The following is a 72,089-nucleotide window of genomic DNA, read 5'->3' as shown; positions in this document are numbered from 1 at the left end:
AAATCCAAAATTCCGTGTGTCACAAAATTAGAATATTACTTAAGGCTAATACAAAAAAGGGATTTTTAGAAATGTTGGCCAACTGAAAAGTATGAAAATGAAAAATATGAGCATGTACAATACTCAATACTTGGTTGGAGCTCCTTTTGCCTCAATTACTGCGTTAATGCGGCGTGGCATGGAGTCGATGAGTTTCTGGCACTGCTCAGGTGTTATGAGAGCCCAGGTTGCTCTGATAGTGGCCTTCAACTCTTCTGCGTTTTTGGGTCTGGCATTCTGCATCTTCCTTTTCACAATACCCCACAGATTTTCTATGGGGCTAAGGTCAGGGGAGTTGGCGGGCCAATTTAGAACAGAAATACCATGGTCCGTAAACCAGGCACGGGTAGATTTTGCGCTGTGTGCAGGCGCCAAGTCCTGTTGGAACTTGAAATCTCCATCTCCATAGAGCAGGTCAGCAGCAGGAAGCATGAAGTGCTCTAAAACTTGCTGGTAGACGGCTGCGTTGACCCTGGATCTCAGGAAACAGAGTGGACCGACACCAGCAGATGACATGGCACCCCAAACCATCACTGATGGTGGAAACTTTACACTAGACTTCAGGCAACGTGGATCCTGTGCCTCTCCTGTCTTCCTCCAGACTCTGGGACCTCGATTTCCAAAGGAAATGCAAAATTTGCATGGTTGGGTGATGGTTTGGGGTGCCATGTCATCTGCTGGTGTCGGTCCACTCTGTTTCCTGAGATCCAGGGTCAACGCAGCCGTCTACCAGCAAGTTTTAGAGCACTTCATGCTTCCTGCTGCTGACCTGCTCTATGGAGATGGAGATTTCAAGTTCCAACAGGACTTGGCGCCTGCACACAGCGCAAAATCTACCCGTGCCTGGTTTACGGACCATGGTATTTCTGTTCTAAATTGGCCCACCAACTCCCCTGACCTTAGCCCCATAGAAAATCTGTGGGGTATTGTGAAAAGGAAGATGCAGAATGCCAGACCCAAAAACGCAGAAGAGTTGAAGGCCACTATCAGAGCAACCTGGGCTCTCATAACACCTGAGCAGTGCCAGAAACTCATCGACTCCATGGCACGCCGCATTAACGCAGTAATTGAGGCAAAAGGAGCTCCAACCAAGTATTGAGTATTGTACATGCTCATATTTTTCATTTTCATACTTTTCAGTTGGCCAACATTTCTAAAAATCCCTTTTTTGTATTAGCCTTAAGTAATATTCTAATTTTGTGACACACGAAATTTTGGATTTTCATTTGTTGCCACTTCAAATCATCAAAATTAAATGAAATAAACATTTGAATGCATCAGTCTGTGTGCAATGAATAAATATAATGTACAAGTTACACCTTTTGAATGCCATCCATCCATCCATCTTCTTCCGCTTATCCGAGGTCGGGTCGCGGGGGCAGCAGCCTAAGCAGGGAAGCCCAGACTTCCCTCTCCACAGCCACTTCGTCCAGCTCCTCCCGGGGGATCCCGAGGCGTTCCCAGGCCAGCCGGGAGACATAGTCTTCCCAACGTGTCCTGGGTCTTCCTCGTGGCCTCCTACCGGTCGGACATGCCCTAAACAACTCCTTAGGGAGGCGCTCGGGTGGCATCCTGACCAGATGCCCGAACCACCTCATCTGGCTCCTCTCGATGTGGAGGAGCAGTGGCTTTACTTTGAGCTCCCTCCGGATGGCAGAGCTTCTCACCCTATCTCTAAGGGAGAGCCCCGCCACCCGGCGGAGGAAACTCATTTCGGCCGCTTGTACCCGTGATCTTGTCCTTTCGGTCATAACCCAAAGCTCATGACCATAGGTGAGGATGGGAACGTAGATTGACCGGTAAATTGAGAGCTTTGCCTTCCGGCTCAGCTCCTTCTTCACCACAACGGATCGATACAGCGTCCGCATTACTGAAGACGCCGCACCGATCCGCCTGTCGATCTCACGATCCACTCTTCCCTCACTCGTGAACAAGACTCCGAGGTACTTGAACTCCTCCACTTGGGGCAAGATCTCCTCCCCAACCCGGAGATGGCACTCCACCCTTTTCCGGGCGAGAACCATGGACTCGGACTTGGAGGTGCTGATTCTCATCCCAGTCGCTTCACACTCGGCTGCGAACCGATCCAGTGAGAGCTGAATGCAATTACTGAAATAAATCAAGTTTTTCAAAATATTCTAATTTACTGGCTTTTACCTGTATGTGTGTGTGTGTGTGTGTGTATATGTATATATATATATATATAAATACAGTATATATTAATATTAATATCCATCCATCCATCCATTTTCTACCGCTTATTCCCTTTGGGGTCGCGGGGGGCGCTGGAGCCTATCTCAGCTACAATCGGGCGGAAGGCGGGGTACAATACACATACATACACATATATAAACATACATTTATACACACACACATCTACCACTTTTTCTTTCGTCTCTGCTGCCAGCTTTTTAGACTTCTTTGTTGTTCCCGGTGTCGCGGCGAGAGAGGCGGCATGTACACGCGTGGCCTGCTCGCTGTCCACGGTGCTGAAACAAGCCTGGTGCTTTTTTGAACGGCGATCACGTGCTCACGGGAAGGCAGAAAAGAGCCGCCAAACGACGCAGGGACGTATTTGCATTGCATACAGCGTCACATGGCCGCGCCGCGTGGACGAGCCTGTCAATGATTAGCGCAGGTAGAGAGAGAGAGAGAGAGAGAAAGAGAGAGAGAGGGGGGGGGGAGGGGGAGGGATGGAGGAGGAGGGAGGATGCTGCCAGCGGAAAATGGCTGCTGCAACCTGGAGCCTGTCCTGATCCACAGAGACGACACCGAGGCGGGCTGAGCCGAGCCAGGCCGAGCCGGGCCGGGCCGGGCCGGGTCGTGGCGAGGGGGGGTGGTGGCGGCGGCGGTGCTGGCGGGACTGAGACGACGACGACGAGGAGGAGGAGGAGAGAGCGGATGCGGGGAGGATGTGAGCGCCATCGGCGTGTGTTTGCGGACCAGAGCGCGAGGAGAGCCCGCTGCGAGCGGCGGCCATGGAGGGCGAGTAAGTCCCGACATCTTTGTCATCCACGATCTTGCAAATGTAGCGATATAACCGCCAAACATGGCGCGGGGGAGGAGGAGGAGGAGGAGGAGGAGGGAGGGAGGGGGGAGTGGGGGGGCATCGCGCCATTCAAGACGAGGCGTCGTGATTTTTATCAACGTGTCAGCCTTCCATTATGATTTTTCCACAGGGGAACTTTATGAATGAAACGTGTTTCCGGCCCTCCTTCGTCCGTCACCCGCGCACGCCTTCTTTTCCCGCCGCTGTCATTCTCGCGATTTGCGCGGAATTTGTCGCGCCTGGTTCCGTCCCATTCATAAAAAAAAAAAAAGGGCCGACATGTATGTCTGCTGGCGTTCGTGGGGAGGAGGGGGGGGGGGGCGGGGGACACGACGCTGGAAGCATCGCGAGGTTTTGCGTGTGCACGTTGGAGCAAAACGTGCGCGCGTTCATTGACGTGCGGGGACGGCTCGTTCTTTCCTTTTTGTTGTTGTTGTTGTTGTTGTTGTTGTCCATCCACCCCCTTTCTTTCCCTTCCCGCGCCAGCGTGCGTGTTCGCGCGGTGGTGATGACACGTGACGACTCCAGCGGCGGCTGGGTGCCCCTCGGGGGTGGCGGCCTCAGTCACGTGGTCATATGCAAGGGGCGGAGCAGCAACGGCCGGGGGCGGAGAGAGCACGTCATACGCGGGGAGAGGCTGCGAGACCGGGCGGTGAGTCTCACCTTCTCGGAGCGGGGGTCACCGCGGCCGCCGCCACTCACTCCGGTTGTGTCTCCAGCCCGTGTTGGAGTGCGCCGTCCAGAGGGGGCTGGTCTACAACAAGGTTAACCCCATCTTTCACCACTGGCGGGTGGACGAGCGCAAGTTTGGACTCACCTTCCAGAGTCCCGCCGACGCCATCTCCTTCGAGAAGGGTCTGCAGGCCATCTTGGACAAGCTGGACCGAGGTGAATAAGCAACGTAGACCTGCGCCGTGAACAAGTATAGAACCGCCGCTCTGCTGATGTCTTTCAGGCTCCGACTCGCCCTCGTCGTCCACGCCGGAGGAGGCAGACACTGAAGATGACGGCCAAGCTGTGAGTACACCGGTTTGTGATTCGGACTATACATTTGGGAGTCCTTTTAAAGTTAAAGTTAAAAGTTAAAGTACCAATGATTGTCACACACACACTAGATGTGGCGAGATTATTCTCTGCATTTGACCCATCACCCTTGATCACCCCCTGGGAGGTGAGGGGAGCAGTGGGCAGCAGCGGTGGCCGCGCCCGGGAATCATTTTGGTGATTTAACCCCCAATTCCAACCCTTGATGCTGAGTGCCAAGCAGGGAGGTAATGGGTCCCATTTTTATAGTCTTTGGTATGACTCACAACCTACCGATCTCAGGGCGGACACTCTAACCACTAGGATGACGGTACCTTTTGCGGGTCCAAAAATGTACAAACCCCGTTTCCATATGAGTTGGGAAGTTAGATGTAAATATAAACGGAATACAATGATTTGCAAATCATTTTCAACCCATATGCAATTGAATATGCTACAAAGACAACATATTTGATGTTCAAACTGATAAACTTTTTTTTTTTTTTTGGCAAATAATCATTAACTTTAGAATTTGATGCCAGCAACACGTGACAAAGAAGTTGGGAAAGGTGGCAATAAAGACTGATAAAGTTGAGGAATGCTCATCAAACATCCCACAGGTGTGCAGGCTAATTGGGAACAGGTGGGTGCCATGATTGGGTATAAAAACAGCTTCCCAAAAAATGCTCAGTCTTTCACAAGAAAGGATGGGGGCGAGGTACACCCCTTTTGTCCACAACTGCGTGAGCAAATAGTTTCTCAAAGTGCAATTGCAAGAAATTCAGGGATTTCAACATCTACGGTCCATAACATCATCAAAAGGTTCAGAGAATCTGGAGAAATCACTCCACGTAAGCGCCATAGCCGGAAACCAACATTGAATGACCGTGACCTTCGACCCCTCAGGCTGCACTGTATCAACAAGCGACATCAGTGTGTAAAGGATATCACCACATGGGCTCAGGAACACTTCAAAAACCCACTGTCAGTAACTACAGTTGGTCGCTCCATCTGTAAGTGCAAGTTAAAGCTCTACTATGCATTTATCAACAACACCCAGAAACTACGCCGGCTTCTCTGGACCCGAGATCATCTAAGATGGACTGATGCAAAGTGGAAAAGTGTTCTGTGGTCTGACGAGTCCATATTTCAAATTGTTTTTGGAAATATTCAACATCGTGTCATCCGGACCAAAGGGGAAGCGAACCATCCGGATTGTTATAGGCACAAAGTTGAAAAGCCAGCATCTGCAATGGTATGGGGGTGTATTAGTGCCCAAAACATGGGTAACTTACACATTTGTGAAGGCACCATTAATGCTGAAAGGTACATACAGGTTTTGGAACAACATATGCTGCCATCTAAGCGCCGTCTTTTTCATGGACGCCCCTGCTTATTTCAGCAAGACAATGCCAAGTCACATTCAGCACGTGTTACAACAGCGTGGCTTCGTAAAAAAAGAGTGCAAGTACTTTCCTGGCCCGCCTGCAGTCCAGACCTGTCTCCCATTGAAAATGTGTGGCGCATTATGAAGCCTAAAATACGACAGCGGAGACCCCGGACTGTTGAACGACTGAAGCTCTGCATAAAACAAGAATGGGAAAGAATTCCACTTTCAAAGCTTCAACAATAGTTTCCTCAGTTCCCAATCGTTTATTGAGTGTTGTTAAAAGGAAAGGCCATGTAACACAGTGGTGAACATGCCCTTTCCCAACTACTTTGGCACGTGTTAATTATTATTTGCAAAAAATAAAATAAAGTTTGAGTTTGAACATCAAATATCTTGTCTTTGGAGCATATTCAACTGAATATGGGTTGAAAAGGATTTGCAAATCATTGTATTCCGTTTATATTTACATCTAACACAATTTCCCAACTCATATGGAAACGGGGTTTGTAAATCCAAGAGTAGAAAAGGTAACAATCCAGGGACCGATTTGGATCTTGTACAATAAACAGAAGTGTACCAGTAGTCCATTCCCCCCCTCAAAGCAGGCCGTGGCCCCCAGTACTCCAAAGTGTATATTGGTACCTTTTACAGGTCCAAAAATGTTATACGAAAATAAATCCAAGTGTACAAAAGGTGGAAACCCAGGGACTGATTTGGACCTTGTACATAAACTAAAGTGTACCAGTAGTCCATCCACCCTTTAAAGCAGGCCGGGGTCCCCAATACTCCAAGGTGAATATTGGTACCTTTTACAGGTCCAAAAATGTTATACGAATATAAATCCAAGTGTACAAAAGGTAACAATCCAGGGACAGTTTAAGACTTTGTACAATGAAACAGAAGTGTACCAGGAGTTCCCCCCCCTCCCCTTAAAGCAGGCTGGGGTCCCCAATACTCCAAGGTGAATATTGGTAATGTATAACTACATTATGCTCCAAAATTCTAAAAGTTAATTGTACAAAAAGTAACAACCCAAGAACAGTTTGAACATTGTACAATGAAACGGGAATATACCAAGAGTGTATCCCTTAAGGCAGCCAGGGGATCCCCAGTACTCCAGAGTTAAGATTGATACCTTTTTTAAAAGACCCAAAAAGTGTAAAAGTCAAGTTTATAAAAGGTAACAATCCAGGTACAGTTTTGGACCTTGTGCAATGACACAGAAGTGTACCAGGAGTCCATCCACCCTTAAAGAAGGCCAGGGTCCCCAGTAGTCCAAAGACAATATTGGTACCTTTTTACAGGTCCAAAAGTGTACAACAAGACATGTTCCAAAATTCTAAAAGTTAAGTGTACAAAATGAAGTGCCCCATGAACAGTCTTGAAACTTGTACAATGAAATGGGGAAGTACCAAGAGTCTATCCCTTAAGGCAGTCCAATGTCCCCAGTACTACGAGGTGAATGATGGTACCTTTTACAGATCCAAAAAGATACAACTATGTTGCTAAGGTGTAAAAGTCAAGTGTACAAAAGGTAACAATCCAGGGACAGTTTTGGACCTTGTATAATAAACAGAGCTGTACCAGAAGTCCATCCCCCCTTAAAGCAGTCCAAGGTCCCCAGTACTACGAGGTGAATATTGGTACCTTTTACAGGTCCAAAAAGCTACAACTATGTTGCTAAGGTGTAAAAGTCAAGTGTACAAAAGGTAACAAAAAAATGTTTTGGACCTTGTACTATGAAGTGTACTAGAGTGAACCAGGAGTCTATCCTTTAAGTCCTTCCAGGGTCCCAGGGTACTCCAGTGTAACCAATGGTACCTTTTCAAGATCTAAAAAAGACACTAGTATGTTCCCAACTTGTAAAGCCAACCAGTTAAAGTACCCCTAAGGGTACAAAAATCAACAAGAGTCTACATATCCTGGTACGACACCAAAATACCCCGTACTACCTACTCAGTGGCCTAGTGGTTAGAGTGTCCGCCCTGAGATCGGTAGGTTGTGGGTTCAAACCCCGGCCGAGTCATACCAAAGACTATAAAAATGGGACCCATTACCTCCCTGCATGGCACTCAGTATCAAGGGTTGGAATTGGGGGTTAAATCACCAAAAATGATTCCCGGGCGCGGCCACCGCTGCTGCCCACTGCTCCCCTCACCTCCCAGGGGGTGATCAAGGGTGATGGGTTAAATGCAGAGAATAATTTCGCCACACCTAGTGTGTGTGTGACAATCATTGGTACTTTAACTTTTTAAGAGTAAAATTAGTCTATCGGGTAACTATTTGTACCATTTCAATGTCGAAAAAGGAACTCGTATGCAAAAATCAAATGTGTGTAGAAGAAGAACTTTAGAAAATAGCAACCAAAAAAAAGATTTTGGACCTTGTTAATGTACCTCAGAGGACTAAATAATTACTAGACCCCAATGGAAATGTTTGTACTTGTTCCAGGTCCAAAAAGTCAGGTATTGTTATTGTTACCAGGGACAAGCGGTAGAAAATGGATGGCTGGATGGATATTGTATGTTTTCAAACAATAAATTGTACCCCTAAAAAGTACAAGAACCACATCCTGGATACAAAAGGGACCTAAACAGTGAAAGAGTCTAGTCCCCCAACCACAGGCTTGGTACTTTTTCCAGAACCAAATGTCAGGGTTACACAAGTAGGACAAGCTATCGTAGTCTTCCTGAGTGTTGAGTCATATATGATGATGATGTGCGGCCTCTGCCAGTCCCATACAGGAAGTGAGTCCTCGTCCAATAGCAGGAAGGAGATGCTCCCCAAACCCATCACCATAGTGACCAGCGAGTCATCCGCCACCTGCTTCGTGCGGACCGAGGAGTTCAGTTTCGGATCCGGCGGAACCATGCAGACGCCTGCTCAGGTGCGACAGGGTTGGTTGGTACCCTCATGAAGGGGGCTAAAAAGGTGACCATATAAGCACACATTTTGTGCTGAACTGGTCTTGGTGTAGGATCAGGCTTAAGTTGATTGTTTGGGCCTTCCCGGAGTCCAGTGTCTGCTTGTACAGGAAGTCAAATTAAGAGGAAAGTGACCTCTGCTCGGATTAAATGTGAGATGTGAGATAAGTGGTCCTCAGCGGGACATTCTCTTCCTGACTCTGTAACTTTACACCATCTGTGCAGATCCACACCAGGCCGGGACAGCAAACGACCACTCCGTTAAACCCCCTGGCTCCGCTGCCGCCTGCTCCACCCTCCCCTCCGGCCTCGTCGCCTCTGTCCCCCCTCTCGCCTACCATCTCGCTGCTGGAGGAGGGGGACCTGCGCAGCGTGGATCCCTGCAAGGACCTGTGGGGGTCCAGAGGGTACGAGGACTACCGGCGAGCCGGAGCCACCAGGACTATGGTCGGGGGGCTGACCGGGGGCGTGGTGGTCGAGAGCGGGGGGAGTCATCAGGACAAGACGGAGTTGTGCGTGGTCCGCTTCGAGAAGGAAGCGGGGACGGCGGGCTGCGAGGTGACCGTGAGTTTGGACAGCAAGGCCGCCCAGCGTCTGTCCTCCTCCTCGCCCACCTGCATGTCCATCCCCAACGCTGTGTCCGGCGTGTCCTCAGGGGCCGGCTCCCCCCAGGAGACCGGCAAAGGCTCCCCTTCGCCCTGCTGCATACACACCTCCTTGGCAACGCCTCGGTCGCGGACTCGTAAGAGGGGAGGAGGGGACCCGGGGGCCATCTCTCCTGACGACGACAGCCCGTGTCCCCAGGCGTCGTCGTCGTGCTCGTCCCGCTGCGTGTACTGCCGCTCCGTGTTCAGCGCCTCGGAAAACGGGCGGGGCCGCTGCAGGGACGCCCCGGACCCGGCCCTGCACTGCCTGCGCCAGTGGACCTGCGTGTGGTGCGCAGAGAGCCTGCTCTACCACTGCATGTCGGACTCCGAGGGGGAGTTCTGGGAGCCGTGCTCGTGCGATGACTCCCTGGGGGGCCACCCGCACCCCCTCTGCTGCGCCCGCTGGTTGGCCCTCGTGGTCCTGTCGCTCTTCGTGCCCTGCATGTGCTGCTACCTGCCTCTGCGCGCCTGCCTGCGCTGCGGCGAGAGGTGCGGCTGCTGCGGGGGGAAGCACAAGGCGGTCCGGTGAGACCGGGCTCGGGTCGGGAGGGCTCTCTCGGCGAGGGTGCGGAGCCCGGAAGCCCCTCCACTGCATTCCGCTCTCTCTTCTCAACCCGGGGCCTTCTGGACTCGTCCACGCCCGCCGAGGAGGCCGCTCGGCCCGGGTTCTGTGGCGCCGCACGGAGCCTTGGACCCCGCTAATGTAGAATTAGCGAGCAGAGACTTGTCAACGCAAAGGACCAGGGTGGGTAACCATGATGTGCTCCTTTAGACAAACAAAGATGGTCGGTCTATTTTAGTACACGTCAGACACGCTACCACACACACGGGAGGGGAAACGCTTTTGTGTTCGCCTGCGTCATCCGTGGTCAGATGAGTCGCCCTTTACCTCCAAACTTTACCTCACGCCACACGTCCACGAGCTGGAGGAGGGACCAGAGGACAATTACTAGCTGCAATGACAACCGTGACGGTGCTTTGTAACTGTGGGGAGTTCAAGGAAGTTTCATCTCCCCCAAAGAAAAACGAACCCTGCTAATAATCTGAGGATAAAAAAGTGCAATGAAGGAGTATTTTTGTACGCCAACGTCGGGGGGGAAAAGTGAATCCTGACGCGTGCGAACTGGCAAGGGGCCGCAACATTAGGTACGCCTGCATGACGACGGCCGGTACAAAAAGTAAAGAGGACAGGTCAGAGTATTAGGAAGCGCTGGTGTGCCTAATGGATTGGCTTCTAAGGACGGAGTGAAATTACTCCACAAGCATCTTTTTACTCACGCCCAACTGTTCACAAACTATTTTCTTCTATTAATAAATTATTTGCAAGTCAAAAAACTAAATTTTTCAATTAAAAAACAATTCATAAGTAAAAAAAACAAATATTTTCTTCAAGTAAAAAATGATTCATAAGTAAAAAAGCAAAAATTTTCTTCAAATAAAAGACGATTCAACGAACGATTAAAACGATAAAAAAAAACCAAATTACTTCAAATAAAAAAAGATTCACAAGTAAAAAAAACAACACAATTTTCTTCCATTAAAAACGATTTGCAAGTAAAAAAACAAAACAATTTTCTTCAATTAAAAAACGATTCATAAGTTACAATTTTTTTTTCTTCAATTAAAAAATGATTTGCAAGTAAAAAAAAAACAATTCTTCAATTAAAAACGATAAAAAAAAAGTTATTCAATTACAAAATGATTTGCATGTAAAAAAAAAATTAAATTAAAAACAATTCATAAGTAAAAAAACCAAACAATTTTCTTCATATAAAAAGCGATTCAACGAACGATTTAAAAAAAAAACCCCAATTTACTTTAAATAAAAAAAGATTCACAAGTAAAAAAACACAAATTTCTTCCATTAAAAACGATTTGCAAGTAAAAAAAAAATGTCTTCAATTAAGAAATGATTTGCAAGTTAAACTTTTTTTTTTAATAAAAACGATTCTTTAGTAAAAAAAAAAAAATCTTCGATTACAAAAATGATTTGCAAGTAAAAAAAATTAATTATTAAATTAAAAAACGATTCATAATTAAAAAAACAAAAAATACATTTTCTTCAATGAAAAAATTATTTGCAAGTGATTTTTTTCCCTTCCATTAAAAAACGATTAATGAGTAAAAATAAAACAATTTTCTTCAATTAAAAAAATATTTGCAAGTGAAAAAAACAAATTTCTTCCATTAAAAAACGATTCATAAGTAAAAAAAAAAAAATTCAATAGAAAAATTATTCGAAAGTAAAAGAAAACACAATTTTCTTCCATTAAAAAATGATTTGCAAGTAAAAAAAACAATAATGTTCTTGAATTATAAAACCTATTTTCTTCAATTTAAAAGTATTAAGAAATATTTTATTTAATTAAAAAACAATTAGTGAGTATAAAACCAATTTTCTTCAATAAAAATGATTTGCAAGTAAAAAAAAGTTTTCTGCAAGTAAATAAATATTTGTAAGTATAAAGACGATTTCTGAAAGTAAAAAAACGCCTCGTGGGAAAAAAACCCATTTCTGCAAGTAAAAAAAAACATGTCAACAAGTAAAAAAATCGATTTGCAAGTATAAAAACTATTTTCTTTCATTTAAAAAATTATTAACAAGTATACAAATTATTTTCTTCAATACAAATAATAATATGCAAGTAAAAATCCAATTTTCTGCAAGTACCGGTACATTTGTTTTTGCAAGTATAAAATCTATTTTCTGCAAGTAAAAAACGCCTTGCAAAAAAAAAACTTTCTGCAAGTAAAATAATTTTCAGCAAGTAAAAAAACGATTCGCAAGTATGGAAACTGTTTTCTTCAATAAAAAAAAAAAAGATTTGCACAAAATTATTTTCTTCAGTTTGAAAAAACGACAAGTAAAATCCAATTTTCTACAAGTAAAACAATTATTTTCAATTTAAAAAAACGATTTGCAAATAAATATTTTCTTCAATTAAAAATAGTAAAAAACAATTAAAAATGTTCTGCAAGTAAAAAACTGTATTTGTAAGTATTAAAAACTATTTTCTTTAATTTAAAAAAATGATTTCTAAATATAAAAACATTTTTTTGCCAGTAAAAAAACGATTCGTAAGTATAAATTCTTTTTCTTCAATTTAAAAAACGATTCGCAAGTAAAAATAAAATTTTCAGCAAGTAAAATGAAAATTCTGCAAGTAAAAAAAACTATACGGGAATATAGAAATGATTTGTCAATTGAAAGAAACAATTTGTAAGTATAAAAACTGTTTTCTTAGAGCATTAATATTCCACCCTGTGCCATCCACAACCACAAGTTCAACCTATAAGTTAACCTGTAAGTTTCCCCTCTCTTCTGTCCTGCTTCTTCTTCTTTGTTATTTTGGGCGGACGGCACCATGCGCGAATAACAGTAGCTCTGACGGCCTTAAATTGACTCAGCAGCGCCACCTGTCGTTGTAGAGGGTGCTCTGAGTGCAAGTGTGTGTAGAATATTACTGCCAAAACTTAAAGAAAATAGTTTTTATACACGCCAATCGTTTATTACTTGCAGAAAATTTATTTTATACTTGAGAATCGTTTTTTTTTTAATGGAAGAAATGTTTTTATGTATGGTGGGGTGTGAGTAACAACGTGTTTGGCAGTGATTTCACTCCATTGGTGAGCAGCAAACGGCGGCGACGCGCTCGCAGACAAACGTGAACTAACTTGAAATCCTCCCTCCTCTCGCTCACTTTTCACCGCCGTCGGTCACATTTTGCTGAGTCAGGACATGTTTCTGCAGGCGTAATAACGACAAACACCCACATTTCAGTTCTAATGATTTCAACAGATCAAATTAGCGACGGAACAAACGATACTGAAGCACCGATGCCTTACGAAACTGACACCGTGTCACAGGACGTGTGTGTCACTTTAAGAGAACACACGTGAAGGATGTGACTTCTTCGGCCCGTACGACGTGGAGAAGGAGTGGCGTTGATTTCAGAGAAAAAACCCCAAAGTGTGGCACCATTTTAACCCTATGGCGCCAAATAAGGTCATTTTTTCCCCTTCGCTATTTAGCTTATTGACCAGAATTGTGCGTATCGTATCCCTTAAAAAACTATTATATTGGCCAAATATGACCGACAGATGACCATTATGAAACACGAACACAGTATCAGCGCAGGTAGTGAGTGTGCCATACACTCACTTAGCCTTCACTGGTGAAAATAACATGTGGTTAAAAATGCTTGCATTAATCAGTCTTACCAAGTTTTGAGCAAATACATGATTTAAGTCGACATTTAAAAGGTAAAAGTGCATTTGTGTCCATCTATTGGGCTCCTTTTGGAGTTGATGTAAATGATGCAAGGTAGTTTTCACCGGTGATTCATCCAAATTGGAAAGTTAGATTAATCTGATTAAAAATGTCATCGTATATAATCTTACTAACAGTTATTTTCCCTCGCCAAACTACCAGTTTACAATTTGCTCTTTTTTTTTTTTTAAAGCGTATTCTACATAGTTTTTGGCCTCAATTACAAATGTTTCTTTTTAAAGCAGTGTCATGTCTCATAATGGTCATAATTAACTGTTTTATGCTCTAAATATAAAAATGTTCCATTTACAACCAATAATTCCTACTTTGCGAAAGCTAATTTACCCACGGTCAGGCCCGGAACCAATTAACAGCCAGGGATTACAGTAGCCAATGACATTCTGATGCACAAGTCTGTCGACCAATCAGCAGACAAGAGCGCATTTAGCTCCGCCCTTCACGAGCGTAGCCTCAAAGAAGCTGCAAAAACAGACGACACACAAACTTGTCACACAAACGTCAAGTTTTGTTCTGGAAAGTTCTCTCAGCAAATTGCGACGTCGCCATGACGACAAATCAGACGTGGAGCAGACTGAATGGGTTAAAGATGGAAGCATGACGGAAGTTATTATCCTCTCAGTATTGTACAAAGGGAAATTACACACAAAAATGCTTTTAGTCACGCCCAACACAACAAACTATTTTGCATTTAAAAAATTATTAGCAGGCACGAAAACTGTTTTTGTCAATTAAAAGAATGATTCGCAAGTTAAAAAAAATAAAAAAAATTCTTCAATTAAAAAAATGATTAGCAAGAAAAATAACTAATTTCTTCAATTAAATGAACGATTCGCAAGTAAAAAAAAACGATTTCCTGCTAGTTAAAAATGTATAAAAAAGTATAAAAACAAATTTCTTCAATTAAAAAAACGATTTTCCACATTAAAAAAAACGATTCGCAAGTTTAAAAACAATATTCTTCTTTTAAAATAATTATTCGTCAGTAAAAACATTTCTTCGATTGAAAATATTTTTGGCAAATAAAAAAACACATTTTCTTCAACTAAAAAATTATTCTGAAGCAAAAAATGATTCATAAGTATAAAAACAATTTTCTTCAATTAAAAAAACGATTTGCAGGTTAAAAAATGTTTTTTCTTAAATTACAAAAATTATTTGCAAGAAAACCAACTAATTTCTTCAATTAAATGAACGATTCGCAAGTAAAAAAAACTATTTCTTGCTAGTTAAAAATGTATAAAAAAGTATAAAAACAATTTTCTTCAATTAAAAAAACGATTTTTCAAATTCAAAAAAACGATTTGCAAGTTTTAAAACAATTTTCTTCATTTAAAATAATTATTCGTAAATAAAAAAACATTTCTTCGATTGAAAAAAATGTTGGCAAATAAAAAAAAACACATTTTCTTCGACTAAACGATTCTCAGGCAAAAAACACATTTCTTTCATAAAAAATTTTCTGCTGGTAAAAAATGATTTATAAGTATAAAAATGATTTTCTTCAAATAAAAAGAAACGATTCGTAAGTAAAAAAACAAATGTCTTCGATTAAAAACATTATTCGCAAATTTAAAAAAAAATTATTAAAACGTTATTGACAAGCAAAAAATATTTTCTTCAATAAAAAACGATTCGCAAGTTTAAAAAAAACTATATTCTGCTAGTAAAAGTATAAAAATAATTTTCTTCAACAAAAACACTGATTCGCAAACATAATTTTTTTCAATTAAAAAACGACTCAAGTAGAAAAACTATTTTCTTCAATTAAATGAATTATTTGTGAGTATAAAAACTATTTTCTGTATCTAAAAAACAATTCCTAAGTATAAAAACACATTTCTTATAATAAAAAAATGTCTTCATTCAAAAAACGATTCGTAAAAAACAAAAAGTTCTTCAATTAAAAAAAGTATAAAATAATTTTCTTCAAAAACACGACTCGTAAGTAAAAAAACAAACAACTAATTTCTTCCAATAAAAAACGATTCGCAAGTTAAAAAAAACTATTTTCTGCTAGTAAAAAAATATTCATAAGCATAAAAATTATTTTCAATAAAAACACTGTTTCGCAGACAATTTTTTTCAAAGAAAAGACTCACAAGTAAAAAAGCAATTTTCTTCAATTAAATGAACTATTTGTAAGTATAAAAACTATTTTCTGTGTCTAAAAAACAAGTATAAAAACACATTTCTTCAATGAAATGAGCGATTCGTAAGTATTAAAAAAAAAGTTTCATGTAAAAAAACAAACAATTTTCTTCAGTTTAAACTTCCCCTCTCTTCTGTCCCCACCCTAATTCTTCTTGTTATTTTGGGCAGACGGCACCATGCGCCAACAACAGTCGTTCCCTAAATGGACTTAGCAGCGCCACCTGTGGTTGTAGAGTGCAGGTGTGTGGATCACATGGAATATCAGTTTCAACTTGAAGAAAATAGTTTTCACACTTGCCGATCCTTTTTTTTTAATTGAAGAAAACATTTTTTATACTTTGGAATCCTGTTATTTTTAATGAAAGAAACATGTTTGTTTTTTTTAACTTGCCAATCATGAAACATGTTTTTTTTTTTTTTTTTTTTTAACTTGCCAATCATTGGGCGTGAGTAACAATGTTTATGTGAGTTTGGGCAGTAGTTTGGCTCTATAGTATTGCGTTCAATTAGGCCACGCCCCTTGTCACCTCTACCTTCCTAACGAGGTTGTTCCAGGAAAGTAAAACTGCCATTCCACACACACACACACACACACACACACACACACACACACACACACACACACACGCTGACTTGAAGATGCAGATGGACCAAAGCAGTAAAGCCATCGTGCACACCTTCCTTCCTTCCTTCCTTCCTTCCTTCCTTGATGCTGTCCCCCCTCCCCTCCCCTCATCCCCATTCTTCTTACATCTTAATAAATGTGCCTTTTGATTTGAGTAATCAATCCCTTTTTAATTTCCAAGTAACTCTGTACTCACCACTCTTTGATTTCTGCCAATGTGCATCTTTTACAATGTAGTATTTATGAGTTGGAAAGTAATATTTATTTATGGAGATATTTATTCTGATGATCTTTATTTGCTTTGGAGGCAGGTTTTTACTCTTCCGTGCTGTCTTACTTCTGACTTTGTGCCAATGTGCTGCTTTGAGGTGTTACATATGGTGGGTTTGTATCGTTATTAAACCCTCACTCTATATTTTACACGCTGCTGTCCTTTTTGCACCAACTTTTGGGGGATGAATGAGGGAAAAAAATTGTGATTTATTGCATCAATCTTCATCATCATAATGATAACACAAAAGCCAAAAGCAGTGAAGTTGTCACGTTGTTTAAATGGTCAATAAAAACAGAATGCAATGATTTGCAAATCCTTTTCAACTTATATTCAATTAAATAGACTGCAAAGACAAGATATTTCATGTTCACACTGAGAAACTTTGTTATTTTTTTGCAAATATTAGCTCATTTGGAATTTGATGCCTGCAACATGTTTGGCACAAGTGGCAAAAAAGACTGAGAAAGTTGAGAAATGCTCATCAGTCTTATTTGGAACATCCCACAGGTGAACAGGCTAATTGGGAACAGGTGGGTGCCATGATTGGGTATAAAAGTAGATTCCATGAAATGGTCAGTCGTTCACAAACAAGGATGGGGCGAGGGTCACCACTTTGTCAACAAATGCCTGAGCAAATTGTTTAGGAACAACATTTCTCAAGCAGCTATTGCAAGGAATTTAGGGATTTCACCTTCTACGCGCCGTAATATCATCAAAAGGTTCAGAGAATCTGGAGAAATCACTGCACGTAAGCCATGATATTACGGACCTTCGATCCCGCAGGCGGTACTGCATCAAATAGCGACATCAGTGTGTAAAGGATATCACCACATGGGCTCAGGAACACTTCAGAAAACCACTGTCAGTAACTACAGTTGGTCGCTACATCTGTAAGTGCAAGTTAAAACTCTACTATGCAAAGCCAAAGCCATTTATCAACAACACCCAGAAACGCCGCTTGCTTCGCTGGGCCCGAGCTCGTCTAAGATGGACTGATACAAAGTGGAAAAGTGTTCTGTGGTCTGACGAGTCCACATTTCAAATTGTTTTTGGAAACTCCGGACCAAAGAGGAAAAGAACCATCCGGATTGTTCTAGGCGCAAAGTGTAAAAGCCAGCATCTGTGATGGTATGGGGGTGTATTAGTGCCCAAGACATGGGTAACTTACACATCTGTGAAGGCACCATTAATGCTGAAAGGTACATACAGGTTTTGGAGCAACATATGTTGCCATCCAAGCAACGTTACCATGAACGCCCCTGCTTATTTCAGCAAGACAACGCCAAGCCACGTGTTACATCAACCTGGCTTCATAGTAAAAGAGTGCGGGTACTAGACTGGCCTGCCTGTAGTCCAGACCTGTCTCCCATTGAAAATGTGTGGAGCAATATGAAGCCTAAAATATGAGAAGGGAGACTGTTGAACAACTTAAGCTGTACATTAAGCAAGAATGGGAAATAATTCCACTTCAAAAATGTGTCTCCTCAGTTCCCAAAAACGTTTACTGAGTGTTGTTAAAAGGAAAGGCCATGTAACACAGTGGTAAAAATGCCCCTGTGACAACTTTTTTTGCAATGTGTGGCTGCCATTAAATTCTAAGTTCATGATTATTTGTACAAAAAAAGAAGAAGTTTCTCGGTGTGAACATGAAATATGTTGTCTTTGCAGTCTATTCAATTGAATATAAGTTGAAAAGGATTTGCAAATCATTGTATTCTCTTTTTATTTACCATTTACACAACGTGACAACTTATGTAGTAGGAATGCGGTGGTTTACTTAGCAGAGTACATGTGCTGCCTTTTGTGCTTGAGGATCTCTGTGGGCGTGAGGGTCAGGTCTTGGTGGCAAACGTCGCAGTGGTAAACTCTGCTCAGGCTGGAGTGAGACGAGGACACTGGCTTTACGTCGTCTTCCCCTAAAAAAGATGAGTATTTTTGAAATACAGGGGGAGAAAAAAAGAAAGAAAAAAAGCTGCAGACCTTCATCCTGCTGCTGTTCGCCCGCCGGCCTGCAGGTGGTCTCGTGCTGCATGCGCTCCAGAGGGGTCAGCGGCATGTACAGGTCACAGTGGGGACAGTTCCAGAAAGTCCGCAGGCACTGGCTGTACAGGTCCCTGGAGTCCTGCAGAGGCCAGCAACACACTTAGACCCGGAGATCATTGTTTAACAGCCCCCGGCACATGTAAACACACTGCAGGACCGCTTGTATCGCACATGATATCACACACAAGTAAACACGCTGCAGGACCGCTTGTATCGCACATGATATCACACACAAGGAAGCACGCTGCAGGACCGCTTGTATTACACATGATATCCATCCATCCGTCCGTCCGTAAACACGCTGCAGGACCGCTTGTATCGCACACAAGTAAACACACTGCAGGACCGCTTGTATCGCACATGATATCACAAACACGCTGCAGGACCCTTGTATTTCACATGATATCACACACACAAGTAAACAGTCTGCAGGACCGCTTGTATCACACATGATATCACACACAAGTAAACACTCTGCAGAAATGCTTGTATCACACATGATATCACACACAAGTAAACACGCTACAGGACTGCTTGTATCGCACATGATATCACACACACAAGTGAACACTCTGCAGGACCGCTTGTATCACACATGATATCACACACATGTAAACACGATGCAGGACTGCTTATATCTATATCGCCCATGATATCACACACAAGTAAACAGTCTGCAGGACCGCTTGTATCACACATGATATCACACACAAGTAAACAGTCTGCAGGACCGCTTGTATCGCACATGATATCACACAAGTAAACACGCTGCAGGACCCTTGTATTTCACATGATATCACACACAGGTAAACAGTCTGCAGGACCGCTTGTATCACACATGATATCACACACAAGTAAACACTCTGCAGAAATGCTTGTATCGCACATGATATCACACACAAGTAAACACGCTACAGGACTGCTTGTATCGCACATGATATCACACACAAGTGAACACTCTGCAGGACCGCTTGTATCACACATGATATCACACACATGTAAACACGATGCAGGACTGCTTATATCTATATCGCTCATGATATCACACACAAGTAAACAGTCTGCAGGACCGCTTGTATCACACATGATATCACACACAAGTAAACACGCTGCAGGACCGTTTGTATCGCACATGATATCCCACATAAGTAAACACGCTGCAGGACCGCTCGCATCACACATGATATCACACACATATAAACACACTGCAGGACCGCTTGTATCGCACATGATATCACACACAAATACGCTGCAGGACCGCTTGTATCACACATGATATCACACACAAGTGAACACTCTGCAGAAATGCTTGTATCGCACATGATATCACACACAAGTAAACACGCTACAGGACTGCTTGTATCGCACATGATATCACACACAAGTGAACACTCTGCAGGACCGCTTGTATCACACATGATATCACACACATGTAAACACGATGCAGGACTGCTTATATCTATATCGCCCATGATATCACACACAAGTAAACACACTGCAGGACCGCTTGTATCGCACATGATATCACACACAAGTAAACACACTGCAGGATCGCTTGTATCGCACATGATTTCACACACAAGTAAACACGCTGCAGGACCGCTTGTATTACACATGATATCCATCCATCCATCCATCCGCAAACACGCTGCCGGACCGCTTGTATCGCACATGATATCACACACAAGTAAACACACTGCAGGACCGCTTGTATCGCACATGATATCACACACAAGTAAACACACTGCAGGATCGCTTGTATCGCACATGATTTCACACACAAGTAAACACGCTGCAGGACCGCTTGTATTACACATGATATCCATCCATCCATCCGTAAACACGCTGCAGGACCACTTGTATCACCCATGATATCACACACACAAGTAAACACACTGCAGGATCGCTTGTATCGCACATGATATCACACACAAACACGCTGCAGGACCCTTGTATTTCACATGATATCCATCCATCCATCCGTAAACACGCTGCAGGACCGCTTGTATCGCACATGATATCACACACAAGTAAACACACTGCAGGACCGCTTGTATCGCACATGATATCACACACAAACACGCTGCAGGACCCTTGTATTTCACATGATATCACACAAGTAAACAGTCTGCAGAAATGCTTGTATCACACATGATATCACACACAAGTAAACACGCTACAGGACTGCTTGTATCGCACATGATATCACACACAAACACGCTGCAGGACCCTTGTATTTCACATGATATCACACACAAGTAAACAGTCTGCAGGACCGCTTGTATCACACATGATATCACACACAAGTAAACACTCTGCAGAAATGCTTGTATCACACATGATATCACACACAAGTAAACACTCTGCAGAAATGCTTGTATCACACATGATATCACACACAAGTAAACACGCTACAGGACTGCTTGTATCGCACATGATATCACACACACAAGTGAACACTCTGCAGGACCGCTTGTATCACACACATGTAAACACGATGCAGGACTGCTTATATCTATATCGCCCATGATATCACACACAAGTAAACAGTCTGCAGGACCGCTTGTATCACACATGATATCACACACAAGTAAACAGTCTGCAGGACCGCTTGTATCGCACATGATATCACACACAAGTAAACACGCTGCAGGACCGCTTGTATCACACCTGATATCCATCCATCCATCCATAAACACACCTCAGGACCGCTTGTATCGCCCAGGATATCACACACAAGTAAACAGTCTGCAGGACCGCTTGTATCACACATGATATCACACACAAGTAAACAGTCTGCAGGACCGCTTGTATCACACATGATATCACACACAAGTAAACAGTCTGCAGGACCGCTTGTATCACACATGATATCACACACAAGTAAACACTCTGCAGAAATGCTTGTATCACACATGATATCACACACAAGTAAACACGCTACAGGACTGCTTGTATCGCACATGATATCACACACACAAGTGAACACTCTGCAGGACCGCTTGTATCACACATGATATCACACACATGTAAACACGATGCAGGACTGCTTATATCTATATCGCCCATGATATCACACACAAGTAAACAGTCTGCAGGACTGCTTGTATCACACATAAGTAAACAGTCTGCAGGACCGCTTGTATCGCACATGATATCACACACAAGTAAACACGCTACAGGGCCGCTTGTATCACACCTGATATCCATCCATCCATACATAAACACGCCTCAGGACCGCTTGTATCGCACATATCACACACAAATAAACACAATGCAGGACCGCTTGTATCACACATGATATCACACACAAGTAAACAGTCTGCAGGACCGCTTGTATCGCACATGATATCACACACAAGTAAACACTCTGCAGAAATGCTTGTATCACACATGATATCACACACAAGTAAACACGCTACAGGACTGCTTGTATCGCACATGATATCACACACAAGTGAACACTCTGCAGGACCGCTTGTATCACACATGATATCACACACATGTAAACACGATGCAGGACTGCTTATATCTATATCGCCCATGATATCACACACACAAGTAAACAGTCTGCAGGACCGCTTGTATCACACATGCTATCACACACAAGTAAACAGTCTGCAGGACCGCTTGTATCGCACATGATATCACACACAAGTCAACACGCTGCAGGACCGCTTGCATCACACATGATATCACACACAAATAAACAATGCAGGACCGCTTGTATCACACATGATATCACACACAAGTAAACACGCTGCAGGACCGTTTGTATCGCACATGATATCCCACATAAGTAAACACACTGCAGGACCCCCCGCATCACACATGATATCACACACAAATACGCTGCAGGACCGCTTGTATCACACATGATATCACACACAAGTAAACACGCTGCAGGACCGCTTGTATCACACCTGATATCCATCCATCCATCCATAAACACACCTCAGGACCGCTTGTATCGCCCAGGATATCACACACAAGTAAACAGTCTGCAGGACCGCTTGTATCACACATGATATCACACACAAGTAAACAGTCTGCAGGACCGCTTGTATCGCACATGATATCACACACAAGTAAACACGCTGCAGGACCGCTTGTATCACACCTGATATCCATCCATCCATCCATAAACACGCCTCAGGACCGCTTGTATCGCACATGATATCACACACAAGTAAACACGCTGCAGGTCCGCTTGCATCACACATGATATCACACACAAATAAACACAATGCAGGACCGCTTGTATCACACATGATATCACACACAAATAAACACGCTGCAGGACCGTTTGTATCGCACATGATATCCCACATAAGTAAACACGCTGCAGGACCGCTCGCATCACACACATATAAAGACACTGCAGGACCGCTTGTATCGCACATGATATCACACACAAATACGCTGCAGGACCGCTTGTATCACACATGATATCACACACATGTAGAAACGCTGCAGGACCGCTTGTATCGCACATGATATCACACACAAGTAAACACGCTGCAGGTCCGCTTGCATCACACATGATATCACACACAAATAAACACAATGCAGGACCGCTTGTATCACACACAAGTAAACAGTCTGCAGGACCGCTTGTATCGCACATGATATCACACACAAGTAAACACGCTGCAGGACCGCTTGTATCACACCTGATATCCATCCATCCATCCATAAACACACCTCAGGACCGCTTGTATCGCCCAGGATATCACACACAAGTAAACACGCTGCAGGTCCGCTTGCATCACACATGATATCACACACAAATAAACACAATGCAGGACCGCTTGTATCACACATGATATCACACACAAGTAAACAGTCTGCAGGACCGCTTGTATCGCACATGATATCACACACAAGTAAACACGCTGCAGGACCGCTTGTATCACACCTGATATCCATCCATCCATCCATCCATAAACACGCCTCAGAACCGCTTGTATCGCACATGATATCACACACAAGTAAACACGCTGCAGGTCCGCTTGCATCACACATGATATCACACACAAATAAACACAATGCAGGACCGTTTGTATCACACATGATATCACACACAAATAAACACGCTGCAGGACCGTTTGTATCGCACATGATATCCCACATAAGTAAACACGCTGCAGGACCGCTCGCATCACACATGATATCACACACAAATAAACACACTGCAGGACCGCTTGTATCGCACATCATATCACACACAAATACGCTGCAGGACCGCTTGTATCGCACATGATATCACACACAAGTAAACACGCTGCAGGACTGCTTGTATCGCACATGATATCACACACATGTAGAAACGCTGCAGGACTGCTTGTATCGCACATGATATCACACACAAGTGAACACTCTGCAGGACCGCTTGTATCACACATGATATCACACACATGTAAACACGATGCAGGACTGCTTATATCTATATCGCCCATGATATCACACACAAGTAAACAGTCTGTAGGACCGCTTGTATCACACATGATATCACACACAAGTAAACAGTCTGCAGGACCGCTTGTATCGCACATGATATCACACACAAGTAAACACGCTGCAGGACCGCTTGTATCACACCTGATATCCATCCATAAACACGCCTCAGGACCGCTTGTATCGCACATGATATCACACACAAGTAAACACGCTGCAGGACCGCTTGCATCACACATGATATCACACACAAATAAACACAATGCAGGACCGCTTGTATCACACATGATATCACACACAAGTAAACACGCTGCAGGACCGTTTGTATCGCACATGACATCCCACATAAGTAAACACGCTGCAGGACCCCCCGCATCACACATGATATCACACACAAATAAACACACTGCAGGGCCGCTTGTATCGCACATGATATCACACACAAATACGCTGCAGGACCGCTTGTATCGCACATGATATCACACACAAGTAAACACGCTGCAGGACCGCTTGTATCACACCTGATATCCATCCATCCATCCATCCATAAACACACCTCAGGACCGCTTGTATCGCCCAGGATATCACACACAAGTAAACAGTCTGCAGGACCGCTTGTATCACACATGATATCACACACAAGTAAACAGTCTGCAGGACCGCTTGTATCGCACATGATATCACACACAAGTAAACACGCTGCAGGACCGCTTGTATCACACCTGATATCCATCCATCCATCCATCCATAAACACGCCTCAGGACCGCTTGTATCGCACATGATATCACACACAAGTAAACACGCTGCAGGTCCGCTTGCATCACACATGATATCACACACAAATAAACACAATGCAGGACCGTTTGTATCACACATGATATCACACACAAATAAACACGCTGCAGGACCGTTTGTATCGCACATGATATCCCACATAAGTAAACACGCTGCAGGACCACTCGCATCACACATGATATCACACACAAATAAACACACTGCAGGACCGCTTGTATCGCACATCATATCACACACAAATACGCTGCAGGACCGCTTGTATCGCACATGATATCACACACAAGTAAACACGCTGCAGGACTGCTTGTATCGCACATGATATCACACACATGTAGAAACGCTGCAGGACTGCTTGTATCGCACATGATATCACACACAAGTGAACACTCTGCAGGACCGCTTGTATCACACATGATATCACACACATGTAAACACGATGCAGGACTGCTTATATCTATATCGCCCATGATATCACACACAAGTAAACAGTCTGTAGGACCGCTTGTATCACACATGATATCACACACAAGTAAACAGTCTGCAGGACCGCTTGTATCGCACATGATATCACACACAAGTAAACACGCTGCAGGACCGCTTGCATCACACATGATATCACACACAAATAAACACAATGCAGGACCGCTTGTATCACACATGATATCACACACAAGTAAACACGCTGCAGGACCGTTTGTATCGCACATGATATCCCACATAAGTAAACACGCTGCAGGACCCCCCGCATCATACATGATATCACACACAAATAAACACACTGCAGGGCCGCTTGTATCGCACATGATATCACACACAAATACGCTGCAGGACCGCTTGTATCGCACATGATATCATACACAAATACGCTGCAGGACCGCTTGTATCGCACATGATATCACACACAAGTAAACACGCTGCAGGACCGCTTGTATCACACCTGATATCCATCCATAAACACGCCTCAGGACCGCTTGTATCGCACATGATATCACACACAAGTAAACACGCTGCAGGACCGCTTGTATCACACCTGATATCCATCCATAAACACGCCTCAGGACCGCTTGTATCGCACATGATTATCACACACAAGTAAACACGCTGCAGGACCGCTTGCATCACACATGATATCACACACAAATAAACACAATGCAGGACCGATTGTATCACACATGATATCACACACAAGTAAACACGCTGCAGGACCGTTTGTATCGCACATGATTTCCCACATAAGTAAACACGCTGCAGGACCGCTCGCATCACACATGATATCACACACAAATAAACACACTGCAGGACCGCTTGTATCGCACATCATATCACACACAAATAAAGTTAAAGATAAAGTTAAAGTACCAATGATTGTCACACACACACTAGGTGTGGCGAGATTATTCTCTGCATTTGACCCATCACCCTTGATCACCTCCTGGGAGGTGAGGGGAGCAGTGGGCAGCAGCGGTGGCCGCGCCCGGGAATCATTTTGGTGATTTAACCCCCAATTCCAACCCTTGATGCTGAGTGTCAAGCAGGGAGGTAATGGGTCCCATTTTTATAGTCTTTGGTATGACTCGCTGCAGGACCGCTTGTATCGCACATGATATCACACACAAGTAAACACGCTGCAGGACTGCTTGTATCGCACATGATATCACACACATGTAGAAACGCTGCAGGGCTGCTTGTAGCGCACATGATATCACATCACACATTTTACATACAATCCCATACTTGTTTGTTTGCTGCTATCGGACCAATATCTGATATCAATATAGGATGGGGACTCCTACAGTCCAAATGTGGATGATGTCATGGTCTGATGGCATAATTGGCCATGACAGATGTAATAGTTTGAAAAGGTTCAGAAACATTGAGGTGCACGTGGCAGTTAACAACATCCATCCATCCATTTTTTACCGCTTATTCCCTTCGGGGTCGCTGGAGCCTATCTCAGTTACAACAGATAATATATAAATATATGATTTACCTCGAGATTTTGTTACACAATTGTATATTTTTGAAGTACACTGTACATAAAAAAAAGATTTTGCAGTAAAAAAAACAAAAAAACTGCCAGAATTTTACTGTAAAATTGAGTTACAGCATATTACTGTAGTAAATTGAAAAAACAGGGCCTATAGTCCAAATTTGGATAATGTCTGATGGCATAATTGGCCATGACACATGTTCAAAAATATCATACATATATTTAACAACAAATCTTGCTCAGCTGTATTGCATGTCCACAATATTGCTGGATGAATGAAGTGTGTCAACTTACAGACAGACAGTTGTAGGTGAAGAAGCTGCTGACGCGCAGGCCTCCCTTCACGGGGTCGGGCTTGACCTCCTGGCCCGGAAACAGCGGCGTGACGCCAAGGGCCACCTCTGACTCCGCCTGGGGTCCCACGTACAGGTTCTGCGTCTGGAGGGCCGTCAGCCTCTGCAGGCTGTAGCTGGTCTGAGGACAGCAGACATCAGGACCGCACCATGAAGCGTCCAGTGGACGTGGTCGTTACCTCGGTGTACAGCAGGAAGCGGACCAGGCGCTCGCTCAGCTTCTCCGTGGCTCGGCGGGACACGCCGGCCAGACCCCGCGCCAGCTGGGCCTGCAGGAGACGCTCCCACTCGGCCCGGAGGCTCAGGGCGTCCGACAGCACCTTGAGCGCCTCCTCCGGCCGCTTCAGCTGCAGCTCCAGCCAGCCGTCCAGCAGCAGGCGCGAGCAGTCGGCGTTGCTGTCCACCGTGTTGGCCACCAGCAGCAGGGCCTGAGGACCCGGGAGGTCAGAACACGTTCTGCGTCCTGGTCTTGGTCCCGCCCCCCTCGCCGGACTCACCTGCAGCGCGGGAACACGCACGCAGTTGGACAAGTACGGCCTGTTGGTCTCCAGCAAGGTGACGAAGGCCAGCAGCTGATGTTTGCTGCTGTCTCGCCGGTCTGCTGCTGCGGGACAACAACATAGCAGCTCTTTTTACATTTAAATACATATTATGCCATAATACACCTTTTCTTCACATGTCAATTACTGTCAGGAAGAAGAAAACATTATAAAATAGCATCATTTGTCTATAAAATTATTATAAGTACATTTCTGCATACATTGTTAATATAAAAAAGAAAGAAAAATACATCAATTAACAACAAATAATAACATTGTTTTTAGTCTGTAACAGAAAAGATTTAAAGTGCATCAATTTGCCTGAAATAAAAAATAAAAAAAATCCTTAAACTTTTTTTTTTTTGACTGACTTGAACCATTAGATGATGAAAAATAGAAGGTCAAAAAATAATAATGAATTCAAATTGATGCACAAGTCTGTCGACCAATCAGCAGACAAGACTGCGTTTAGCTCCGCCCTTCACGAGCGTACCACAGTAAGGGCGCTTTGAAAATAATAATAAAATACATAATTTTCTTCAATTAAAAAAAAGGATTTGCAAGTAAAAAAAAATGTTTTCCAATTAAAAAAAACTGATTTGCAAACAATTTTTTTCAGTACATTTTTTTTTACGCAAGCAAAAAAATAATTTCTTCAATTAAATGAACGATTCGCGAGTATAAAAACAATTTCCTTCATTTAAAAAAAAAAGAAATATTCGCAAATTTTAAAAAATTACTAATTTTATCAACTTACAACAAAGAATAACACTGTTTTTAGTCTGTAACAGAAAAGATTTAAAGTGCATCAATTTGCTTGAAATTAAAAAAAAAATCTAATCCTTATTTTAACTATAAACATTTTTTGACCGACTTGAACCATTAGATCTGACCTACTCAGTGGCCTAGTGGTTAGAGTGTCCGCCCTGAGATCGGTAGGTTGGGAGTTCAAACCCCGGCCGAGTCATACCAAAGACTATAAAAATGGGACCCATTACCTCCCTGCTTGGCACTCAGCATCAAGGGTTGGAATTGGGGGTTAAATCACCAAAAATGATTTCCGGGCGCGGCACCGCTGCTGCCCACTGCTCCCCTCACCTCCCAGGGGGTGATCAAGGGGATGGGTCAAATGCAGAGGACAAATTTCACCACACCTAGTGTGTGTGTGACAATCATTGGGACTTTAACTTTAACTTTAGATGATGAAAAATAGAATTGAAGGTCCATCCATCCATCCATTTTTTACCGCTTATAAGAATTATAGGTCAATAAATAATAATGAACTCAAATTGATGCACAAGTCTGTTGACCAATCAGCAGACAAGACTGCGTTTAGCTCCGCCCTTCACGAGCGTACCACAGTAAGGGGGCTTTAAAAATAATAATAAAATAATACATAATTTTCTTCAATTAAAAAAAACGATTTGCAATTAAAAAAAATGTTTTTTCCAATTAAAAAAAACTGATTCGCAAACATAATTTTTTTCAATTAAAAAAATTATTCGCAAGCAAAAAACTAATTTCTTCAATTAAATGAACGATTCGGGAGTATAAAAACAATTCCCTTCATTTAAAAAACAGTTTGTAAGTAAAAAAAAAAAGAAAGATTCGCAAATTTAAAAAAAATACAAATTCTATCAACTTACAACAAAGAATAACACTGTTTTTAGTCTGTAACAGAAAAGATTTAAAGTGCATCAATTTGCTTGAAATAAAAAAAAAATCTAATCCTTATTTTAACTATAAACATTTTTTGACCGACTTGAACCATTAGATGATGAAAAATAAAATTGAAGGTCCATCCATCCATCCATTTTTTACCGCTTATAAGAATTATAGGTCAATAAATAATAATGAACTCAAATTGATGCACAAGTCTGTTGACCAATCAGCAGACAAGACTGTGTTTAGCTCCGCCCTTCACGAGCGTACCGCAGTAAGAGCGCCTCAAAAATAAAAAATAATTTTCTTCATTTAAAAAAACGATTCGCAAGTCTCAAAATATTTTTTTCCCATTAAAAAACAAATTCGCAAACGTAATTATTTTCAATTAAAAAAACAAATTCGCAAACGTAATTTTTTTCAATTAAATGAACAATTCACAAGCAAAAAACACATTTATTCAATTAAATGAACGATTCACAAGTATAAAAACAATTTTCTTCATTTAAAAAACGTTTTGTATGTAACAAAAAATAAAATGATGTGCAAATTAAAAAGAATACAATTTTTTATCAACTGACAAAGAATTGTTGACATTGTTTTAGTCTGTAACAGAAAAGATTTAAAGTGCATTAATTTGCCTGAAATAAAAAAAAAAAAAAATCTTTATTTAAACTATAAACATTTTTTGACCGACTTGAACCATTAGATAATGAAAAAAAGAATTAAATTAGTTTAATAATAATGAATTCAAATTGATGCACAAGTCTGTTGACTAATCAGCAGACAACAATGCCTTTAGCTCCGCCCTTCATGAACGTACCCAGTAAGAGGGCCTCAAAAATAATAATAATAAATAATACAATAATAAAAAAACGTTTCGCAAGTCTCAAAATATTTTTTTCCCCATAAAAACTAATTCGCAAATGTAATTTTTTTCATATAAAAAAACAATTCGCAAGCAAAAAACTAATTTATTCAATTAAATGAACGATTCGCAAGTATAAAAATGTTTTTCTTCATTTAAAAAACGATTTGTAAGTAAGAGAAATTAAAATGATGCACGAATTTAAAAAAACAAACAAATGTTATCAACTGACAACAAAGAACTGTTGACATTGTTTTAGTCTGTAACAGAAAAGATTTAAAGTGCATCAATTTGCCTGAAAATAAAAAAAAAATAAAATCCTTATTTAAACTATAAAATTTTTTTGACCGACTTGAACCATTAAATAAAATAAATGATAAATTAGATAAAAAATAGAATTAAATGAGGTCAATAAATAATAATGAATTCAAAATGATGCACAAGTCTGTCGACCAATCAGCAGACAAGAGCGCATTTAGCTGCGCCCCACACAAGCGCACCGCAGAAAGAGTGCCTCAATAATAATAATAAAATAATAAATAATTTTCTTCAATTAAAAAAAACAATTCCGAAGTATAAAAATATTTATTTTCAATTTAAAAAACTGATTCGCAAACAAACACGAAAACAATTTTCTCTTTTTTTTTCCATTTAAAAAAACGATTAACAAAAAATAAAATAAATTCCTTATTTTAACTATAAACATTTTTTGACCGACTTGAACCATTAGATGATGAAAAACATAACTAAAGGTCCATCCATCCATTTTGTACCGCTTATCAGAATTATAGGTCAATAAATAATAATGAACTCAAATTGATGCACAAGTCTGTTGACCAATCAGCAGACAAGACTGTGTTTAGCTCCGCCCTTTACGCCTCAAAATAATAAATAATTTTCTTCATTAAAAAACAACGATTCGCAAGTCTCAAAATATTTTTTCCTCATTAAAAAACAAATTCGCAAACGTAATTTCTTTCAATTAAAAAAAACAAATTCGCAAACGTAATTTTTTTCAATTAAATGAACAATTCGCAAGCAAAAAACACACTTGTTCAATTAAATGAACGATTCACAAGTATAAAAACAAATTTCTTCATTTAAAAAACGATTTGTAAGTAAGAAAAAATAAAATGTGCAAATTTGAAAACATTTTTTTTATCAACTGACAAAGAATTGTTGACATTGTTTTAGTCTGTAACAGAAACGATTTAAAGTGCATCAATTTGCCTGAAATAAAAAAAAGAAATCTTTATTTAAACTATAAACATTTTTTGACCGACTTGAACCATGAGATAATGAAAAATAGAATTAAATGAGGTCAATAAATAATAATGAATTCAAATTGATGCACAAGTCTGTTGACCAATCAGCAGACAAGACTGCGTTTAGCTCCGCCCTTCACGAGCGCACCGCAGAAAGAATAATAAAATAATAATAAATAATTTTCTTCAATTAAAAAAAAACAATTCCCAAGTATAAAAATATTTATTTTCAATTCAAAAAACTGATTCGCAAATAAACACGAAAACAATGTTCTCCTTTTTTTTCATTTAAAAAAACGATTAACAAAAAATAAAATAAATTCCTTATTTTAACTATCAACATTTTTTGACCGACTTGAACCATTAGATGATGAAATATAGAATTAAATGAGGTCAATAAATAATAATGAATTCAAATTGATGCACAACCCTGCCTTGGATGAAGGTGTGCATTATTCATATTATTATGTCAGGACGCTTACCTCGGTCCTGGACGCCATCCTGAAGCGGGTGCAACACCTCGGGGTCGCTGGCAAACACGCTGGTGGGATGGATGACGATGCCCTGCTTGTTCTTGGTGTGGAACACCTGCAGGGAAACGTGAGACGTGGCCTTAGAGACACCTATTCGGGGGAGGGGGTTGGGGGCCAGGCCTCGGACCTGCTCGGTGTCCTTGCGGGCGGCGTTGTGGTCGTCGGGCAGAGCCAGCTGAGGATAGAGGCCGCGGCACAGCAGCAGCTTGAGGAGCGCCTGTCGCCGGGACGACAGGTCCTGGCTGGCGCTGACGGCGCCCTGGAGCTCCGATACGTTGTGACGCAGCTTGAACTTCACTTCCTGTGGCGAAAGGGACAGTTCAGCTTGGATCTTTTCATGGAGAGTCACGCCACATGGTGCAGGTCTGGATAAAGGTGTTCATTCAATAGATGGCGCTGTGGTGAATTAGCGCCACCTACAGGACTGGAGTGCAACTGCTGACTTTCCAAACAGGTTTTGGTGCCACGAAGACATGTCCCACCTGGATGTCCACCGATCCCTCCTTGTCCTTCTTCCTGTTCCGCCTCCTTCCCGCCTGCTCCGTGTCCGACCCAGAGGAGAACTCTCCCTCCTGGCCCTCTTCCAGCCTGAGGACTTTCCGCTTGGTGCCTTCCTGCTGCTCGTGTTCCCTCTTCATCTGATGAAGCTTCCGCCTCTCAATCCGACGCACGCGGCGCTGCTGGCGGTCGTCGCCACCGCCGTCGTCATCGCCGTCGGCGGTCTCCAGCAGGCCGTGGGTCCTCAGCAGCTCCTGGTCACCACCGGGCGGCCGATCAGATCGCTTTTGGGGTCATCAGATTTTGACGGCGACCTTCACCTTGAATTGCCGGCGCAGGTTGACCATCTCGTAAAGACGCTGCTCCTCCAGGCCTCGCCGCCGACACCACTTCCTGGACTCGCCGCCTCTCTCGCCCTTCACCTAAAGCAGGGGTCGGCAACCCAAAATGTTGAAAGAGCCATATTGGACCAAAAATACAATCAAAGTCAAAGTACCAAAGTACCAATGATTGTCACACACACACTAAGTGTGGTGAAATTTGTCCTCTGCATTTGACCCATCACCCTTGATAACCCCCTGAGAGGTGAGGGGAGCAGTGGGCAGCAGCGGTGCCGCGCCCGGGAATCATTTTTGGTGATTTAACCCCCAATTCCAAACCCTTGATGCTGAGTGCCAAGCAGGGAGGTAATGGCTCCCATTTTTATAGTCTTTGGTATGACTCGGCCGGGGTTTGAACTCACAACCTACCCATCTCAGGGCGGAAACTCTAACCACTAGGCCACTAAGTAGGTTGCTGTCTGGAGCCGCAAAAAATTAAAAGTCTTATCTAAGCGTTATAATAAAAGCAACACATGATGTAAGTGTCTATATTAGCTATGTTAGCCCACTATCAAAATGACTTTAAAAGTCTTATATAAGTGTTATAATGAAGACAACACATGATGTAAGTGTCTATATTAACTATATTAGCCTATTATCAAAATAACTTTAAAAGTCTTGTAAGTGTTATAATGAAGGCAACACATGATGTAAGTGTCTATATTAGCTATATTAGCCTACTATCAAAATGACTTTAAAAGTCTTATATAAGTGTTATAATGAAGGCAACACATGATGTAAGTGTCTATATTAGCTATATTAGCCTACTATCAAAATGACTTTAAAAGTCTTATATAAGTGTTATAATGAAGGCAACACATGATGTAAGTGTCTATATTAGCTATATTAGCCTACTATCAAAATGACTTTAAAAGCCTTATATAAGTGGTATAATGAAGACAACACATGATGTAAGTGTCTATATTAACTATATTAGCCTACTATCAAAATGACTTTAAAAGTCTTATATAAGTGTTATAATGAAGGCAACACATGATGTGTCTATATTATCCTACTATCAAAATGACTTTAAAAGTCTTATATAAGTGTTATAATTAAGGCAACACATGATGTAAGTGTCTATATTAGCTATATTAGCCTACTATCAAAATGACTTTAAAAGTCTTCTATAAGTGTTATAATGAAGGCAACACATGATGTAAGTGTCTATATTAGCTATATTAGCCTACTATCAAAATGACTTTAAAAGTCTTATATAAGTGTTATAATGAAGGCAACACATGATGTGTCTATATTATCCTACTATCAAAATGACTTTAAAAGTCTTATATAAGTGTTATAATTAAGGCAACACATGATGTAAGTGTCTATATTAGCTATATTAGCCTACTATCAAAATGACTTTAAAAGTCTTATATAAGTGTTATAATGAAGGCAACACATGATGTGTCTATATTAGCTACGTTAGCCTACTATAAAAATGATTTTAAAAGTCTTAAAAGGGTTATAATGAAGGCAACACATGATGTAAGTGTCTATATTAGCTATATTAGCCTACTATCAAAATGACTTTAAAAGTCTTATATAAGTGTTATAATGAAGACAACACATGATGTAAGTGTCTATATTAGCTATGTTAGCCTACTATCAAAATAACTTTAAAAGTCTTATATAAGTGTTATAATGAAGACAACACATGATGTAAGTGTCTATATTAGTTATATTATCCTATCAAAATGACTTTAAAAGTCTTATATAAGTGTTATAATGAAGGCAACACATGATTTAAGTGTCTATATTAGCTATATTAGCCTACTATCAAAATGACTTTAAAAGTCTTATATAAGTGTTATAATGAAGACAACACATGATGTAAATGTCTATATTAACTATATTAGCCTACTATCAAAATAACTTTAAAAGTCTTATATAAGTGTTATAATGAAGACAACACATGATGTAAGTGTCTATATTAGTTATATTATCCTATCAAAATGACTTTAAAAGTCTTATATAAGTGTTATAATGAAGGCAACACATGATTTAAGTGTCTATATTAGCTATATTAGCCTACTATCAAAATGACTTTAAAAGTCTTATATAAGTGTTATAATGAAGACAACACATGATGTAAGTGTCTATATTAACTATATTAGCCTACTATCAAAATAACTTTAAAAGTCTTATATAAGTGTTATAATGAAGGCAACACATGATTTAAGTGTCTATATTAGCTATATTAGCCTACTATCAAAATTACTTTAAAAGTCTTATATAAGTGTTATAATGAAGACAACACATGATGTAAGTGTCTATATTAGCTATGTTAGCCTACTATCAAAATGACTTTAAAAGTCTTATATAAGTGTTATAATGAAGGCAACACATGATGTAAGTGTCTATATTAGCTATATTATCCTACTATCAAAATGACTTTAAAAGTCTTATATAAGTGTTATAATCTTGGGTGTCAAACTTGTTTTCGTTGAGGGCCACACTGCAGTCATGGCCGCTTGTAACAGTAAATAATTAATGAATTTGCCTATGAATTTAAATATTTAACATTTTGTTTACGTAAAGAGTAAAACAAATATGTGGATTTGACCACTGTTTTTTATACGGAAAAAAACTGGCAGCTTAGTTGCCAGACATTTACTGTAAAATATATGGTGTTATTTTATTATTATTATTTTTACAACATATTACTGTAAATAGAAATACAGTACCACTGTTTAATTTTATTTTGGCAACTCAGCTGCCAGTTTTTTTTACCATAATAAAATGTGGTACCATAAAATCATCAACCGTGGATTTAAAAATAATAATAAAAATGACAGCTCAGTCGACAGAATATTACTGTAAAAAAACAACATTGGTTGTTTTTGTTCAACTACAACTTAATATGCTGTAAAAACTCCCCAAATTTTACAGTAAAATCTATTGGTCATTTTTATAGTGTACAATTTGATGGATATTTTGCTTCGAAATCATGAGTTAAGCAGATATTTAAGTATTTATTTGGATTTTGACTTTAATTTTGAATATTTGTTGCATTATTGGACACTATTTGTTTTCCCTGTCAAATTGGAAGAAAAAAACCCTAATACCTTTAGTAAGAAAATAAGAAAGTAAAGTATGAAAATATAAGGTATTTTATTGACACATTATTTCCAGGCTTTTGCGGGCCATATAAAATGACGTGGAGAGCCAGATCTGGCCCGCGGGCCTTGAGTTTGACACCTGTGGTTATAATGAAAGCAACACACGATGTATTAGCTATATTAGCCTACTATCAAAGGCTGACGCAAATCTTCGTTGACCGAAATTTTGTATCTTAATATTTATTCTACACATTTTTGCAACTTTGGAAATCATTAGTAAAATGGAGGCTTCTCACAGGATGAGATAACTTCTGGAAATGACTGGCTCAGAATGACCAAAGGTATAGAGATGTGTGTGTCCAAGTTTAAGGAAACGGCAGGCTGTCTTCTTCTAATAAGATTTATTACCGAAGTTAACTGTCAATAAATGTTTTTTAAGTACAAATGAAAATACAGCATCACTACTTTAGTCATCATTTTTGCGCTTACAAAACTTCTCAATGGCCTTCGCTCCCAAACTTCTTCTGTTGGTTTGATATTGTCATTACTGGCACAAGTGGTAGAAAAGTGTATTACAAGCGAGCAGAGGTGGGTAGTAACGCGCTACATTTACTCCGTTACATCTACTTGAGTAACTTTTGGGATAAATTGTACTTCTAAGAGTAGTTTTAATGCAACATACTTTTACTTATACTTAAGTATATTTATAGAGAAGGAACGCTACTTTTACTCCGCTACTTTTATCTACATTCAGCTCGCTACTCGCTACTAATTTTTATCGATCTGTTAATGCACGCTTTGTTTGTTTTGGTCTGTCAGACAGACCTTCAAAGTGCCTGCCTTACTGGTGACGTTTCACTTCGTTCCACCAATCAGATGCAGTCACTGGTGACGTTGGACCAATCAAACAGAGCCAGGCGGTCACATGACCTGAGTTAAACAAGTTGAAAAACTTATGGGGGTGTTACCATTTAGTGGTCAATTGTACGGAATGTGTACTGTACTGTGCAATCTACTAATAAAAGTTCCAATCAATCAATCAAAAGTGTGAAGGAAAAAAGAGCCTTTTTTATTTCAAACGTACATCCCGTCACAAGCCTAAAGACTGACTGCACAGTTCCTGTCTTCACAATAAAAGTGACGCTCCATCGCGCCTGCGCTTTCAAAATAAGAGTCTCCGAAAGCCAGCGCAAACAAGCTAGCAAGCTACGGAGTTTTACGCCAATATATTTCTTGTAAAGTGTATAAAAACGAATATGGAAGCTGGACAACTAAGATGCCAAAAACTCACCACTTTCATGTGGTATTAGACAGAAAGGAGGAACTTTTCTTCTCCTCCATTTGAAAACGTGGACGTTATCATCACGACTGTCTGATTACAATCAACGCAAGTCATCAGAATCAGGTAATACACCAACTTATATTCTAGTCTTCATGAAAGAAAGGAATCTATATGTTAAACATGCATGTATATTCATTAAAACACCTTTAACATGTAAACAAAAACAGCAAAATAAATACATATAAATTATATACTGTATATATCAATGTATATGTATGTATATATCAATGTATATGTATGTATATATATATATATATATATATATATGATATGAGTGTGTATGTTACTCATCAGTTACTCAGTACTTGAGTAGTTTTTTCACAACATACTTTTTACTTTTACTCAAGTAAATATTTGGGTGACTACTCCTTACTTTTACTTGAGTAATAAATCTCTAAAGTAACAGTACTCTTACTTGAGTACAATTTCTGGCTACTCTACCCACCTCTGCAAGCGAGTACCGCTGCGGCCATTATGGACCACTGCTGAGAAACTGGTATTTTTAGGCGAACCTCTAGGGGGCGCTCCCAAAAATTAATAAGCACTGGCCAAACGAACTGGACTCAGGGGTGGTTATGGGTGCATTTATGGCTGTAGCTACCTCCACCCAGGCGTTGAAGGTGTTGAGCAGAGTGAAAGGGTCTCCCTGGCTGCAGTGCAGGGGCTGGCGGGCGGTGGCGCAGTCCGGGTTGTGCTGGGAGCTGCGCAGGAAGGGCGACTGGACGCTGAGGGCGGCGGCCACTGTCAACACAGGCTCCACCAGATTGAACAAGGAGCCCAGCACCAGCATCTTCCCTGAGGGACAAACACACACTGCAGTCTCCATCACGTGTGTCCAGGATGTTGATCATTCCTTAGAGAATACCGATGACGACGTCGACCGGCAGCTGAGCGAGCAGACTCCCGATAGAGGTCAGCTCACAGCGGTGGTCCAGCGCCCCCTGCTCCTTGAGGTAGGTAATCGCGGTCTGGATGCTGGCGGCGGGCGGCGGATCGATGAAGACGAAAGACAGCGGGTCTCCGAGTCCCATGCTCTTCATCTGCGTGAACAAGGCGTGTCAAGGGCTGGGACAGGAAGGGGCGGCCACACTCCACACACCTGAAGAACCAGCGAGTCCAGCGCCACCCGGTGGATCTCGGGCACGGCGTAGGAAGCGAAGGCGTCGTAGTCGGACTCGGCGTAGAGGCGGTAGCACACTCCGGGACCCGTACGGCCGGCGCGACCTTTCCTTTGCTCCGAGCTGGCTCGGCTGATCCAGAACTCTTGCAGACGCTGCATCTTGGCCTTGGGGTCGAAACTCATCTCTTTCACCTTGCCTGCCAAACACAACACACGTTTGACTTTTGTTTGTGGGCCAAACCCTAACAGATAACACATTCATTTAACATGTATTTATATCAATAACAAATATAATAATACCTATTCCTCAAATTACATATGTTGATTTTTGGTACAATATCGATAATGGAGCCTTGAGTATAAGCCGATACCGATATCGATGCTATACGACAGTGGTTCTCAAATGGGGGTACGCGTACCCCTGGGGGTACATGAAGGTATCCGCTCGGGATGGTGTCCTGCTGGCCCCACTATGGACTGGACTCTTACTATTATGTTGGATCCACTATGGACTGGACTCTCACAATATTATGTCAGACCCACTCGACATCCATTGCTTTCGGTCTCCCCTAGAGGGGGGGGGGTTACCCACATATGCGGTCCTCTCCAAGGTTTCTCATAGTCATTCACATCGACGTCCCACTGGGGTGAGTTTTTCCTTGCCCTTATGTGGGCTTTGTACCGAGGATGTCGTTGTGGCTTGTGCAGCCCTTTGAGACACTTGTGATTTAGGGCTATATAAATAAACATTGATTGATTGATTGATTGATTGATTGATTGATTGAAGGTATGCCAAGGGGTACGTGAGATTTTTTTTTTAATATTCTAAAAATAGCAACAATTCAAAAATCCTTTATAAATATATTTATTGAATAATACTTCAACAAAATATGAATGTAAGTTCATAAACTCAGTGAAGCACAAGCTCAGGTTTCTCACTAAAATGTCTGTCAAAAAGAACTGTGAAAAGAAATGCAACAATGCAATATTCAGTGTTGACAGCTAGATTTTTTGTGGACATGTTCCATAAATATTGATGTTAAAGATTTCCTTTTTTTGTGAAGAAATGTTTAGAATTAAGTTCATGAATCCAGATGGATCTCTATTACAATCCCCAAAGAGGGCACTTTAAGTTGATGATTACTTCTATGTGTAGAAATCTTTATTTATAATTGAATCACTTGTTTATTTTTCAAAAAAATAATAAACTTGCCAAGGGACATGTAAGCAAATATTAACATTGCTGTATGTATACTTTTGACCCTCACATTTGCTCACATTATCAGTAGACCCATAATAAATTCATAAAAGAAGCAAACTTCATGAACGTTTTTTGTGACCAACAAGTATGTGCTCCAATCACTATCACAAAAAAAATAAAAGTTGTAGAAATGATTGGAAACTCAAGACAGTCATGACATGATGTTCTTTACTAGTGTATGTACACTTTTGACCACAGCTGTATTTTAATGATTAACCTCTTAAGGCCCTACTGTTTGTTGACATGCTTTTTTTTTATTTCTCTTTGCTATTTGGGCTTATTGGACCCTAATTAGAATGAAAAACTAATAATCATCTTTTGATATGATATACTTAGTCCATAAGTAACAAACGTGTACTTCATGTTTAGTGACATGCTAATTCCTATTTTTACACCTTTTTTTCTCCAAATTCCATTGTATGTTATACTCTTCTGACACCACCAGATGGCAGTATAAGTGTACACATAAGTGGCCATAAGACCCAATTCAGTAATGTACACAATTTTGGAAATAAGAGCTAAAAGATGCTGTCCACGCATGTGGCCACTAAGCTTTATAAGAGTATTATCAGTGACATGTCATGAAACCTTGACATCCATCTAAGTTGGAAGAATATTCTTACCCGAGTCCACCACAAAGCGTACTCCATCGATGGTGACCGAGGTCTCTGCGATGTTGGTCGAGATGATGCACTTCCTTACACCAGGTGGCGCTATGTCAAACACCTATTGATGACATCGCCGTAGACATTAAGACGTTGACGAGCCCGTGACGCCGTAGGAGTGGTACCTTGTCCTGCTGTGCCAAGGAGAGCGTGCTGTGCAGCGGCAGCACGATCCAACGCCGCGTGTGCGTGGCGTACACCTGACACGCCTCCTGGATGGTGCCGATCTCCGCCACGCCGCTGAGGAAGATGAGCAGGTCGCCGCGCTCCTCTGGCGGGTAGCGCTGGTCGATGCCCTGCAGGATGCGCAGGTAAGGCCGGGGGTCCATCTTCTCAGAGCGCGACGGCTGCTCCTCCGGCGGGATGGGTTGGTAAGTCACCTGAGCGGGTCAGACACGTTTGAAAACACAGACCGTCGCCGCCATCTTGTGGCGTGCCCACCTGTATGGGGAAGAGCCTGCCTGGCACCTGCAGCACAGGAGCGCCGCCGAAATAGTCGGAGAAGAGCTTGATGTTGATGGTGGCCGACATGAGGATGAGGCGCAGGTCGGGGCGCTCGGCCAGCAGGGAGCGCAAGACGCCCAGCAGGAAGTCACAGTGCAGGTGTCGCTCGTGGACCTCGTCCACGATCAGAACCTGGTACTGCTCCAGAGTCTTCTCCTGTTGGATCTGCCTGAGGAGCAGGCCCTCAGTCAGGAAGATCAGCTTGGTGGCGAGAGTCCGCGTGGTCTCGAAGCGGATCTGGTAGCCCACCTGTGAACATAAACCAAAAATTAGTTCGCTGGAACTTCCAAATCTAAACGGCAACAATATGTCCAAAACAATCTGGGAAAATAGGCAGACTGTCAAAGCTTCCATAAATAAGTCTAGTAGTTTGGCTTTTTCTTTGCCTTTTTTCTTTGGAAGAGTACCAGCAACAACAAAGAAAGTACCGTATTTTCCGCACCATAAGCCACCCTGGGTTATAAGCCGCGCCTTCAATGAACGGCATATTTCAAAACTTTGTCCACCTATAAGCCGCCCCATGTTATAAGCCGCATCTAACTGCGCTAAAGGGAATGTCAAAAAAACAGTCAGATAGGTCAGTCAAACTTTAATAATATATTAAAAACCAGCGTTCTAACAACTCTGTTCACTCCCAAAATGTACGGTAATGTGCAAATGTGCAATCACAAACATAGTAAAATTCAAAATAGTGCAGAGCAATAGCAACATAATGTTGCTCGAACGTTAATGTCACAACACACAAAATAAACATAACGCTCACTTTCTGAAGTTATTCTTCATTCATAAATCCCTCGAATTCTTCTCCTTCGGTGTCCGAATTAAAAAGTTGGGCGAATACGGGATCCAAAATGGCCGGCTCCGTCTCGTCCAGCAGTTCTGTGAATCCTGCCTTCCGGAAAGCTCGGACCACAGTTGTGACCGAAATATCCGCCCAGGCATTTACGATCCACTGGCAGATGTTGGCGTATGTCGTCCGGCGCTGTCTCCCTGTCTTAGTGAAGGTGTGTTCGCCTTCGGTCATCCATTGTTCCCACGCCGTTCGCAGTCGTGCTTTAAATGCCCTGTTGACACCAATATCGAGCGGTTGGAGTTCTTTGGTTAATCCACCCGGAATGACGGCGAGTGTTGTATTTGTGTGCTTCACTTGTTTTTTGACACCATCTGTGATGTAAGTTTAAATTCTGCGTTATACGCGTGTCGCTTAGTAGGAGCCATTTTGTGGTCTTTACAGATGTAAACACACAAATGAAATGAAACGCAATATCCGGGGGCTTCTTCTTCTACGGGGGCGGGTGGTTGCTTACAGTAGAAGAAGAAGCGCTTCCTCTTCTATGGGGGCGGGTGCTTACCTTGGCGGTTTCTTACCATAGAAGAAGAAGCGCTTCCTCTTCTACGGGGAAAAAAGATGGCGGCTGTTTACCGTAGTTGCGAGACCGAAACTTTATGAAAATAAATATTTATATTAATCCATATATAAGGCGCACCGGGTTATAAGCCGCACTGTCAGCTTTTGTGAAAATTTGTGGTTTTTAGGTGCGGCTTATAGTGCGGAAAATACGGTAGTGTGAAGACAACTGTAAAAAATCGATTCACATCCTAATCGCTATTCTTATTCATCTCATTTCTAAATCGATTAATAATTTTCAAAAAATAAATTACAAAAATAAATATATATATTACATATACATATTTTTTTTATTTTAAAAGTAAATAATGTATATCATATAAAATATATATTAAAAAAATATTAACTTTTTCAATTAAAATAAATAAAAAAATAAATAAAATAAATAAAATAAATAAATATATACACACTAGAGATGCGCGGTTTGCGGGCACAACCGCGGAGTCCGCGGATTATCCGCGGATCGGGCGGATGAAATTAAAAAAAATTAGATTTTATCCGCGGGTCGGGTCGGGTCGGGTGGTTGAAATAAAAAAAAATTAGATTTTAAATAGATTCAGGCGGGTGGCAGTTAAACCAATTCGGAAATATATATACATAGTTAAATGTTGTTACCCACATACGAAAAACGAGCAGGCACCTGCTGCATATGCCACAACAGAAGAAAAAAAAAAAAAGAGATGGACACTTTTACGGAGCGGAGAAGGGACGCCTCGCCGGGGTCCGGGACCGAGGCCCCTTGCCCCGAGAGGGCCCCACCGGGAGCCGTAGCTGAGGCGATCCGCGAGAAGGGCCCGACGCACGTCCAGGGTCACCACCGCGCCCACCGCACCGACACCCCGCCTCGTCCGCCTTCGCCGCGGCCGGCGTCACGCGCAGCAGGTAAGCAGCTTACCTGCCCGCCACCCCCGTGGCCGGGGGCTCGTAACAGGGGTCACTCCGCGCGCAGTGCGCTCACGAAAGGGGTGGGGCTCACCCTGGTTGATATAGACAGCAGCTGGACGGTGGCCATGGAAGTCGGAACCCGCTAACCTGAAAATGGATGGCGCTGGAGCGTCGGGCTCATACGCGGCCGTCGCCGGCAGCGAGACGCGCTTGGAGGTGCGCTCAGCGCGGCTCCCATATGATTGCGCACTGGTGTGCGTCTGGGTCGTGACAGCGTGGCACGCGAATGTCTGCACTGCATTGGATCAGTCTCCTTTCTTTAACAGGCAAAAGCTTTATAACCTCACTAATGCCTTGCATCGTCTATATTAGATATATAACAACGGGCGGGTGCGGGCGGATGCGGTTCTGATCAAATGTTACATCGGGTGGATGGCGGATGGTTGACGACTTTCTGATGCGGTTGCGGATGAAATAATTGCCTATCCGCGCATCTCTAATACACACACACACACACATAATACAAAAATATACATTTTATAAAATGTATATATATTTTTTATACATACATAAATATATACATACATACTCCCACACACAAATATACATATATATATGTATATTTTATGTATATATATATATAAAAAAAAAAAAAAAAAATATATATATATATATATATATATATATATATATATATATATATTCATCGATTCTCTGGAGGTTGCGGGGGGTCTGGAGCCTATCTCAGCTGCATTCGGGCGGAGTACCCGGAGGGAACCCACGCAGTCACAGGGAGAACATGCAAACTCCACACAGAAAGATCCCGAGCCCGGGATTGAATTTAGGACTACCTTCGTATTGTGAGGCATATGCACTAACCCCTGTGCCACCATACATATACATACATACATATATATATATATATATATATTTTTTTTTTTGTGTATGTATATATTTATGCATGTATAAAAATATATACATTTTATAAAATGTATATTTTTGTATTATATATGTGTGTATGTATATATATATTTATTTATTTAGTAAATAATATATGTATCAAATAAAAAACTAGGATTACAATGACTAATTTAGTGTCAATATTTGAGTGGCCCCTCTGTAGTGGGACCGTTGGGCCCCGAGGCCAAAAAGGTTAAGAAGCCCTGGCTTACAAAACAATAGAAAATGGAATTAAAGAAGAGACACGTGGTTAATTTCTTTTTACACTTGTATGAGAGTTATGACCTGTGATAGCCACAGTTTGACACTGGAACAGATGATTTTCTATTATTTCCAACGGACCAAACGGGACACAAACCTTGGAGCCGTACTGGTTGAGACTCTCGAAGCTGACCCTCTTGGCCAGTGAAATGCAGGCGATGCGTCGGGGCTGCGTGCAGGCGATCTGCGTGAATCCGGCAGAGAGCAGGTACTGGGGCACCTGGGTGGACTTCCCACAGCCGGTGTCCCCCGCCACCACCACCACCGGGTGCTGCCTCACCATCTCCACCACTCGGTGTCGATACTGGAAGATGGGCAGGGTCCTCTGCTCCCGGCGCAGCTTGGCCAGCTTGCAGAAGCTCTGCCGCTGACTGAAGTCCAAGAAGTGCAGGAGGGCCAGGCGGAAGTCGGAGATCACCTGAGGACTCGGACCGGACGACTCTCTCCTCGTGTGGGAGCGTCCGAGCCGCTCCTCCACGTCCCGGGTGCACACCGACACGTTGATGCGGTAGCGAGCGTCATAGTCCCGAGGGAGGTCCAAGGACCCAGGCCGGATCACGTCAGGGCTGGGACCCGGTCCAGACATGTCCCGCTTTACCTTTGATTGATTGATTTAAACTTTTATTAGTAGACTGCACAGTTCAGTACATGTTCCGTACAATTGACCACTAAATGGTAACACCCCAATAAGTTTTTCAACTTGGGGGTCCACGTAAATCAATTCATGGTAATGAATTAAAGGTTACCTTAAACCTCTGGAAGCGGTCAAAGAAGGCCCAGAAGTCTTTGTGTTCCTGGCTGCCGGCCTGGATGTAGTCGCTCGGACGGAAGAAGACGTCGTCCAGCTGGGCTCGGCAGTGCGGACTGTCCCAGTCCCAGGACCGACTGTGGACCCGCCCGTCCACATCCATAGTCCTGGTCCTGGTCCCTGGGCGTCCTAGGACAACTTCAACTTGTCAACTGACTAAACCTTGAATATCAACCACAACATACTGATAAACTGCACACAACGATTACGTTTGCCTCCATTTACAAAACGTTTAACATAAAAAAAAAGTCCAGTTGGTTAAATTATTTCTACGTGTGATTTAAATGAAATGAATGTGAAGCAACAATGAAATGGTTGTTTCAATATGTGCGGGAGAAAGTCACTGTCGGACCAACATCCGGTCCGTCTTTAAAGACGTCCGGCAGACGGTCGCATCGTAAAGGTTCCACGGTCACGACTTAATTCGGTTGATCATTCATTCGTGGAAGCCCTTAAAAAACAACGCAATGGTAGGTCATGATTATGACATGAAAAGTCATATTTAGGAGATTAAAAAAATGTATATATCGAAATGATTCGAATTATGAGATAAAGTAATATTTATAAAATACAAACATTTTAAATAAGGAAATAAAAACATCCAAATTATGAGATAAAGTCGAAATATGAGATAGTCATACTTATAAAATAAAAACAATAGAAATTATGAGATTAAAAAATATAAATATGAGAAATATGTCGAAATTATGAGTTAAAAAGTCATAATTATAAGGGGGAAAAAAATCGTAATTATGAGATTAAAAAACATTTTAAATAAACTAATAAAAACATCCAAATTATGAGATAAAGTCGAAATATGAGATTTAAAAAAAAATCAAAATTATGAGATAAAGTCGAAATATGAGATTTAAAAAAAAATCGTAATTATGAGATCAAATTCGAAGTATGAGATAATCATACTTATAAAATAAAAACAATCGAAATTATGACATTAAAAAATATAATTATGAGAAATATGTCGAAATTATGAGTTAAAACGTCATAATTATAAGGAAAATGTTGTAATTATGAGATTAAAAAAACATTTTAAATAAGGAAATAAAAACATCAAAATTATGAGATAAAGTCGAAATATGAGATTTAAAAAAAAAAAATCGTAATTATGAGATCAAATTCGAAGTATGAGATAGTCATACTTATAAAATAAAAACAATCGAAATTATGACATTAAAAAATATAATTATGAGAAAAAATGTCGAAATTATGAGTTAAAAAGTCATAATTATAAGGAAAATGTTGTAATTATGAGATTAAAAAAACATTTTAAATAAGGAAATAAAAACATCCAAATTATGAGATAAAGTCAAAATATGAGATAGTCATACTTATAAAATAAAAACAATAGAAAATATGAGATTAAAAAATATAATTATGAGAAATATGTCGAAATTATGAGTTAAAAAGTCATAATTATAAGGAAAAATTCGTAATTATGAGATTAAAAAACACTTTAAATAAAGAAATAAAAACATCCAAATTATGAGATAAAGTTTAAATATGACATAGTCATACTTATAAAATAAAAACATCAAAATTGTGAGATAAAGTCGAAATATGAGATTTAAAAAAATCAAGATTATGAGATAAAGTCGAAATATGAGATTAAAAAAAAAAAAAATCGTAATTATGAGATCAAATTCGAAGTATGAGATAGTCATACTTATAAAATAAAAACAATCGAAATTATGACATTAAAAAATATAATTATGAGAAAAAATGTCGAAATTATGAGTTAAAAAGTCATAATTATAAGGAAAATGTTGTAATTATGAGATTAAAAAAACATTTTAAATAAGGAAATAAAAACATCCAAATTATGAGATAAAGTCAAAATATGAGATAGTCATACTTATAAAATAAAAACAATAGAAAATATGAGATTAAAAAATATAATTATGAGAAATATGTTGAAATTATGAGTTAAAAAGTCACAATTATAAGGAAAAAGTCGTAATTAAGAGAAAAAAATTTAAATTAGGAAATAAAAACATCAAAATTATGAGATAAAGTCGAAATATGATATTTAAAAAAAAAATCGAAATTATGAGATAAAGTCGAAATATGACACAAAATTAAAAAAAAAAAAATCGTAATTATGAGATCAAATTCGAAGTATGAGATAGTCATACTTATAAAATAAAAACAATAGAAATTATGAGATTCAAAAATATAATTATGAGAAATATGTCGAAATTATGAGTTAAAAAGTCATAATTATAAGGAAAAAGTCGTAATTATTATTATGAGATAAAAAAACATTTTAAATCAGGAAATAAAAACATCAAAATTATGAGATAAATTCGAAATATGAGATTAAAAAAAAACAATCGAAATTATGAGATTAAAAATTCAAATGTAAGAAATACAATGTCATAATTATTAGATAGCCATAATTATGTGACACAAATTATTATTATGAAATAAAAAGTCATAATTATGACATTAAAAAAAACACAATTATGAGATTAGACAATCGAAATTATGAAATAAAATTCGAATTATGATATTGTCATACTCATGTCAAGCAACAATGGTTGTTTAAATTTGAGCGGAAGAAAGTCACTGTCGGACTAACTTCTGGTCCGTCTCTAAAGACGTCCGGCAGACGGTCGCATCGTAAAGGTTCCACGGTCACGACCTAATTAGTTGACATTTATCATTCATTTGTGGAAGCACCTAAAAAATACCCCAATGGTAGGTCATGATTACGAAATAAAAAGTCATATTTAGGAGATAAAAAAAATCGATCTGATGAGATTAGAAAATCGAAATGAGATAAAATTCTAATTATGAGATAAAGTCATACTTATAAGATTAAAAAAAATTATGAGATTAAAAATATAATTATGAGATAAAAAACAAACAAATTTAAATTAGGAAATAAAAACATAAAATTTATGAGATAAAGTCGAGATATGAGATTCAAAAAATCGAAATTATGAGATAACATTCGAATTATGAGATAAAGTCATATTTATGAGATTAAAACAATCAAAATTATGAGAAAAAAAATATGATTAAGAGATAAAATGTCGGAATTATGAGATAAAAAATCACAATAATAAGGAAAAAGTCGTAATTATGATATAAAACATGTAAATTAGGAAATAAAAACATCAAAATTATGAGATTAAAAAAAAATCGAAATTATGAGATAAGAAATTCTAATTTAAGAACTACAAAGTTATAATTATTAGATAGGCATAATTATGTGACACAAATAATAATTATGAAATGAAAAGTCATAATTATGATATTAAAAAAAAATCACAATTATGAAATTAGAAAATCGAAATATAAAATAAAGTCGAAAATTTTGATTAAAAATCTTCATTATGCGATGGTCATATTTATGAGATACAAGCCAACATTTTTATATTAAAAAAAAAAATCATAATTATGAGAGTCATATTTGTGAGATAAAAACATGATTATGAGGGGGGGAGGGGAATCGAAATTATGACGTTATAAATATAATTGAGATAAAATGTCGAAATTATGAGATTAAAAGTCATAATTATAAGGGACAAACAATTTCAAATTAGGAAATAAAAACATCAAAATTATGAGCTCGTCAAAATATGAGATAAATAATCGAAATTATGAGATAAGAAATTCTGAATTAAGAAATAAAAATTCATAATTATTAGATAGCCATAATTATGTGACACAAATAATAATTATTAAATAAAGTTCATAATTATGACATAAAAAAAAAAATCACAATTATGAGATTAGAAAAACGAAATTATGAAAAAAGTCGAAAATTTACATTTAAAAAACTCATAATTATGAGATAAAAAGTCTTCATTATGCGATGGTCATATTTATGAGATAAAGTCGAAATTATGTGGTTAAAAAAATCATGATTATGAGATAGTCATATTTGTGAGATAAAATCATGATTATGTGAAAAAATATCGAAATTATGAGATTAAAATATATAATCATTAGATAAAATGTAAAAAATTATGAGATAAAAATCATAATTATAAGGAAAAAGTCATAATTATGAGATAGGAAATTCAAATTTAAGAAATAAAAAGTCATAATTATTAGATAACCATAATTATGTGACAAAAATAATTATGAGAAAAAAAAGTCATAATTGTAAGGAAAAAGTCGTAATTATGAGATAACGTTTTTTAAATTAGTAAATAAAAACATCAAAATAGTTAAATATGAGGTAAAAAAATCCTCACTCAAATAAGGCGGTCTGCACCACTTTTCCATTGTACGCAACATGCCTGCTATTAGTACACGCTGTTTTACACTTTGCACACGCTGTTTGTGCATGATATTTGGGTAAATCCGGACCTGACTGGAGTGATCAACCAAATTCCAGGAATAAAGCCATTTGTTTTTTTAACGGCACATTCCAATAAATACTACACACACAAAAAGAAAATAAAAGAGGAAAAGGGGGAAAAATAGCGAGAAAAAGTTGCAATGTTGATTTTAATAAGACAAAGCTGCCATGCAGGCTGTTTTTTTTTCTTTTGAAAACCCCCCCAATATATTATTGTATGGGTTTTCCGCAAATCAGGATTATTAATAATAAATGTTATATTTTCATCGAGCTTAAAACAACCTTCTAAATATGTTTTTAACAAGATGAAATAATAAAGTCACTTTTAGTAAAGTGTTTGTAGATCACAGTACTCACCTCTTTGTGTCATTGCTATGGTTGTCACCCGGCCACTACAACATCACCACTACCTGGAAATACTGCATCTTTAAAACTGTCATTACTCAACAAATAGTAATTAATAACATCAATGTTATGAATTATTGTTCCAATTACTTCAGATCATATATTCCACTTTGTTGGGAAAATATTGCATATTTTGTGTGTTGGCCATTTAAAAAAAAAAAGTTTTCTTTGAGAAAAAGGGCATCAAACATACAAACAAACCAAAAAAATATTGAAAAAAAATTAACGTATAATTGACAGATCGATCTGAAGTTGATCTAGAGATTAAGTATTGAAAGTAAAAAATAAATGTATGACTTATGTTTAACACTTTTATGAGTGTGGGCCTTTTTGGTCGGATTTTAGTTGTTTTTTTTAACTGGCATTGCTCAAAAAATAATATTGAATAAAATAAATTTTATGAATTATTGACCCATTTAATGTTCTAATTACTTCACATCAAATATTTCACTTTGAAATATTTTGCAGGGAAAATATTGCATATTTTGTGTGTTTGCAATAACAAACTAAGTGTCTTGTGACAAAAAGGGCACCAAACAAACACAAAATATATATTTTTTTAAATAATAAAAATGTATAATTGACAGATAGATCTAAAATTAACTAGAGATTGAGTATTTAAAGTAAAAAATAAATACATGTACGACTTATTTTTAGCACTTTGAAGAGTGTGGGCCTTTTTGGTAGGATTTTAGTATTTTTGATTTTTATTTTTTTACTGTCATTGCTCAAAAACTAATAATGAATCAAAATCAATATTTGTATGAATTATTGACATATGTAATGTTACAATTACTTCACATCAAATATTCTACTTTGAAATATTTTGCAGGGAAAATATTGCATATTTTGTGTGTTTGCCAAATAAAATAAAAGTTTTCTTTGACAAAAAGGGCATCAAACAAACTCCCCCAAAAAACAAAAACAAAAATAATAAAAATGTATAATTGACAGATAGATCTGAAGTTGATCTAGAGATCAAGTATTGAAAGTAAAAAATAAATGTATGACTTGTTTTTAACACTTATGAGTGTGGGACTTTTGCATACATAATAATGAATAAAATCAATGTTAATTATTGACCAATTTAATGCTCCAATTACTTCATATCAAATATTCCACTCCGCCAACTTCCGGCGACCCTTAGAAAGGTGGGTGAAAGGAAAACGCTGTGTTGAGTAAAAAAAAGGTTCAGTCTCAGACTGGGCTCCTGGGGAGAGGGTCCAGACTGAGGCCAAGAAGAAGAAAAAAACCTCAATAGCCATAAGCACACATAAACATGTTACATAGAATCCACAAGACTTGCAACAGAGAGGAGGCAGTAGGGGCTACAGAGGCAGGCTGCTGCTGTTCAAACGCTGTCCAGCCGTCCATCACCCATAAGGGTCGATGTGTGTGTGTGTAGGCCTGCAGCGTGTCTCTGTTAAGCGATCTTGGTGTTTTTGCAGCCGCCAGTCAGTCCAAAGTCAACAACAACAACAGGTGTGTGTCCACGAGAGACAAGAAGGGAGTTTGTTGTGTCTTCCTTAAGGGGAGTCTGGAAGCCAGGGAAACAATCCAAGTTAGAATGTTTTGTATGCCAGTGAAAATACAATTTAAATGTCTATTACTGGTCCTCAAATTCATCCTTCAGGTCCGATGTGATCCAGATCACAGTGTCCACAGTTCTGCCCGCATCATCTAATCATTCGGGGTACTTTGAAGACTGCCAGCATCTTCCAGTTTGTGTAGAAACCAGAGTAACGCTTACTCCAATCAGCAGATGTCCTGTTGTCATCATTCCCAATGGGTGGAGATCTTCACTGAAAGGTCGCCAGGCACACGGCTCCACTTCTCCCAAGAGTCTGCCAACAGGCAGGTTCCCCCAAACCCAAGATATTGTCCATTTCCTTGAGAGGCCGGTTAATTAGTTCCATTGTTTAGATTTGGAGAGCAGTGCAACAAGAAAGTTAAGACAAGACAAGCAGGAGAGATCAGGGAGAGGGAAGGTCAGCGTTCGCCTTCGATGAGAGCCAGTGAGAAGATCCTTGTAGTATGTTTTTCTTCTGTGATATGGGTCTGAAATAAATTACTATAATATATAATAACAATATAATCTTTAAAAAAAAAAGGGCACATAACTTAAAAACAATAACTTTACATTGACAGATAAAACTGATGTTGATCTATAGATTTAAGTGTTGAATAAAAATGTAAATCCCCAAGAATTTCATTGCTCAAAAAATAATAATGAATACAATCAATGTTAATTATTGACCAATTTAATGCTTCAATGACTTCATATCAAATATTCCACTTGGACATTTTTGGGCGGCAAAATATTGCATATTTTGTGCAGTTCTGTTTCGTTTTCATACAATTTTTATTCATTTTATTTTATGTTTTTTGCTTGTATTTCTTTTGTTTTTAATCATAGTATGTTTTTCTTCTGTGATATGGGTCTGAAAGAAATAAATGAATATATATATATATATATATATATATATATATATATGCCCTTATGTGGGCTATACCGAGGATGTCGTTGTGGCTTGTGCAGCCCTTTGAGACACTTGTGATTTAGGGCTATATAAATAAACATTGATTGATTGATTGATTGATAACATACCATTTTTGTTTGTTTGTTTTTTTTGCAAAAAAGGCACATAACTTAAAAATAATAACTTTACATTGACGGATAAAACTGATCGACAGAATTAAGCGTTGAATAAAAATGCTAAAAAATACTTATTTTTAACACTTTCATGAGTAACACCCTTTTGGATCCCCAAGAATTTCATTGCTCAAAAAATAATAATGAATAAAATCAATGTTAATTATTGACCAATTTAATGCTCCGATGACTTCATATCAAATATTCCACTTGGATATTCTTGGGGGGCAAAATATTACATATTTTGTGCAGTTCTGTTTTGTTTTTATATCATTTGTATTCATTTATTTTATTTTTTTTTGCTTGTATTTCTTGTTTTTATCGTATGTTTTTTTTCTATGATATGGGTCTGAAATAAATGACTATATTATAAAATATAATCTTTGACAAAAAGGGCACATAACTTAAAAATAATAACTTTACATTGACAGATAAAACTGATCTATAGAATTAAGCATTGAATAAAAATGCTAAAAAAAATACTTATTTTTAACACTTTCATGAGTAGCACCCTTTTGGATCCCCAAGAATTCCATTGCTTAAAAAATAATGAATAAAATCAATGTTAATTATTGACCAATTTAATGCTCCGATGACTTCATATCAAATATTCCACTTGGACATTCTTGGGGGGCAAAATATTGCATATTTTGTGCAGTTCTGTTTTGTTTTTATAACATTTGTATTCATTTTATTTATTTATTTTTTGCTTGTACTTCTTTTGTTTTTATCGTATGTTTTTTTCTGTGACATGGATCTGAAATAAATGATTATATTATAAATTTAATAATAATATAATCTTTGACAAAAAGGGCACATAACTTGAAAATAATAATTTTACATTGACAGATAAAACTGATCTATAAATTTAAGCGTTGAATAAAAATGTTTAAAAAAATACTTATTTTTAACACTTTTATGAGTGGCAACCTTTTGTATCCCCAAGAATTTCATTGCTCAAAATATAATCCATCCATCCATTTTCTACCGCTTATTCCCTTTGGGGTCGCTAATGCATAATATCAATGTTAATTATTGACCAATTTAATTTAATGGGGGCAAAATATTGCATATTTTGTGTAGTTCTGTTTGGTCCAGTCTGTGGAGCCATTGGCGAGCAATATACTGGACATTGAACATTGTAGAGTGTTTTTTATACAATTTTTATTCATTTTATTTGCATTTTTTTGCATGTATTTCTTTTTTTTATCTTTTTAGTATGTTTTTTCTTCTGTGATATAGGTCTGAAATAAATGATTGTAATATGTATATAATAATAATAATATTAGACTTAGACTGAGACAAACTTTATTGATCCACAAGGGAAATTGTTCCTCTCCGCTCCTTCATCTTTGTGCCGGCACGGCATCTCCGGCGCTTATACCAGTAATATACCAGTTTTCTTTGACAAAAAAGGGCACATAACTTAAAAATGATAATGTGGGGGCAGGTGCAGTCAGCGCTGCCTGTAGGAGGAAAAGTCACCGCCGCTGCCCATGGTACTGACGACGAGCGCCAGCGGGCAGGGGCGGGGCATGTGCTGACGGCGAGACACAGCTGGCAGGTGATTAGATTTCACTGGTGGTACGTGTTAATCTAATCATCTGTTGTCTTTAACAGTAAGCGGTCGGGAGCGGAGCGAGAGAGAGGATTGGGAGTGACGGCAACGTCACGACATGCCGAAGAAGACTTTGAAAAATCTGTTCTAAAACTTTGTTAAACCTGCACGCTTGGTTCTTGTGCCGTGTCTACAGTGGAGCTGCTAGGAAGCAACTTCCACAGATAACTTTACATTGACAGATAAAACCGATGTTGATCCACAGATTTAAGCGTTGAATAAAAAAATTAAAAACCCTCATTTTTTACGTTTTTACGACTGAGACCCTTCCAGGTCGCCGGGACCAAACTTAAAGGGAGGCCCTGAAATTAAAAAAATCTGTACCGTATTTTTCTTTTTTATTGATAACGATTTTATGTCTTTTGCGATATATATTGCAATTGTTTTATCGCCCAGCATTATCGGCCTTTTTCCCATTTTTTTCAATTTTTTTTATATCTAATTGTCTGTAATGATATATATTGATATTGTTTTATCGCCCAACCCTATCGGTCTTTTTCTTTTTTTTGTCAAATGTTTTTTTATATAACTTATGTGTCTATCATGATATAAATAGATATCGTTTTATTGCCCAGCCCTGTTGGGATTTTTTCAGAATAAAAATGATTTTTTAATTGATATTGATTTGATGTCTTTTGCGATAAATAATGATGTTGTTTTATCGCCCAGCCCTATCGGCCTTATTCCTATTTTTTTGTTTGTTATCAATTGTGTGTCGATCATGATATTTATTATCGTTTTATGGCCCCGCCCTATAGGGATTTTTTTCAGAATTACAATTTTTATTAATTGATATTGTTTTGATGTATTTTGCGAGAAATATCTATATTGTTTTATTGCCCAGCCCTACGGCCTTTTTCATATTTTTTTTTAACATAAGTTATGTGTATCATAATATTTATTGATATCGTTTTATCGCCCATACCTATAGGCCTTTTTTTCTATTATTTTTATATCAGTTATGAGTCTATTATGATATATATTGTTATCGTTTTATGGACCAGCCCTACGGGGATTTTTTCTGAATTAAAAAAAAAGTTTTTATTGATATCGATTTTATGCCTTTTGCGCTAAATATTGATATAATTTTATGGCCCAACACTATGGGGATTTTTTTCAGAATTAATTTTTTAAATTTTTTATTGATATCGATTTAATGTCTTTTGCGCTTAATATTGATGTCGTTTTATCACCCAGGCCGCCCTATCAGCTTTTTTCCATTTATTTTTGTGTTTATGTGTTTATCATGATATATATTATCATTTTATGGCCCAGCCCTATGGGGATTTTTTCAGAATTAAATTCTTCTTTTTTTTTATTGATTTGGATTTTTATTGTTTTGTGATATATATATATATTGATATATACATACCGTATTTTTCGGATTATAAATCGCAGTTTTTTTCATAGTTTGGCCGGGGGTGCGACTTATACTCCGGAGCGACTTATGTGTGAAATTATTAATACATTACCGTAAAATATCAAATAATATTATTTACCAAATTCACGGAAGAGACGAAGCAAATGTCAGCAATCGTCACACACACGTCAACCAATAGAAATTTTGCGGGGGCGGGTCATGGCACAAGTGCATTGTGGGTCGTGATGGCGGTGTATTGTGAAAAAAGGGATGCTACATGCTACTACGTCCGTACCTGGGAGGGTGGATCGTTTCAACATTGGCTGTAACTTGTGAAGACAGAAGGCCTGAACAAGGATGGCACCGAAAAGGAGATGGTGTGCTGCGGATTTCAGGCTGGGCGTGGTGAAGTATGCAGCAGAGAACGGCAATCGAGCAGCAGAAAGAAAGGACATACCAGAGGCGACACCGGGGAGGAAGATTTCATGGGATTTAGCGATTAGGAGTGACAGATTGTTTGGTAAACGTATAGCATGTTCTATATGTTATAGTTATTTGAATGACTCTTACCATAATATGTTACGTTAACATACCAGTTGGTTATTTATGCCTCGTATAACGTACACTTATTCAACCTGTTGTTCACTATTTTTTATTTATTTTAAATTGCCTTTCAAATGTCTATTCTTGGTGTTGGCTTTTATCAAATACATTTCCCAAAAAAATGCGACTTATACTCCAGTGCGACTTATATATGTTTTTTTTTTACCGTATTTACCGCACCATAAGCCGCCCTGGGTTATAAGCCGCGCCTTCAATGAACGGCATCTTTCAAAACTTTGTCCACCTATAAGCCGCCCCGTGTTATAAGCCGCATCTAACTGCGCTAAAGGGAATGTCAAAAAAACAGTCAGATAGGTCAGTCAAACTTTAATAATATATTAAAAACCAGCGTGATGTGGGCGCGCATGGAGTCGTATATCAACATGGACGGAGCTGCGTGAAAAAAGCCACCCGGCCTCTTCGCGTAAACTTACCTTAACCACTCGCTCATCTTTTCTTCATCCATCCCTTCGAGTTAGCTTTTATGATGACGCCGGCTGGAAAGGTCTCTTTTGGCAAGGTCTTCCTTTTGAATATCACCATGGGTGGAAGTTTCTGGCCATTAGCATGGCAAGCTAGAACCACAGTGAAGGATGACTTCTCATTCCCTGTGGTGCGAATATTCACCGTACGTGCTCCCATTGTATCCACAGTGCGGTTCACAGGAATATCAAAAGTCAGTGGAACCTCGTCCATGTTGATAATGTTCTCTGGCCGGATCTTTTTTTCAGCTATCTTGTTTTTACAATATGCACGGAAAGTAGCCAGCTTTTCTTGAAAGTCTTTAGGCAGTTGCTGTGAAATAGTAGTCCGTGTGCGGATGGAGAGATTGCGTCTTTTCATGAACCGGAAACCTGTCGCTTAGTAGGAGCCATTTTGTGGTCTTTACAGATGTAAACACACAAAGGAAATGAAACGTAATATCCGCGCGCTTCTTCTTCTTCTACGGGGGCGGGTGGTTGCTTACAGTAGAAGAAGAAGCGCTTCCTCTTCTATGGGGGCGGGTGCTTACCTTGGCGGTTGCTTGCGTAGAAGAAGAAGCGCTTCCTGTTCTACGGGGAAAAAAGATGGCGGCTGTTTACCGTAGTTGCGAGACCTAAACTTTATGAAAATGAATCTTAATATTAATCCATATATAAAGCGCACCGGGTTATAAGCCGCACTGTCAGCTTTTGAGTAAATTTGTGGTTTTTAGGTGCGGCTAATAGTGCGGAAAATACGGTACTTCTTTATTATGCATTTTCGGCCGGTGCGACTTATACTCCGAAAAATGCTGTATATTGTATTGGTTTTGAAAATGAAAAATACCAAAACGGCCGCCGCATGCTTTGATTGTTCACTTTGGAGGCCCCTGGACTGGAGTTGCTTCATAAAGTCCGGAGAAACTTTCTACCTGCCTTCTACGCCAAAGTACATTTGGAAGACGTGGCAGCAGCCTCTCTCCTGCAAGAACTGGTAGAGCAGGCCCAGGTCCATGTGGTTGCCTCGGGGCCCGCGGGGCTCAAACGCGACCTCCTGGAAGCCCGAGAACTTGCGCAGGGAGTCCACGCTCGGCACGGCGCCCTCGCCACTCAGGGGCACGTCTTCTCTGTGTCGGATGGCGATCCGCTTCCAGGTCAGAACCTTGACTCTGAGAACACGGTGACATGTGGTGTCAGTTGGTCTCCGGACGTCCAAAAAGGAATAGGAGGAAGCAGAGCTGATTTAGTCCCACTCCTTTTCTACTTCATAGCAATACATCAATGAAGAAGTCAATACTCATGAGTAAATACCCTAAATTACAGACTATAAGCCACTATTTTTTTCCAACGCTTTGAACCCTGCGGCTTATAAGACAGAGCGGGTAATTTATGGACTTTCTTTCGCTGCAATAATAGAAATTATTTTACAAAACTTAAAAAAGCAAAACAAACATCACAGGGTGTTTTATTGATTGTGCTCTGGCGCCATCTTTTGGACGAATTTGCTCACTGCAGGAGCCTTACATTTATCAGCAGTGCTTTTTTTCCAGTCGTCCAGCCGTCCATATCGTTTCTATGGATTTTTCTTCACTGGCAACCATAATACAATTTTTTTTAAAAAACAAAACAAAGACACTAAATAGGTGTGTAATTGTTTGTGCTATAGCGCTGTCTTTTGGACGAGTTTGCACATTGCATGTGCTGCATTGCCATTCTGTTTATAGAACTTTGAACCGGAAGTAAAAGTGCTGTAAACCGTTCTGTCTTCCCGCCGTCCATAGCGGTTCTACTCGTATGGATGCTTCATTCATCACTCCTAGCAACGTTTGTTAAGTTTTACAATATAACTAAAACAATTCTTACTTACTAAAGCGTCCCATGTGTGATGTCTGTAGGAGTGTTTTCATGCATATTTGTATCTGCTATCCTAATGTAATCAAGCTAGCGTGGTTAGCATTAGCTAATAGTGTCTTTGTTAGTATTATTAACTTATAATGGCATTCTTTTTGTATTGTTTCATTTTCACAAATTCCTCAGCAAATTTACCAAAATGTCACCGTGGAGTTATTGAGTCTGTTTAGCTGATTGGAGAGCTAGCTTGCGCAGATAGTGGGTTCATGGCGATGACTTCTGTTTTGTGTGATCAGCCGTTAAACTGCCCTGTTAAAGACACCGTTTGGAAACAATTAAGGTATGTAAATAAATATTTCTGAGTAAATAACTCATTTCACAACGTATATATCTGCAGCTTATAGTCCGGTGCGGCTAATATATGGATTTTACTTTGCTGGCGACCACAATACAAATAGTTTTTAAATAAAACAAAGCAAAGACACTTAATAGGTGTATTATTGTTTGTGCTACGGCACCATCTTTTGGACGAGTTTGCACATTGCAGGTGCTGCATTGCCCTTCCGTTTATAGAACTTTGAACCGGAAGTAAAAGTGCCGTTCTGTCTTCTCGCCGTCCATAGCGTTTCTACTCGTATGGATTCTTCATTCATCACTCCAAGCAACGTTTGTAAGTTTTACAATATAACTAAAACTATTCTTACTGACTAAAGCGTCCCATGTGTGATGTCTGTAGGAGTGTTTTCATGCATATTTGTACATGCTACCGTAATGTACTCAAGCTTGCGTTGTTAGCATTAGCTAATATGCTAACACGTTTAAGAGTGTCGGTGTTAGTATTATTAACTTACGACATTCTTTTTGCATTGTTTCACTTTCACAAATTCCTCAGTAAATTCACCAAAACGTCACCGTGGAGGTATTGAGTCTGTTTAGCTGATTGGAGAGCTAGCTTGCGCAGCTACTGGGTCCATGACCATGACTTCTGTTTTGTTTGATCAGCCGTTTTACTGCCGTGTTGCAGACAGCGTTTGGAAACAATTAAGGTATGTAAATAAACATTTCTGTGTAAAATAACTCATTTCACAATGACTTATAGTCTGTAGTGGGTGTGGCTTATATACTCTATAGCGGGGAAAAGACTTTGTAGTTCAGTGATGAAGGTTTGAAGAGGAGTTACCTGGACCAGAAGTCCTCGCAGGCCGACTGTGCTCCTTCCACACAAACAATCCCGGGCTTCCCTGGCATGCTGAACCCGGTCAGACCGAGCTCCTTGGCCCACTCCAGGATGTTCTTCCTCTTGGTGCTGTTGTAGATGTGGTGGCTGTAGATCCACAGTCGACTGAAGGCCTCCCGCGGCGGGCTGGCGTGGCTCTCGGGAGGCGCCGGCGTGGCCGTCTCGCTCAGGAAGGCCCGCAGGTTGTCTCTCAGCCAGTCGGCCGCCGACAGCACGCAGACTTCCCCCAGGCAGACCTCCGTCAGGTACGCCCTCAGTCCGGCTTGCAGCCGAGTCTGCTGGGCTCGGCCCAGTCCAGGAGACCTGAGGCAAGTACACGGTGTCACCTGGGATCACAACATCGCACACCTGCTCTTTTAATTCAACACATCTCTGCAAGGCATCGAACACGAACACAAATACTAGGGCAGTACACAATGTGTATTTTTGTGATTAATCACATGAGTCAATTTGTTATTTTTGACAGCCCTAATTATAATACTAACTATAATGTTTATTGCTATATAATTGGCAAGACTTCTTATTCTGTAAATAACTTACAAAAATAGTAATTAATCTGCCTATATATGTTATTATTGTGATCATTTTTGTGATTAATCACATAAATTAACTGGTTATTTTTGACAGCTCTAATTATAATACACACAATAAATAAACTATAATGTTTATTGCTATATATTTGGAAACATATTCTGAAAATGATTTACAAGAACAAAAAAAATAAAATAAAAATTAAATCAATATACCCATATACGTGATTAATGCGATATTTTTTGTAATTAATCACATGAGTCAACTCGTTATTTTCGACAGCCCTAAATATAATAGATAAAATAAATAAATAAACTATTATGTTTACATAATTTATTGCTGTATAATTGACTGTAAATAACTTACAAAAATAGTAATTATTCTACCTATACTGTATATGTGATTATCGCGATAATTTTTGTGATTAATCACATGAGTTGACTCTTTATTTTTGACAGCCCTAAATACAGTACATACAACAAATACATTGTAATATTTATTGTTGTTTATTTGGCAATACATCTAATTCTGTAAATAACTTACAATACCATACAAAAATAGTAATTAATCTGCCTATATATGTGATTATTGTGATCATTATTGTGATTAATCACATAAGTTAACTGGTTATTTTTGACATCCCTAAATATAACAAATACAACTAATATATGACAATATTTATTGTTGTATATTTGGAAACATATTATTCTGTAAATGATTTACAATAATAATTTAAAAAAGTAATTAAATCAATGTGCCTGAATACGTGATTAATGCGATTTTGTTTTTGTGATTAATCACGAGTCAACTCGTTATTTTTGACAGCCCTAATTATGATAGATGCAATACATTTGCTCCAATATATATATATTTTTTGGAAATATAAATTATTATGTAAATGTTTTACAATAATATTTTTTTTTTAATTAAATCAATATGCCTAAATATGTGATTAATGCAATACTTTTTTGTGATTAATCACATGAGTGAACTCGCAATTGTAATTATAATACATACAATAAATAAACTATAATGTTTATTGCTACATAATTGTTAATACATCTTATTCTGTAAATAACTTACAAAAATAGTAATTAATCTGCCTATATGTGTGATTATTGTGATAATTTTTGTGATTAATCAAGTAGGTTAACTTGTTATTTTTGACAGCCATAAAAATAATATTTATTGTTGTATATTTGGCAATATAACTTATTCTGTAAATAATTTACAAGAACTTAAAAAAAAAAAAAAAAAAAAGATTAATATGCCTATATTAGTGATTAATGCGATATTTTTTGTGATTAATCACATGAGTCAACTCGTTATTTTTGACAGCCCTAATTATAATACACACAATAAATTTGCTACAATATTTATTTGTCAATATATCGTATTCTGTAAATAATTTACAATAATTGAAAAACAAAAAGTAACTAAAATGATTGTAAAAATATATTTGTTGTATTGTACATTTACAGCCAACATTATTATGCCCCAAGCAACATTTTTTTCTACATTTCTGAAAGTCAAACCTACATTTTGTACTTGGCTTAATGATTTAAAATCATCAATTCAATCTTGGAAAAGGATTAAAAGTACAAAAGCCCTTAAATTGATAGATTTATTTAAAAAATGTAAAGTGATTTAGTTACACCTTGTTTGTCTTTTTGAATTTTGTATTTTATCATATTGTTTATTATTATTATTTGAATACTCTATTTGTATTTGCTTTTATTTTCTTTCCGTGACATGTTTTTTTTTAATGTCATAATTTGCTCACCTGTTGTGTAAATTGTTGAATATGTTGAAAGTGCCTTGACTTTTGTGTACATTGTGGATATATGTTTGTTGTTCAATCAAAATAATAATAATAATAATAAAACATATTGCACATTCACATCCAGAATATATTTTTTCCATGAAAACCAAAACTGTCCATTGACTTGAAAAATGACTCACGTGACAGTGATCTCCGGGATCACGCAGGGATATTGTGGTGGGAAAGTACAGGACATGTGGAAATCCACCTGGGACGAGTGAAAACATGACATCACAACGTAGGTTATTGACATATTATATTCCACTTTGCTTACGAGTGGAAACATGACATCATAACTTACGTTATTGACATATTATATTCCACTTTGCTTACGAGTGGAAACGAGTGGAAACATGACATCACAACTTAGGTTATTGACATATTATATTCCACTTTGCTTACGAGTGGAAACGAGTGGAAACATGACATCACAACTTAGGTTATTGACATATTATATTCCACTTTGCTTACGAGTGGAAACATGACATTACAACTTGGTTATTGACATATTATATTCCACTTAGCTTACGAGTGGAAACATGACATCACAACTTGGTTATTGACATATTATATTCCACTTTGCTTACGAGTGGAAACGAGTGGAAATATGACATCAAAACTTAGGTTATTGACATATTATATTCCACTTTGCTTGCGAGTGGAAACATGACATCACAACTTAGGTTATTGACATATTATATTCCACTTTGCTTACGAGTGGAAACATGACATTACAACTTGGTTACTAATATATTATATTCCACTTTGCTTACGAGTGGAAACATGACATTACAACTTGGTTATTAATATATTATATTCCACTTTGCTTACGAGTGGAAACGAGTGGAAACATGACATCACAACTTAGGTTATTGACATATTATATTCCACTTTGCTTACGAGTGGAAACGAGTGGAAACATGACATCACAACTTAGGTTATTGACATATTATATTCCACTTTGCTTACGAGTGGAAACATGACATCACAACTTGGTTATTGACATATTATATTCCACTATGCTTACGAGTGGAAACATGACATCAAAACTGAGGTTATTGACATATTATATTCCACTTTGCTTACAAGTGGAAACGAGTGGAAACATGACATCACAACTTAGGTTATTGACATATTATATTCCACTTTGCTTACAAGTGGAAACATGACATTACAACTTGGTTATTAATATATTATATTCCACTTTGCTTACGAGTGGAAACGAGTGGAAACATGACATCACAACTTAGGTTATTGACATATTATATTCCACTTTGCTTACGAGTGGAAACGAGTGGAAACATGACATCACAACTTAGGTTATTGACATATTATATTCCACTTTGCTTACGAGTGGAAACGAGTGGAAACATGACATCACAACTTAGGTTATTGACATATTATATTCCACTTTGCTTACGAGTGGAAACATGACATCACAACTTGGTTATTGACATATTATATTCCACTTTGCTTACGAGTGGAAACGAGTGGAAACATGACATCACAACTTAGGTTATTGACATATTATATTCCACTTTGCTTACGAGTGGAAACGAGTGGAAACATGACATCACAACTTAGGTTATTGACATATTATATTCCACTTTGCTTACGAGTGGAAACATGACATTACAACTTGGTTATTGACATATATTCCACTTTGCTTACGAGTGGAAACATGACATCACAACTTGGTTATTGACATATTATATTCCACTTTGCTTACGAGTGGAAACGAGTGGAAATATGACATCAAAACTTAGGTTATTTACATATTATATTCCACTTTGCTTGCGAGTGGAAACATGACATTACAACTTGGTTATTAATATATTATATTCCACTTTGCTTACGAGTGGAAACATGACATTACAACTTGGTTACGGTATTAATATATTATATTCCACTTTGCTTACGAGTGGAAACGAGTGGAAACATGACATCACAACTTAGGTTATTGACATATTATATTCCACTTTGCTTACAAGTGGAAACGAGTGGAAACATGACATCACAACTTAGGTTATTGACATATTATATTCCACTTTGCTTACGAGTGGAAACATGACATCACAACTTGGTTATTGACATATTATATTCCACTATGCTTACGAGTGGAAACATGACATCAAAACTGAGGTTATTGACATATTATATTCCACTTTGCTTACAAGTGGAAACGAGTGGAAACATGACATCACAACTTAGGTTATTGACATATTATATTCCACTTTGCTTACGAGTGGAAACATGACATTACAACTTGGTTATTAATATATTATATTCCACTTTGCTTACGAGTGGAAACGAGTGGAAACATGACATCACAACTTAGGTTATTGACATATTATATTCCACTTTGCTTACGAGTGGAAACATGACATTACAACTTGGTTATTGACATATATTCCACTTTGCTTACGAGTGGAAACATGACATCACAACTTGGTTATTGACATATTATATTCCACTTTGCTTACGAGTGGAAACGAGTGGAAATATGACATCAAAACTTAGGTTATTTACATATTATATTCCACTTTGCTTGCGAGTGGAAACATGACATCACAACTTAGGTTATTGACATATTATATTCCACTTTGCTTACAAGTGGAAACATGACATTACAACTTGGTTATTAATATATTATATTCCACTTTGCTTACGAGTGGAAACATGACATTACAACTTGGTTATTAATATATTATATTCCACTTTGCTTACGAGTGGAAATGAGTGGAAACATGACATCACAACTTAGGTTATTGACATATTATATTCCACTTTGCTTACGAGTGGAAACGAGTGGAAACATGACATCACAACTTAGGTTATTGACATATTATAGTCCACTTTGCTTACGAGTGGAAACATGACATTACAACTTGGTTATTGACATATATTCCACTTTGCTTACGAGTGGAAACATGACATCACAACTTGGTTATTGACATATTATATTCCACTTTGCTTACGAGTGGAAACGAGTGGAAATATGACATCAAAACTTAGGTTATTTACATATTATATTCCACTTTGCTTGCGAGTGGAAACATGACATTACAACTTAGGTTATTGACATATTATATTCAACTTTGCTTACGAGTGGAAACATGACATTACAACTTGGTTATTAATATATTATATTCCACTTTGCTTGCGAGTGGAAACATGACATTACAACTTAGGTTATTGACATATTATATTCCACTTTGCTTGCGAGTGGAAACATGACATTACAACTTAGGTTATTGACATATTATATTCCACTTTGCTTACGAGTGGAAACATGACATTACAACTTGGTTATTAATATATTATATTCCACTTTGCTTACGAGTGGAAACGAGTGGAAACATGACATCACAACTTAGGTTATTGACATATTATATTCCACTTTGCTTACGAGTGGAAACATGACATCACAACTTAGGTTATTGACATATTATATTCCACTTTGCTTACGAGTGGAAACATGACATTACAACTTGGTTATTGACATATATTCCACTTTGCTTACGAGTGGAAACATGACATCACAACTTGGTTATTGACATATTATATTCCACTTTGCTTACGAGTGGAAACGAGTGGAAATATGACATCAAAACTTAGGTTATTGACATATTATATTCCACTTTGCTTGCGAGTGGAAACATGACATCACAACTTAGGTTATTGACATATTATATTCAACTTTGCTTACGAGTGGAAACATGACATCACAACTTAGGTTATTGACATGTTATATTCCATTTAGCTTACAAGTGGAAACATGACATCATAATTTACGTTATTGACATATTATATTCCACTTTGCTTACGATTGGAAACATGACATCCCAATTTGGTTATTGACATACTATATTCCACTTAGTTTACGAGTGGAAACATGACATCATAACTTACGTTATTGACATATTATATTCCACTTAGCTTACGAGTGGAAACATGACATCACTACTTGGTTATTGACATATTATATTCCACTTTGCTTACGAGTGGAAACATGACATCATAACTTACGTTATTGACATATTATATTCCACTTTGCTTACGAGTGGAAGCATGACATTACTACTTGGTTATTGACATATTATATTCCACTTTGCTTATGAGTGGAAACATGACATCATAACTTACGTTATTGACATATTATATTCCACTTTGCTTACGAGTGGAAACATGACATCACCACTTAGGTTATTGACATATTATATTCCACTTTGCTTACGAGTGGAAACATGACATCACAACTTACGTTATCGACATATTATATTTCACTCTGCTACGAGTGGAAACAAGTGGAAACATGACATCACAACTTGGTTATTGACATATTATATTCCACTTTGCTTACGAGTGGAAACATGACATCACAACTTAGGTTATTGACATATTATATTCCACTTTGCTTACGAGTGGAAACATGACATCACAACTTAGGTTATTGACATATTATATTCCACTTTGCTTACGAGTGGAAACATGACATCACAACTTGGTTATTGACATATTATATTCCACTTTGCTTACGAGTGGAAACATGACATCAAAACTTAGGTTATTGACATATTATATTCCACTTTGCTTACAAGTGGAAACAAGTGGAAACATGACATCACAACTTAAGTTATTGACATATTATATTCCACTTTGCTTACGAGTGGAAACATGACATTACAACTTGGTTATTAATATATTATATTCCACTTTGCTTACGAGTGGAAACGAGTGGAAACATGACATCACAACTTAGGTTATTGACATATTATATTCCACTTTGCTTACGAGTGGAAACGAGTGGAAACATGACATCACAACTTAGGTTATTGACATATTATATTCCACTTTGCTTACGAGTGGAAACGAGTGGAAACATGACATCACAACTTAGGTTATTGACATATTATATTCCACTTTGCTTACGAGTGGAAACGAGTGGAAACATGACATCACAACTTAGGTTATTGACATATTATATTCCACTTTGCTTACGAGTGGAAACGAGTGGAAACATGACATCACAACTTAGGTTATTGACATATTATATTCCACTTTGCTTACGAGTGGAAATGTGACATCACAACTTGGTTATTGACATGTTATATTCCACTTTGCTTACGAGTGGAAACATGACATCATAACTTAGGTTATTGACATATTATATTCCACTTTGCTTACGAGTGGAAACATGACATCACTACTTGGTTATTGACATATTATATTCCACTTAGTTTACGAGTGGAAACATGACATCATAATTTACGTTATTGACATATTATATTCCACTTAGCTTACGAGTGGAAACATGACATCACTACTTGGTTATTGACATATTATATTCCACTTAGTTTACGAGTGGAAACATGACATCACAACTTGGTTATTGACATATTATATTCCACTTTGCTTACGAGTGGAAACGTGACATCACAACTTGGTTATTGACATATTATATTCCACTTAGTTTACGAGTGGAAACATGACATCATAATTTACGTTATTGACATATTATATTCCACTTAGCTTACGAGTGGAAACATGACATCACTACTTGGTTATTGACATATTATATTCCACTCTGCTTAGGAGTGGAAACAAGTGGAAACATGACATCACAACTTGGTTATTGACATATTATATTCCACTTTGCTTACGAGTGGAAATGTGACATCACAACTTGGTTATTGACATGTTATATTCCACTTTGCTTACGAGTGGAAACATGACATCATAACTTAGGTTATTGACATATTATATTCCACTTTGCTTACGAGTGGAAACATGACATCACTACTTGGTTATTGACATATTATATTCCACTTAGTTTACGAGTGGAAACATGACATCATAATTTACGTTATTGACATATTATATTCCACTTAGCTTACGAGTGGAAACATGACATCACTACTTGGTTATTGACATATTATATTCCACTTAGTTTACGAGTGGAAACATGACATCATAATTTACGTGATTGACATATTATATTCCACTGAGCTTACGAGTGGAAACATGACATCACTACTTGGTTATTGACATATTATATTCCACTCTGCTTAGGAGTGGAAACAAGTGGAAACATGACATCACAACTTGGTTATTGACATATTATATTCCACTTTGCTTACGAGTGGAAATGTGACATCACAACTTGGTTATTGACATGTTATATTCCACTTTGCTTACGAGTGGAAACATGACATCATAACTTAGGTTATTGACATATTATATTCCACTTTGCTTACGAGTGGAAACGTGACATCACAACTTGGTTATTGACAGGTTATATTCCACTTTGCTTACATCCTGCAGCCTCTGCCTGATGACGAACTGTGCTCTGCAGGAAGGAGGTGGCGAGGATCCGTCCACGTAATCGCGGAGCTCGGCCAAGGCCAGCTGGTCCAGCATCTCCAGTTCGTCACGCGTGGGGAACATGCTGCCGAGAAGTTCTAGCTCTGCAAGCTGGGCTGCAGCCCACTCTTGGAGCGACATGCTAACTACAGCCAATAACAACAACACCGCGTGCTTTTAAACATAACAACGGTTCTATGTGTGCTTCTTTGTGTTTAAATGAGTGACACGTCCGCGTGAAGTGGCGTGGACAAGCGGCGTACTCTAAACGGAGTACATGCTAGCAGCTGTGTTGCCACCCGGAACCTTTTGAGCCACGCACAGGAAGTACAAATGGTTTACAGTTATAAATCAAATCTTGGAGAATGATTAAGAGTACAAAAGCCCTTGAATTGGTATATTTGTTAACATGTTTTAAAGTGATTTAGGTAGCCCCTTTTGTCTTTTTATTTATGTATGTATTTTTTAAAAATTATTATTTATTTATTAATATTTTAATACTCTATCTGTATTTGCTGTTGTTTTCATTCCTTGTTGTTGAAAGTGCCTTGACTGTTGAGTGAATTATAAATGTATATTTGTTGTTCAATTTAAAAATTAAAAATAAATGTTTTCAAAGAGCCGTTCTAAAAACTGGCTCGTTATGATAGATTTTTTTTTTCTCAAGGAAAAATAACTAGTATCTAAACGGAGTTTATAGCACACTAGCAGCTGTGTTGCCACCGGAACCGTTTGAGCGACGCACAGGAAGTAGAAATGCGATGAATATTTCGTTGTTTTCAAGGAGCCGTTCTAAAAAAAACTGCCTCGTTATGATAGTTTTTTTCTCAAGGAGCAATCACTAGTATCAAATGTAAATCAGAATAATCGAATTTACACAAATATTACACAATTATTCTGAATTATTGGCTCTAATTATTATTATAATTTTTTTGACGTTTTTTTTATTTTATTTTTTTTTATAAACCTTTATTTATAAATTTCAACATTTACAAACAGTTGAAAATAATAATCAAAGTAAGTACAAAAATAGTATAAAAACAGTACGAAAGAACGCCAAGGGGTTGTAAATTCAACTAAAATAGAGTGCAAAAAAAAATAATATATATATATATACAGGTAAAAGCCAGTAAATTAGAATATTTTGAAAAACTTGATTTATTTCAGTAATTGCATTCAAAAGGTGTAACTTGTACATTATATTTATTCATTGCACACTATCACTGATGGTGGAAACTTTACACTAGACTTCAGGTAACGTGGATCCTGTGCCTCTCCTGTCTTCCTCCAGACTCTGGGACCTCGATTTCCAAAGGAAATGCAAAATTTGCATGGTTGGGTGATGGTTTGGGGTGCCATGTCATCTGCTGGTGTCGGTCCACTCTGTTTCCTGAGATCCAGGGTCAACGCAGCCGTCTACCAGCAAGTTTTAGAGCACTTCATGCTTCCTGCTGCTGACCTGCTCTATGGAGATGGAGATTTCAAGTTCCAACAGGACTTGGCGCCTGCACACAGCGCAAAACCTACCCGCGCCTGGTTTACGGACCATGGTATTTCTGTTCTAAATTGGCCCGCCAACTCCCCTGACCTTAGCCCCATAGAAAATCTGTGGGGTATTGTGAAAAGGAAGATGCAGAATGCCAGACCCAAAAACGCAGAAGAGTTGAAGGCCACTATCAGAGCAACCTGGGCTCTCATAACACCTGAGCAGTGCCAGAAACTCATCGACTCCATGCCACGCCGCATTAACGCAGTAATTGAGGCAAAAGGAGCTCCAACCAAGTATTGAGTATTGTACATGCTCATATTTTTCATTTTCATACTTTTCATTTGGCCAACATTTCTAAAAATCCCTTTTTTGTATTAGCCTTAAGTAATATTCTAATTTTGTGACACACGGAATTTTGGATTTTCATTTGTTGCCACTTCAAATCATCAAAATTAAATGAAATAAACATTTGAATGCATCAGTCTGTGTGCAATGAATAAATATAATGTACAAGTTACACCTTTTGAATGCAATTACTGAAATAAATCAAGTTTTTCAAAATATTCTAATTTACTGGCTTTTACCTGTATATATTAATTAGTAGGGATGTCCGATAATGGCTTTTTGCCGATATCCGATATTCCGATATTGTCCAACTCGTTAATTACCGATACCGATATCAACCGATACCGATATCAACCGATATATACAATCGTGGAATTAACACATTATTATGCCTAATTTGGACAACCAGGTATGTTGAAGATAAGGTACTTTAAAAAAAAAAAAAAAAAAAGATAAATAAATTAAAATAATTTTCTTGAATAAAAAAGAAAGTAAAACAATATAAAAACAGTTACATTGAAACTAGTAATTAATGAAAATTAGAGCACTAATTGTAAGTGTATCTTGTGTTTTTATGTTGATTTAATAAAAAAATAAATCATTAAAAAAAAACCGATACCGATAATAAAAAACTGATACCGATAATTGCTGATATTACATTTTAACGCATTTATCGGCCGATAATATCGGCGACATCTCTATTAATTAGTTCTCATCGTTCACTAAAAGAGACATTCCAAACAGTCGGCTCGTTCGCGAACGTCACATCTCAAACAGGAAGTGCTTGCACCGGACAACAGGAAACAGTGTCACTTGGTTATTGTTCCCCCTTATTAGCTACATGCTGGCAAAAAAAAAAATCACCGGCGTTTCCGATCAAAATCTTCCTAATTCCGTCGATCATTAATCGGCAAACGTAAACACGAGCGGCTCGAAGCCGGCGTCTACCGGAAGTACGCCGAAGTGAAAGTGTGACGTGTTCCACCGTCCGTTTGTGGCAAGGAGGAGCATCTACCTGGGAGGTGGGTCACGTGACGGCGTGACGTTATCCCATGTGGCTTTGAACGTGTTCGTCTTGAAGCGAACATTGCAGACAACGTTTTTAAAGCTTTGCTTTGTGTCAGCCAGGCCAGCATGGGCAAGAAGAGGGGCAAGGACAGGAGCTCCAGAGAGAAAGATGACTCGGAGATGAATGGTGAGTCTTCTCCTCACACTCATGCTCAGAACCACGCGATAATTGCTGCGTGGGTGTCCCCTTCAAGGGCCACTTTGCAGGCACGTCAGGAAAGGCACGGACCAAAGCATCCTGAGGAAGATCCCTGACGCCTCCGACTGGACGAGCTGCCAGGACTGCAGACATGAGGACAACATCTGCGCAGACTCTGCCAGGGACTCTGAGGACGAGCGAGAAGCAGCAGTGTGGATGTGCATGAAGTGTGCCCACAGGGTGAGACACTTTTAGTGTGGATGTGCATGAAGTGTGCCCACAGGGTGAGACTCTTTTAGTGTGGATGTGCATGAAGTGTGCCCACAGGGTGAGACTCTTTTAGTGTGGACGTGCATGAAGTGTGCCCACAGGGTGAGACTCTTTTAGTGTGGATGTGCATGAAGTGTGCCCACAGGGTGAGACTCTTTTAGTGTGGGTGTGCATGAAGTGTGCCCACAGGGTGAGACTCTTTTAGTGTGGGTGTGCATGAAGTGTGCCCACAGGGTGAGACTCATTTAGTGTGGATGTGCATGAAGTGTGCCCACAGGGTGAGACTCTTTTAGTGTGGATGTGCCCACAGGGTGAGACTCTTTTAGTGTGGACGTGCATGAAGTGTGCCCACAGGGTGAGACTGTTTTAGTGTGGATGTGCATGAAGTGTGCCCACAGGGTGAGACTGTTTTAGTGTGGATGTGCATGAAGTGTGCCCACAGGGTGAGACTCTTTTAGTGTGGATGTGCCC

At 38.9% G+C, this 72,089-nt stretch overlaps 4 protein-coding genes across 9 annotated transcripts in view; 2 read left to right on the top strand and 2 right to left on the bottom strand.

The window, feature by feature from the left end:
- The first annotated feature begins 2,715 nt into the window (after nt 1-2,715).
- Nucleotides 2,716-10,656, top strand: spred3 (sprouty related EVH1 domain containing 3). Its single transcript, XM_061972346.1, has 6 exons — nt 2,716-3,028; nt 3,575-3,740; nt 3,808-3,976; nt 4,044-4,105; nt 8,236-8,388; nt 8,651-10,656. Exons 1-6 carry the CDS (start codon nt 3,018-3,020, stop codon nt 9,599-9,601), a joined length of 1,512 nt encoding a protein of 503 aa, XP_061828330.1. The 5' UTR covers nt 2,716-3,017; the 3' UTR covers nt 9,602-10,656.
- Nucleotides 10,657-16,289: 5,633 nt separating this feature from the next.
- Nucleotides 16,290-45,423, bottom strand: dhx34 (DEAH (Asp-Glu-Ala-His) box polypeptide 34). Of its 3 annotated transcripts, none has more exons than XM_061972343.1 (17): nt 45,012-45,423; nt 44,363-44,863; nt 40,689-41,000; nt 40,373-40,627; nt 40,206-40,308; nt 38,301-38,518; nt 38,067-38,241; nt 37,803-37,996; nt 32,738-32,839; nt 32,402-32,671; nt 32,047-32,220; nt 31,869-31,974; nt 27,550-27,656; nt 27,232-27,480; nt 26,994-27,173; nt 18,394-18,535; nt 16,290-18,329 (listed from the first exon to the last, which is right to left on the bottom strand). In XM_061972343.1, exons 1-17 carry the CDS (start codon nt 45,174-45,176, stop codon nt 18,187-18,189), a joined length of 3,396 nt encoding a protein of 1,131 aa, XP_061828327.1. In that variant the 5' UTR covers nt 45,177-45,423; the 3' UTR covers nt 16,290-18,186. The 3 variants fall into 3 exon arrangements, with proteins under 3 accessions (XP_061828327.1, XP_061828328.1, XP_061828329.1); XM_061972344.1 differs by having other exon boundaries at nt 27,550-27,653; XM_061972345.1 differs by lacking the exon at nt 44,363-44,863.
- An 11,450-nt stretch (nt 45,424-56,873) lies between these two features.
- On the bottom strand, nt 56,874-68,628 carry rwdd2b (RWD domain containing 2B). Its single transcript, XM_061971996.2, has 4 exons — nt 68,260-68,628; nt 62,085-62,152; nt 59,535-59,894; nt 56,874-57,672 (listed from the first exon to the last, which is right to left on the bottom strand). The coding sequence occupies exons 1-4, from the start codon at nt 68,446-68,448 to the stop codon at nt 57,432-57,434; spliced, it is 858 nt and encodes a 285-aa protein (XP_061827980.1). The 5' UTR covers nt 68,449-68,628; the 3' UTR covers nt 56,874-57,431.
- Nucleotides 68,629-70,942: 2,314 nt separating this feature from the next.
- usp16 (ubiquitin specific peptidase 16) overlaps nt 70,943-72,089 on the top strand; it is a 23,636-nt gene continuing 22,489 nt past the window's right edge. For 2 of the 4 annotated variants that reach the window (XM_061971995.1, XM_061971992.1), the window contains exons 1-2: nt 71,176-71,336; nt 71,404-71,588. In XM_061971995.1, the coding sequence (XP_061827979.1) occupies nt 71,276-71,336; nt 71,404-71,588 (246 nt within the window). In that variant the 5' untranslated portion in view covers nt 71,176-71,275. The other 2 variants (XM_061971993.1, XM_061971994.1) reach the window with 2 other exon arrangements.

Source organism: Nerophis lumbriciformis, linkage group LG17 (assembly GCF_033978685.3).
Source record: "Nerophis lumbriciformis linkage group LG17, RoL_Nlum_v2.1, whole genome shotgun sequence".
NCBI lineage: Eukaryota > Metazoa > Chordata > Actinopteri > Syngnathiformes > Syngnathidae > Nerophis > Nerophis lumbriciformis.
This window is presented reverse-complemented; position numbering and strand designations above follow the sequence as displayed.

Excerpts from the sequence above, each read along its gene's own strand:
- rwdd2b (XM_061971996.2), bottom strand. The coding sequence starts at position 68,448 with ATGTCGCTCCAAGAGTGGGCTGCAGCCCAGCTTGCAGAGCTAGAACTT. Across the intron at positions 62,153-68,259 it reads TCAGGCAGAGGCTGCAGGAT|GTGGATTTCCACATGTCCTG; the intron begins GTAAGCAAAGTG and ends CACTCGTCCCAG. Across the intron at positions 57,673-59,534 it reads TGCGAGGACTTCTGGTCCAG|AGTCAAGGTTCTGACCTGGA; the intron begins GTAACTCCTCTT and ends CCGTGTTCTCAG.
- dhx34 (XM_061972343.1), bottom strand. The coding sequence starts at position 45,176 with ATGGATGTGGACGGGCGGGTCCACAGTCGGTCCTGGGACTGGGACAGT. Across the intron at positions 32,840-37,802 it reads CCTTCAACGCCTGGGTGGAG|GTGAAGGGCGAGAGAGGCGG; the intron begins GTAGCTACAGCC and ends CCCCTGCTTTAG. Across the intron at positions 27,481-27,549 it reads TGCGTGTTCCCGCGCTGCAG|GCCCTGCTGCTGGTGGCCAA; the intron begins GTGAGTCCGGCG and ends CCGGGTCCTCAG.
- spred3 (XM_061972346.1), top strand. Across the intron at positions 3,977-4,043 it reads CTTGGACAAGCTGGACCGAG|GCTCCGACTCGCCCTCGTCG; the intron begins GTGAATAAGCAA and ends GATGTCTTTCAG. Across the intron at positions 8,389-8,650 it reads CCATGCAGACGCCTGCTCAG|ATCCACACCAGGCCGGGACA; the intron begins GTGCGACAGGGT and ends CCATCTGTGCAG.